Genomic DNA, 72,089 nt, shown 5'->3' with positions numbered 1-72,089 from the left:
GGAAAACTGGTCAACCACTTGTAAAAGAATGAAACTAGAACACTTCCTAACACCATACACAAAAATAAACTCAAAATGGATTAAAGATCTAAATGTAAGACCAGAAACTATAAAACTCCTAGAGGAGAACATAGGCAAAACACTCTCCGACATAAATCACAGCAAGATCTTCTATGACCCACCTCCCAGAATATTGGAAATAAAAGCAAAAATAAACAAATGGGACCTAATGAAAATTAAAAGCTTTTGCACAACAAAGGAAACTATAAGTAAGGTGAAAAGACAGCCCTCAGATTGGGAGAAAATAATAACAAATGAGGAAACAGACAAAGGATTAATCTCAAAAATATACAAGCAACTCCTGAAGCTCAATTCCAGAAAAATAAACGACCCAATCAAAAAATGGGCCAAAGAACTAAACAGACATTTCTCCAAAGAAGACATACAGATGGCTAACAAACACATGAAAAGATGCTCAACATCACTTGCATTGCTTTTTGTTTGGGATGGTTTTGGTCACTGCCTCCTTATACAATGTTATGAAGCTCTGTACATAGTTCTTCAGGCACTCTATCTACCAGATCTAATCCCATGAATCTATTTGTCATCTCCACTATATAAACACAAGGGATTTGAATTAGGTTATATCTGAATGGCCTAGTGGTTTTCCTTACTTCCTTCAATTTAAGCCTGAATTTTGCAATGAGCTCTCCTTATGAGCCACCATCAGCTTGTTTTTGCTGACTGTACAGAGTTTCTCCATCTTTGGCTGCAAAGAACATATTAAAAATGATTTCAGTATTGACTATCTGGTTATATCCATATGTAGAGTCATCTCTTGGATTGTTGGAAAAGAATGTTTGTGATGACCAGTGTGTTCTCTTGACAAAATTCTGTTAGCCTTTAGCTTGACTTTGGACTCCAAAGCCAAATTTGCCTGTTATTCTGGGCATCTCTTGACTTCCTACTTTTGCATTCCAATCCCCTGTAATGAAAAGGACATCTTTGGGGGGGGGGGGGGTAGTGTTAGTTTTAGAAAGTGTTATAGGTCTTCATAGAAATGGTCGATTTCAACCTCTTCAGCATCAGTGGTTGGGGCATAGACTTGAATTACTGTGATGTTGAACGGTTTGCCTTTGAAATGAACTGACATTTCTCCATCCATTTTGAAATTGTACCCAAGTACTGCATTCCGGACTCTTTTGTTGACTATGAGGGCTACTCCATCTCCATCTCTACTCTTCTTGCCCACAGCAGTAGATATAATGGTCATCTGAATTAAATTTTCCCATTCCCATCCATTTTAGTTCACTGATTCCTAAGATTTTTATAGTCAATCTTGCCATCTCTTGCTTGACCACATCCAATATACCTTGATTCAAGGACTTAACTTTCCAGGTCCCCATGCAATATTGTTGTTTATAACATCAGACTTTACTTTCACTACCAGAAATATTTACACTCTGCATTATTTCTGCTTTGGTCCAGCTGCTCCATTCTTTCTGGAGCTATTAATAATTGCCTCCCACTGCTTCTCAGTAGCATATTAAACATCTTCTGACCTGGGGAACTCAACTTCCCTTGTCGTATCTTTTTGCTTCTTCCTATTGTCCATGGTTGTTCTCCAGGCTTCCCTGTTGACTGAGTGGTAAAGAATTCGCCTACCAATGCAGGAGATGCGGGTTTGATCCCTGGGTCAGAAAGATCCCCTGGAGAAAGAATGGCAACCCACTCCAGTATTCTTGCCTGGAAAATCCCACAGACAGAGGAGCCTGGCAGGCTACAATCCTTGGGGTTGCAAAGAATAAGATATAACTTAGTGACTAAATAACAGCAACAACAAAATGGTGTTCTCCAAGTAAGAATACTGGAGTTACGTTGCCATTGCCTCCTCCAGTGGGCCACATTTTGTTAGAACTCTTCACTATGACCTGTCCGTCTTGGGTGGGCCTGCACAGCATGGCTCCTAGCTTCATCAAGTTACACAAACCACTTTGCATGACAAGGCTATGATCTATGAAGAGGACACTGAAGAATACTGAACAATAATAGTAGCAAATTGCAACCACTGCTACTATTATTACCCTTGTATTAATACTACTACTAATAATAATCTCTAACATTTGCATAATTCTTTGCAAAGTAGTTACATATTTCATTCCAATTTTACCCTGTATTTGGTATTCTTAATATAGTGCCAACTAAGGAAAGTGAGGTTCAGACAAACTCAATTTGCAAAGTTAATTCTTTCCATAGTAGAAATGGGAAGAAAGCATCAATAGCACTGACACTTACTTTCCCAAAAGTGATGAAGCAACAGAAAACAGAAAGCTATTCTACATCCTCCAGATGCCTCACCCAACTAGTGTCCTAGCTCCCACTGTACTTGTTCTAAACTACTTGAAAAAATTAGTTAATGTTCTCATTTGCATCAATTAACATTCTGAGAACTCTAAAAAACGCTGTTCATAAGCTGTATTTATACTACATTGCCTTTCCTTTTTTCACATTTTTAATTATGAAAGTAAAATATGCTCATTATCAGCAAGTAAAAATATAGACAAATATTAAAGGGAGAAAAAATTAATCCAAAACCTTAAAATAGAGGAAACAATCAGCTGATAATATATTAATATTTCCGTCCTTCTCACCTGTTTTCCTTTTTGTTTGTGTTTGTGCATGTATTTTTATTAGGGCATATGTTGTATAAACAGATATGCTATGCTGCACTTAATTTTATTAATTTGGGAGGAATAACACTGCATTTATAGAATATATCCAAAAATAGTACAGAGAGTTCTTATAAACCCTTCATCCAGCTTCCTTGAGTTAACATCTTATGTAGCTATGGTCTATTTTTTAAAATTAAGAAATTGTAACTTTGTCGTTGTTCAGTCACAAAGTCGTGTCCGATGCTTTGTGACTCCATGGACTTCAGTATGCCAGGCTTCCCGGTCCTTCACTATCTCCCAGAGTTTGCTCAAAAATTATTCACTAAACCACTTATTTTCTTCAGATTTTACCAGTTTTTTCATTTGCATTCTTTTCCGTTCTATGACAAAATCCACCACGTCATATTTATCCGTCATGTCTCCTTTGTCTCCTCTGATTTGTAACAGTTTCTCTGTCTTCCTTGTTTTTCCTGGTCTGGATACTTTGAAGACCATGGGTTCCATATTCCATAGTTCAGTTGGTTCAGTTGCTCAGTCATGTCTGACTCTTGCAACCCCATTGCAGCACGCCAGGCTTTCCTGTCCATCACCAACTCCCGGAGCTTATGCAAACTCATGTCCATTGAGTCGGTGATGCCATCCAACCATCTCATCCTCTGTCGTCCCCTTCTCCTCCTGCCCTCAATCTTTCCCAGCATCAGGGTCTTTTCTAGTGAGTCAGTTCTTCACATCAGGTGGCCAACGTATTGGAGTTTCAGCTTCAGCATCAGTCCTTCCAATGAATATTGAGGACTGATTTCCTTTAGGATAAGACTGGTTGGATCTCCTTGCTGTCCAAGGGACTCTCAAGAGTATTCTCCAACACCACAGTTCAAAACCATCAATTCTTCAGCACTCAGCTTTCTTTATAATCCTACTCTCATATCTATACATGACTACTGGAAAAACCATAGCTTTGCCCTCAATTTGGATTTTTAATGTTTTCCCATATTTAAAGCCCTTCTCATCACATTCAGTCAGGGAGTGCATGATGTCAATATAACTTATCACTGGTGAAGTTAACCTTGATCTCTTGATTAAGGTGGTGTCTGTCAGATTTTTTCACTGCAAAGTTACTATTTTTCACTCTCCATACTCTTCTCTTTGGAAAGTTAAAGTGTTAGTTGCTCAGTCATGTTCTAAATCTTTTCCACCCATGGACTTGTAGCCTTCCAGGCTCCTCTGTCCATGGAATTCTCCAGGCAAGAATACTGGAGTGGGTTGCCATTCTCTTCTCCAGTGGATCTTCCTGATCCAGGGATCAAACCTGAGTCTCCTACACAGCAGGCAGATTTTTTTACCATCTGAGCCACCATGTAATTAATTATTCACTACACCCAGCCCACCCTAAAGATATAAGAAATTAAGCTGTACCTCCTAAAGGAAAATTAGTTATATATATTATTTGGAATTTTTTCTAAGAATGATTTGTCTCTTCATTGTTTATTTCCATCAGGATGAATTAATGAATATTTATTTTACACATTGAGTTAGACTACTTCTTGTTGTTGTGTAGTTTGGCCCCAATTTGGCTACTGAGAGCTCTTTCATGTTGGCTCTTATGTCCTTTTGAAATACCTAATCCTACTTTTTTGTTTTTTTTTTTTTGAACACTTTCTGAATTTCTGGCATTACAAGATGTTCCAGGCTTCTCTTGTGTATTTCCTACCCCAGCCATAGATTTAGCCATTTCTCCAAGAGGCCTTGATACCCTTCATTCAAGAATGGTGTTAAAAATTAAGACCTGGGTTCTAGGTATTAATCACTTAAATGGAAACACAATGTTATTGACCAAGTACATTAGAGTACAAGTAAGCATGAAATTGAACAACCTGTGATTTGGTCTACCATTGTTACTCCCCCCCACCCCAAAAGTATAATCTACATAGTATAGGACACTGGTTAAGAGCTCAGGCTCTGAAACCAAGGACCCTTGGTTATATACTAGTTCAGTCATCTACTTACTGTGTGACCTTGGGCACGTTGCTTAAACTTTCTATGTCTCAGTTTTATCATGAAACTAGCAATAATACCTATCTCATAGTATAATTGTGAGGTTAGTATAGGATAATATTTGCAAAGCATTGGAATGGTACCTGGCATACATTAATTGCCATATAAATGTTAGAGGTTATCACTGTTATCCTGACAACTTTAACCAAGTACAATACTGAAAAACCAACATTCACTAACAGCCAACCCTTATTGAGTCTATCTTATGAGAATGACACTTATGAGAATCTTATGAGACAATGCCTATCCATGAAGTATACCTATTTTTAAGTGAAATATTTATTATTAACTATTAACCTAAATTTGCTTTAATGGGCATACTTAACTCTTATTTTTTTAAATGTCTACATTAGATTTTCCATCAAAGCTTCGCATGGGAAGAAAATCTCCAAGATGACCTCCATGGATTCCTTTCCTCACTTTGTATGCATGTTACCTCCCACACTGAGAAGCAGAATCTAGCTCTCCTTCTCTTGAGCTCAGAATTTTCCTAGTAACTTTTTTAACCAATTAAATGCAGCGAGAGTAACATTCTTGATCTTTTGAAACTAAATCTTTTAAGAAGTTTTGGTGCTTCAATCTGGCGATCTTGAAGCCCCTATTTTGGGGATGACCATCTCAGAATCAAGCTGCCATGAGGAAGAAGCCTAAGCTTCATGGAGAGACCAAGTGTAGGCAGTCAGGTTGACAATGTCAGTGGAGTTATCAGCTAACAGCCAGCATCAATTGCCAACTATCTGGGATACCCTGCTCATCTTAGTCAAACTTCAAATGACTATAGACCCAGCTGAAAACCAGTGCCATCATATGAGAGATCCAAAGCCAAATTGTTTAATGTTTAGCCAGCCTACAGAACTGTAAGCAATAATAAATTATTGCTTTAAGCCACAAAGTCTTTGGGCTGTTTGCTGTGTAGAAATAAGTAACCAAAACAGATAACCTCTTCAATTTTTATACTCAACCATTAATGAGCAACTTTGTTCACACAAGAAAAGGTAGCAAATATCATTAAGATTATTAATAGTCTTCTGACTGGTGAATGGAATTCTCATCATTGCCAGAATTTGGAGCATATTTTTTCTTTAGTATGGCACAAAACCTAGTGCTTCCCTGGTGGCTCAGCGGAAAAAAATTTTCCTGCCAATGCAGAAGACTGGGGTTAAATTGCAGGGTCGGGAAGATCCCTGGGAGAATGAAATTGCAATCCACTCCAGTATTCTTGCCTGGGAAATCCCATGGACAGAGGAGTCTGGCAGGCTCCTCTGTCTTGGGGTAGCAAAAGAGTCATACATGACTTAGTCACTCAACAACAATGTGAAATCTAACAACTCTTTTTTTTTTCCTTTCATTCTCCAAAGTAATTTTGAAAAATCTTGTGATAATCTATTTGGATTTCAAATCCAATACAACTTTTTCATGTCAAGTATTTCAAAATGATGATATAGCCAAATGTTCTACTGTATGCTACTGATTCTTCATTATGATTAATATTATAATATCTACTAAGTATTATTAACAAAATATTTTTCACTCATGTTTTCAAGATTTGATTTTCACTTGAGCTATAAACTCTTTATGTATTAATGTTTTCATGGAGTCCTTTGAGCATAACCTAATATATCATAAATAATTTCATAGAGAAAATTTGTTTCTTGGTCGTTAATTCAATAATTATTTGTCTAGACCCTACTATATACCAGGCATGGACCTCTGCCAGTGACCAAAATGTGCAAAGACCCCGGCCCTTAAGAAGATTACATTTCAATAAGGCAACACAGTGTGTGTATGCTCAGTCACTCAGTGGCTCAGTTGTGTCCAACTCTTTGTGACCCAATGGACTTTAGCCCACCAGGCTCCTCTGTCCAAGGAATTTTCCAGGCAAGAATACTTGAGGGGGTTGCCATTTCTTCCTCCAAGGAGTCTTTCTGACCCAGGGATCAAGCCTGTATCTTGTGTGGCACACAGTAAACTATTAATATACAAATAATAAAAATTAAGTTGCTAATGTATTGAGATGATATATCAATTTGTTAGGCATCCCACAACAAGGTACTTAAACAATCATCTGAAGGCTAGAAGACTAAGATCAAGGTGTAGGCCAGACCCTCTGAGGGCTAGTGAGAAAGAATCTATTTCAAGCTTCTCGTCTAGCTTCTGGAGGTTTGCAGGCAATCTTTGGCATTCCTTGGCTTGAAGACACGTTACCATGATCTTTGCCTTCATCTTCACATGGCTTTCTTTCTCTGGGTGTGTCTGTGTCCTAACCCTCTGTTTATAAGGACACCAGTCATATTTGACTAGGGGCCCACTCTATTTCAGTTTGGCCTCATCTTAACTAATTATATCTACAGTGGCCTTATTTTAAAATAAAGTCACATTCTGACATAATGAGAGTTAAAACTTCATCATATGACTCTTTTTTGGAATAACTTAATTCAATTCATAGGAGATGATATGTGCTGTGGTATAAAGAAAGTAAATCAGGTTGGAGGGATGGAGGTGAGGAGGATAGGTTGGTATACAAAATTTGAATGATCAGGGCAGGCCTTATCAAGGTTTAAAAGAGAACTTATGTAGCAGAGAAAGTTAGCCAAGCAGATATTTAGGGAAACAGCCTTACAGGCAGATGAGAAAGCCATAGGAAAAGGCCCTTGGCCATAGCCTGTCCTTGAGCTAGAGGAATAGAGGGAAGTCAGTGTGGTTGGAGTGGAGCACATGAGAGAGTAGTAAAGAATGAAGAGCCAACTCATGAAAAGCTTTGCAGTGCATCATAAATTTTGGCTTCTACTTGGAGTTAAATGGAAAGTCAAAGGAGATTTTTAAGAGAATGATGTGGCTGATTTCTGTTTTACAAGGATCTCTCTGGCTGTTGTGTAGAGAACAGACCTATGGTGGGTAAGGACAAAAGCAGAAACACCTATTAGGAGGCTCTTTCAGTCATCTAGACTCAAGGCATGGGGTCTAAGGCCAGGGTGATAATGATGAAAGCATGGGAAGTGATCAAAGTCTGCATTTATTTTTAAAGTAGAACTGACAAGACTTCCTCACAGTCTAGAATGTCATTTGATGGGAAAAAAAGGCAGTTCAAAGTTGGATCTGAAGTTTTTGATTGTCCCAAAGAAAGAAAGTATTGCTCCCAACTTAGTGAAGGAGGAGAGTTGTTGGCGAAGCAGGTTTGTTGTAGGCAGACTCTAAAACAGCTCTTAATGAAAATTATTTCTTGGAATTCATGTTCTTGTGTCTGACTCTCCCTTCAGTGTGGATTGTAGCTAGAGAATTGTTTCATGAGATATATTACAGCAAAAGTGATGGGAAGTCAACTCTTACATTAAGTTAAAGAAAGACCACGGCTTCAGTCTTTAATACTTTCTCTCACCCTTCTTAGGGACACCAGCTGCCATGATGAGCCTCTGTAATGTGGAGAATTCATGTGGTCAGGAACTGAGGGAGGCTTCTGGTCAAGAGCCGGTGAGCAGCTAAGGTTTAACTACAATAGCCCACAAGGAGGACAATCCTTCCAACAACCACAGGAGTAGATTTAGAAGTGAATCTTCTCCTTGTCAAGCCTGCAGATGAGACCAAGCCTGGTCCACAAGCATTACTTCAATCAAGCTCATGACTGACCTTGATCCCAAAGGATCCAGGTAAGCCATGTCTAAATTTAAGACCTATAGAAACTGTGAGATAATGAATGTCTATTTTTTTAAGCCAGGAAGTTATGGCACAATTCATTATGCAGCAATGGATAGGTAAACCACTCTTTAAAAGCTCAATGCTGTTTTTGAGAAAAATAGTCACTGTGTTTTTAGGTAAGATACCAATGAATTTTCTTACAACCATTGATTCATTTACTAATATTCTGAGCAAAAAAAAAAAAAAAGAGAGAGAGAGAGAGAGCTACTTAAAGTGAAAGAGGAGAGAATTATAGGGACTCTCCAATGCAGATTTGAAGAGATTCTCATTATATTGTTTAATGAGAGCTTAATATTTTTGCACTATTAAGTTTATCTTGGGAGTATGACAGCTCTCCAACTTTAATCAGAAGTTTGTCCATTAGGATGGTAAAACATATGAATGCAAAAATCATCTAAATAGAAAATCCTTAAAGGAACCACAGGTTATGAAACCTCAAAAAAAATGCATTTTCAAAAAAAAAATTTATATCATCTACATTCTTAATAAAATTTAAAGACATATTTTCTAAAAATGTGAATAATTAAACATGCATTATACAAAATAATAATAAAGCATTTTATTTTTTCAATTAAAAATTTGAAAATTTTTACATTAAAATATTCTTGATAGTCAAACATGTCAATATGCTATATATTGATATTTATGTAACTACAGTGTTCTAGAGTCCCTTTTTAAAATCAATTTAATTGAAAAAGGACCTGAGGGAATTCCCAAGAAGGCAAAATACAGAGACCTGAACTCACCTTCTCTCACAACAAAATTACGACTATCTACAGAACTATCTATGAAAAGGGCTTCCCAGGTGGTGCTAGTGGTAAAGAACCCAACCCCACCCCCACCCCAACCAGTGCAGTAGATGCAAGAGATGCAGGTTCGATCCCTGGATCAGGAAGATCCCCTGGAGAAGGGCATGGCAATCCACTCCAATATTTTTGCCTGGAGAATCCCATGGACAGAGGAGTCTGGCAGGCTGCAGTCCAACTGGTCACACAGATTAGGCCACAACTTAAGTGACTTAGCACATATGCATATCCATGAAAAAGATGGGAAGCTCCCAGGAGAGATCTTCTATGGCTAAAGATTAAAGGAGGAACCATGAGACAGGTAGGAGGAGTGGAGTCATAGTATAGTCAAGATCCATACCCACTGGAGCGGCAGCCCACAGACAGGAGAATAATTACAACTACAGGGTTCTCCCCAAGGAGCAAGGGGTCTGAGCCTCACTTCTGGTTCTATAGCCCAGGGGCCCTAACCAGGAAGATGAGCCCCCACAACATTTGACTTTGAAGGCCAATAGCTTATTTCAGGAATTCCAGAGGGCTGTTGGAAATGAGACTCCACTCTTAAACGGAGCACAGAAAATCTCACAAACTGTGGACCAGGGAAGAAGCAGTAATTGGAGAGGAGCCTAGGTCAGACCCACCTGCTAATCTTGGAGAGTCTCCTAGAGAAGCAGGAGGTAACAGGAGCTCATCCTGGAGATCTGGACACTAGCGGCAGGCATTTTGGGAGCTCCTTTTACCGTAAAAACACCGGTGCTGGCAAGCACCATTTTGGAATCTTCCCTTTAACTTATGAGCCTCAGGACCCAGCCCTGCCCATGCTCACCAGCATGTAGCACCCACTGCTTCTCTACCCTTGCACCACACTGCCAAGTCTTTCCCAAAAGTACATCACTGCTTCAGGGGTTATTTTCAAGCTGTACCGCACAAAGTACCAGCTCTTTAACTCTCTGATTGGATCTCACTGTGCCCATGATACATGGTCTCTAGGAATCTGTGGGTTGTTCTGGATGCTATCATGAAATACCACAGACAAGGGGCCTTAAACAACACACACTTATTTCTCACTTTCTGAAGGTTGGAAATCTGACATCAGAGTGCCATACATGCTCAGGTTATTGATAAGGGCCCTCTTTCTGGTTATGTATCATAGCCTTCCCTTGGTGTGTACAAGTAGAGAGTCATTGCATGTCTCTTCTTTCTTGTTTAAGGCATTAATCCCATCATTAGGTCATGATTTTATTTAAACCAAGTTACTTTCCAAAGGCTCCACCTCCAAATAGCATCATACTGGAGATTAGGGTTTCAATTTAGGAATTTTGTGGGAACACAGGCATTCAGTTTATATCAGAACTCTAGAATAACTAATAAGGAAGAAGGTGGCAGTAACAATTTAGCTTTAAGAAGTATAGGAGATTGTATTGATTAGATGACATCCACCAGGCCTTGGGGAATAAGCAAGCCTGTCTCAGAGAAAGAAAACAAGAAAAATAATTTAAGCCTCATTGCAAACATGTATTCTACAGATTCTCTACTCTGTTCCATCAAAATGTACACACCAGAGTGGCTGGGCTTCTCTCAGAGGAATGGGAGAAGACAAATATGATCAAAGCATTTGCTAGAAACAATAAGGAGTGAAAAGTCAGGAAGAGAGGTAGTGTCATTTGTATTTTGGAGGAAGAGGAATTTCCAAGGTGGCACAATGATGAATCCAACTGACAATGCAGGAGATGCAGGAGACAAGGGTTCGATCCCTGGGTCGGGAAGATCCCCTGGAGGAAGAAATGGCAACCCACTCCAGTATTCTTGCCTGGAAAATTCCTTAGACAGAGGAGTCTAGCAGACTACAGTCCATAGGATCACAAAGAGCTGGACACGATTGAGCAAGTGATCATGAGCACACAAGGCACTCCCAAGTAGAGAGTGGGCAGCATAGATCCAAACAGCTTTTCATTCACCCCAAATTCTAGTGAATACTAATTTTTTGTGTTATCACTATTATACTTCCCCTGGTCTCTTAATTTGTTAATATCTCTCTTCAAGCCCTCCAAGAAATAACATTTAAGTTAGAATTTGAGAATAGATTTACATGTGTTCCCCATCCCGATCCCCACTCCCGCCTCCCTCTTCATCCCATCCCTCTGGGTCTTCCCAGTAAATCCATGGCTGATTCATGTCAATGTATGGCAAAAAACCACCACAGTATTGTAAAGTAATTAGCCTCCAATGAATAAAAATAAATGGAAAAAATAAATAAAATTTTAAAAAAAGAATTTGAGAATAGAATAATATACCAACTCCCAAAAAAGTGCATAAAGGAGAAGGAAGTAAAGGAGAAAACAGGGATAAAAGCAGAACACTCTAGACTGAAAAGGAAGAGTACATTTAATGGTCCTGAGGTGAGAAGGATCTTGGTTTTAAGGAAAATTACAAATTAAGGTAATACCATGCAAAGAGGTCATAGAGGATAAACCAGAGGATGGATCACTGGTTTTGAGATTGGAAGGAATAGAAGAAAATGGTAGGATCTTTAAGAATTACAATGAAAACAGATACCCAAATTCATCAGTCTTTAAAGCCATCATATTTGGCAGCAAACTTTGACCAGACTTCTCAAAAACTAGAAGCAGGGTAAAAAATATTTTCATAATTAGGTAGCTTTTGCTATATATTATCTGGCTTATGTTGTATTAGCACAATTTAAAAGCAAAAATAATGAAATGGCTACTTGATGCTACTTCCTAGCAAAGGAGACAAGTTTTGGTTTAATTGTTCAAAAAGTTTTTTATTTTTCAACATGTTTTCATCCTCTGACCAAGTTAAAAATCAGCTATAAATGCTCAGAAAGCTCATCACTCAGTAGAGATGTGAACCTATCTAATCAAAGGAAGAGGAAAAGTACAGGAGTGCATGAGAAGTGTAAGGTGATGTTTAAAGGAAAGAGAATGCAAGGAGATGCTGTTCTCAGAACTTCAAGATCCCCTTGGGATATGAATCATTTAACACAAATGATATGTCAGTACTTAAAGTTCTTTTAAACATCATTTACATCCTCACTTCTAACATAAAATCTTCTACAGTAACTATAAGACTCCATCACATGATTTTGTATCAGTCAGTACAGGTGACACAGCAAAAAAGATAACCACTATTCAATCATCACCTAGGAGATACTGTTAAATTTTTAAAAATATAATGAGTGGGTGGAAAGTTAGAAGGGAATTGTCTAGTGTAATGTGAAAAAGTCTTTCATACAGGACAAAGCATGTTTTAATTCATTGTTGAAGGTGAAAGCTATTCACACACTACCCTGCTAGTTCAGCTGGTAAAGAATCAGCCTGCAATGCAGGAGATCCTGGTCCAGATCCTGGGTCAGGAAGATGTATGAAGAAGGGATAGTCTATGCACTCCAGTATTCTTGGGCTTCCCTAGTGGCTCAGCTGGTAAAGAATCCACCTGCAATGAGGGAGACCTGGGTCCGATCCCTGGGTTGGGAAGATCCCCTGGAGAAGGGAACAGCTACCCACTCCAGTATTCTGGCCTAGAGAATTCCATGGACTGTACAGTTCATGGGGTTGCAGAGTTGGACACAACTGAACAACTTTCACTTTCATTGCAGTAGCAAATTCATGCAGTTTGAAGAGTTTCATATCACTTATCCCAGTCTTTTTTTAAATCATAAGTAACTTTGCCTAAAGAGCAAATGCTCTGATAAATACTTATATGCTGATTGTGAGCACCATACTAGTACTTATTAAACCATGGTTTGAAGATGGAAACTTTTATCACTCTTCAACTGGTAATTTTTAAATATTGTTTTTATATTAATCAGTTGTTTTATCAAGTTAATCTGGATAGAGTTTTGATCAAAGATGGTGTAGATTTCTGATGTGTAATGAAATAAACCAGTTTTCAAATCTAAAATTCCTTTTTAATAAAGGTATTATGAAGCGACTTCACACACACGCACTCATAACTACACTTCCCTGGTGGCTCAGTGGTAAAGAATCTGTCTGCCAATGTAAGAGACACAGGTTACATCCCTGGGTCAGGAAGATCCCCTGGAGGAAGACATGACAACCCACTCCAGTATTTTTGCTTGGGAAACCCCATGGACAGAGGAGGCTGGTGGGCTACTGTCCATGGGGTCACAAAAGAATCAGACATGATTTAGTAACTAAACAACAAAAAAACCCCACAACTATACAATATTATATTTTTGAGGATCTGCTCTCAGGGTCTACGGAATATAAACAATGATTTATTTGTGTGATGTTTATCTTTCCACTAAAGTGCATTTAATGAAAAGATGCTGCATTAACTATTTTCCAGATTTCAATTCAAACAGATATTTACTGAGCACCTGCAAGGATTAAGTCTCTCTGGAATGTACGAGATCCCACAAAGGTGAGTGAGACTCCTTCTGCTTTAACATCTCACATTCCAGAAGGCGAGCTAAGGTATACGCTTAAAGAACAATAATAAAAATAGAATGTGAGAACTGCTAAAAAGAGATATATGAACAATTGTCAAGGGAACATAAAAGGACCAGAGATTAACGGCTGCTAAACCCAAGTTCAGTTCAGTTGCTCAGTCATGTCTGACACTCTGCAACCCCATAGACTGCAGCACGCCAGGCTTCCCTGTCCATCAACAATTCCTGGAGCCTACTCAAACTCGTGTCCATCGTGTCAGTGATGCTATCCAACCATCTCATCCTCTGTCATCCCTTTCTCCTCCACCTTCAATTTTTACCTTGATCAGGGTCTTTTCCAGTGAATCAGTTCTTCATATCAGGTGGCCAACATATTGGAGTTTCAGCTTCAACATCATACTTGCAGTGAATATTCAGGACTGATCTCCTTTAGGATGGACTGGTTGGATCTCCTTGCAGTCCAAAGGACTTTCAAGAGTCTTCTTCAACACCATAGTTCAAAAGCATCAATTCTTCAGTGCTCAGCTTTCTTTATGGTCCAACTCTCACATCCATACATGACTACTGGAAAAACCATAGCTTTGACTAGACAGACTTTTGTTGGCAAAGTAATGTCTCTGCTTTTTAATATGCTCTCCAGGTTGGTCATAGCTTTTCTTCCAAGGAGCAAGTGTCTTTCAATTTCATGGCTGCAGTCACCATCTGCAGTGATTTTGGAGCCTCCAAAAATAAAGTCTCTCACTGTTTCCATTGTTTCCCCATCTATTTGCCATGAGTGATGGGACCAGATGCCATGATCTTAGTTTTCTGAATGCTGAGTTTTAAAGCCAACTTTTTCACTCTCCTCTCACTTTCATCAAGAGGCTCTTTAGTTCCTCTTCACTCTCTGCCATAAGGGTGGTGTCATCTGTGTATCTGAGGTTATTGATATTTCTCCTAGCAATCTTGATTCCAGCTTGTGCTTCATCCAGCCTGACATTTCGCCTGATGTACTCTGCATATAAAATAAATAAGCAGGGTGAATATATACAGCCTTGATGTACTCCTTTTCCTATTTGGAACCAGTCTTCTTTCTACATCCTGTTTTAACTGTTGCTTCTTTTTTTTTTTTTTTTTTAAATTTTATTTTATTAGTTGGAGCCCAATTACTTCACAACATTTCAGTGGGTTTTGTCATACTTTAACACGAATCAGCCATAGAGTTATACGTATTCCCCATCCTGATCACCCCTCCCACCCCCCCCTCCACCCGACTCCTCTGGGTCCTCCCAGTGCACCAGGCCCGAGCACTCGTCTCATGCATCTCACCCGGGCTAGTGATCTGTTTCACCATAGATAATACACATGCTGTTCTTTTGAAACATCCCACCCTCACCTTCTCCCACAGAGTTCAAAAGTCTGTTCTGTACTTCTGTGTCTTAACTGTTGCTTCTTGACCTGCATACAGATTTCTCAGGAAGCAGGTCAGGTGGTTTTGTTTTCCCATCACTTTTAAGAATTTTCCACAGTTTGTTGTGGTCCATACAGTCAAAGGCTTTGTTGTAGTCAACAAAGAAAAAGTAGATGTTTTTCTGGAACTCAGTTGCTTTTATGATGATCCAGCGGATGTTGGCCATTTGATTTCTAGTTCCTCTGCCATTCTAAATCCAGCTTGAACATCTAGAAGTTCACGGTTCACGTACTGTTGAAGCCTGGCTTGCAGAATTTTAAGCATTACTTTACTAGCATATGATATGAGTGCAATTGTGCGGTAGTTTGAACATTCTTTGGCACTGCCTTTCTTTGGGATTGGAATGAAAGTGCCTACTTGAGAAGGAAAAGGGCTCAAGAGGCTTCTTGGAAACAATGCATTTAAATTGCAGGGGTGCATTTTCTAAGTCATGCATCAGTCTTTTTTAAATATAGCTTCCTTGCATCTTCATCTAATATTTATCTCACAGATTTGGGATATAAGGAGTTTCATATAACCTAAATCTTTATGCAGTTACAAAACAGTAAAATTATTATTATATCATTATTTTTGCTATGTCCACAGCTCTGTGCCAAGCACTACTAAGATTGTAAAAGCTGTGCCAGTGTTGCCTTGAAAATCGCAGACATATGGGATAGGTAGAGACAAAATACTACAAACACATAAAGATGAATAATACAAGGAAACAGATAATTGGTGTTGCTGGTGACTTTCTGTACTCCCCATAGATTAGCCAACAACAGGGCCCCAGGTATAGACTTCTGCATGGGCCCAGCATGCCAGGCAAAAGACTCCATTTATACTCTGGCTCCAAGTAAAAACCACAAATATTAAGGGTGGGCCTATTATTCACCTGAGGACTCATAAAACAGTTGCAAGATTTCTCATGCCCCTCTTTAAAGCAGGAATCCCAAGATACTCTATTGTACTGGATGTTGTCAAAGAGACTAGGAAAACAAAAACGAAATACCAAGTTGACTCTCCAGTTCATTTGATGTCCTCTAATAACATCACAGGCTACTGCTTATCTAGCAACTGTTAAATTTTTTTATATAACAAATCACTGAAGGTGAGAAGTAACCTTCTTCCACACTGTAAGTATTTGAAAATCCACAAACCTGTGTTTGACACATAATATGTGCCAGTTTGTTTCCTATTTTAGATCTTATCCTGAAAAGAAAATTAAACCCCTCACTTTTTTTAACATGAAAAGGGGTTTTCATGAGATGACCATCTGCTCCCCAAAGCTACCTGCATTGCCTTAAGTCTCCCGGAGTGTTAAGTGGAGCAAGGTGGGGGAAGTAAGGAGCAGAGGTGCCTGGAGCGAATACAGACAAGTCAAAAACCCTAAGTGTTTCCTGGGTCTGCTTCCCTTTCAGCAGCTGAGATTACTCACAGTCCATGTGAACAACATAGAGTGCCCAAAACTACTCTGAGGAACTCTGCAGGGTTTGTTTTAAAACCTGCCTCCCTGAGCCTACTGGCTTCCTGAAAGTTTAATGCTCCAGGGAACTGCATCAACTTAGGAAGCTAAGGCCCCCTTTAGGGTATTGAAACAAACGATTACATAGTGATGGCCAAAGTGTCAGAAGGAGTTAATGTACCCTCCCAAAGTGCCCAAGTCTTACAAGAGACTGTCTTCAGAATATTGGTCCCAATGAGCAGGAATAGATTCATAAAGCAAAGTGAAACTAAAAGAATGTAAAGAGAAAGAAAGAAAAAGAATGGCCCAAAAGATACACTTGAGTAGAATAATGTTTAACTTAATAAATAATGCACATCATAAAATATGTATTTATTTAGTAAACATCTAGTATATATACCACAATATCAGTCACAGAAATCGCCCTGGTTTTGCAACTGAATAATAAATATAGCACCTTAAAATATCTGACTGCCAACTTGAATAAAAGAATGAAGCCAGCACATACTGACCTCAGACTCCACAGCCTTCTCCTGCCTCTGGGGAAGAAGACACAGCGGATGCTGACTGATGAGGCCGTGGAAGTAGCCGCAGCACACTGAGGCTCTGAATAATGGATATCCTTGGTGGAGGCTGCAAGTCGCCATGGGAAGAGAGGAAGGTGATGAAGAACCTTAAGGGTCTTGCTGTGACCAGGGGAAAAACCAAGAGAGATTGGCAATAAATCTTTCAATACCCAAGAAAACTGGCTACCAAATAAAGGATTTCATCCATTTTAGCAGAAAAGCATTTATTCTCTTGCTGTATAGTCGCTCATGTGAAATGAATATATTAATGGTATTAGATCCAGTCTGAGAAAGATAGACCGATATCACCGATTTGAAACCATTAGTTGTTTAACCCTGGCTTGCGGATTAGCACAAATTAATTGACAGAGCGGGCTCTTCCGGGAATGTTCAGAATGCTTTCCAAATAGTTCAACTGAGACACTTTATTGATCATAAAGGGTTCCTAATGCAAATGGAGGAATGCTGAGGTGGCACTATTGTCGACAATAGGCTGCAGTTTACAGCGATAAACCCCCCGTCTCCTATCAAGCCTTCAGCACGCTGTTCACTGAGCAGCCCTTATCTTCAAACGCTGACACATGTAATCTAACATTCTCACTTTGCCACAGTCAGAGCAATTGCTTGACAATATGATTACAATTTCCTGTCAGCTCACGCATGGAATATTTCTGTGAGCTTTCAACAATTGCAAAATATTTTGATTTTGAAATGATAGTAATCCATGAAGAAAAAAAAAAAGTCTTCAAAATATTGATTTCTGATAAGAAATCAAGATCTGCATAAAGGAAATTGCTTAAGTATCTATGGGCTTCCCTGATAGCTCAGAGGCTAAAGCGTCTGCCCGCAGTGCGGGAGATCTCGGTTCCATCCCTGGGTCAGGAAGATCCCCTGGAGAAGGAAATGGCAACGCACTCCAGTAATCTTGCCTGTAGAATCCCATGGACGGAGGAGCCTGTTGGGCTACAGTCCGCGGGGTCGCAAAGAGTCGGACACGACTGAGCGACTTCACTTAAGTATCTATGCATAAGGATGTGTTGGAGTACAGAGATAAGGGGAGACTATCATAATATGACGAAAAAGACAAGGACTTGGGTTATGGAAACTACTGAAGGAAGCAGAGTTTGTTACAGAAAAACCACCATCTGTGGCCAATGGCCTGATGGAGGTAACTGAATCACCTCTGTTAGTCCAGCACAGAATGCATGTTTCTGAATGTCATTTCAAACACCCTCTTCTTCCTTCAACCCAATAAATGTTACTCATTGGTAGAAATCTTGGAGGAAATGGAAATGAAAAAATAAATGTCATCACTTAGAAGGCAAATATCTTTTAGTTTAATAAATAACATGTGTATGTATTTAAACAAATTAATCTCAAACACTGAAGATCATACCTTTCCAGAAGAATTTTTGTCCCTTACTCTAAATTGGAGAGAGTTTTTCACTAATTGAGTAAGGCTGGCTCCTTATGACCCCGATAGAGATATGAAATAGGATTTATCTGAATTGTTGACCTTCCCCCCTGAAATGAGAATGTGCTAAAGAAAGACCTCCACATTCTTTTTTGTTCCCTCAGAAACAAGTCATTCAAATGATTACTACCAGCATTTTAGGCATTTCTACTGGATGGTCTCTGGGTTGGGAAGATCCCTTGGAGAAGGAAATGGCTACCCATTCCAGTATTCTGGCCTGGAGAGTTCCATGGACTGTATAGTCTATAGGGTCACAAAGAGTTGGACACAACTGAGTGACTTCACTTCACTGGATGGTAGTTGTCTACCACATAATACAAAATGGAAATTATTTCCACAAATGAATAATGTAGAAGTGGGCAAAGGATTAGACTGAAAAAATCATGGAATTTTAAATGGAGGAAAATGCTCTGAAATGAAAACCTATTACTGTAGCCCTTTAGCTGAGGGTAATTTATAGGTAGACCAGTAAAACATGTGTTCCTCAATAATACAATCAATCACTTTACCTGGAATCTAGCCACTCAGCAATGTAATGCTCTAGTATGAATCTAAATTCTTTTTCTAGCTGCTATTAGTCAAATAGCTTTTAATGACTTCTACTATTAGACGACAGTTAGGGCTATTTAAATCTATAATTTGTTCCACATTTCTTCTTAAACAGGCATGGAATATACATGCTGACATTGCTAACACTGCATATATTCAGAACAGGGAAGGCAAATGGTCATAATACATGGACTTTGAAAGCATTAATAATTCAGAAAGAAAAAAATCTGCCCCTAACATTTTTTTTTCATTCCTATAATAAAGTATAATAAAGTAAACTTCATCCTTTTAGTGTACCACTCTGTGAGTTTTGACAAACACATACAGTCATGTAACCATGATCATAATCAAAATATGGAACCGTTTAGTGAAAGGAATTCAACCATACATATACATGTATCCATTTGTTCACCTGAAACTATCACAATGCTGTTAATCAGCTATTAACCAATTAAAAAAAAGTTTTTGGTCTTAAAAATAAAATAAAAATAATTTTTAAAAAAGGGAGGAAAAATGGAACAGTTCAATAATCTCCTCAAATTTCCTCCTGCCCCTTTGTAATCAACCCCTTCCACACACTCTGTCCTTGGCAACTACTGATCTGTTTTCCATCCCTATAGTTTAATGTTTTCCAGAGTGTTACGTCAGTGGAATTTTGTAGTATATGGTCTATTAAATCTGTGATCTTTCACACAGAAAAATGCAACTGAGATCTATCCATGTTGTTGTTTTACTAGGAGTACATTCTTTTTTCACTGAGTAGTATTTCATTGATTGGATGTACCTCAGTTTGGATTGACTGCAGTTTTCAGTGATTACTAATGAACCTACTATGAATATTAACATATATATTTTTGTGTAGACATAAAATTTCATTTGGCTTGGGTAAATACCTAACAGGACCGTCACTGAATTGTATGATAAGAGTATATTTAACTTTACAAAAAACTGCCAACTGTTTTGAAAAGTGGCTGTTCCATTTTGACTTGCTATAAACAATGTATGGGAATTTCAGTTGCTCCACAGCCTTGTCAGCAGTTGGAATCTTTATTTTGTATGTTTGTTTTAGCTATTCTAATAAAATTGCTGTGGCATCACAGTGTGGTTTTTAACTTGTATTTTCCTAATAACAATGTTAAGCATCTTTTCATGTTCTTATTTGCCATTCCTATATTTTCTTTGATGAAGTGTCATTGTGAATCTTTTGCTCATTTTTTTAAAGATTGGGTTTGTAGTTTTCATATTACTGCCTTCTGAGAGTATTTATGTAAACTGGATACAAGTCTTTCATCACATATGTGATTTCAAAAATTTTTCCCAGTTCATAGTCTATGTCTTTTAATTCTTTTAGCAGTGTCACACATAGGGCAAAAGTCTTCATTCCAATGCAATTCAATTTATCAATCTTTTTTTTTTCCTACTAGGGATTGTGCTTCACATATTATATCTAAGAAATGTCTGCTTAATCCAAGATTACAAATGTTTTCTCCTATGTTTTCTTCTAGTCTATAGATTGTTCATGACAATCTTGTTTAAAATAGATATAACATTAATGAATTTCAATGATATCTGAGTAAAAAGAATGGACTATTTTTTTTTTAATTTAGAAGAATACTGAATTTAGTACTTTATATATTTGAAATTTCTGAAATCAGAATCTCTCCCCTAAAATATAAAAAAATCACACACTACAACAGTCATTTGTTTATTCATTAGTTAGTCAAGTATTTATTAATACTTGATTATACTTGATAATAAATAGCCTTACTATTAATTAATAGCCTTACTATTTTCCAATTACTCAGTTAGATGGTGTGGTAATAGAGTTAAAGATGTAGTTGATCCGTTCCCTCAAGAAGTTCTGCATCTGTGTCCTATATCACATCCTTATATAGAGCAGAGAAAGTGAGTGAAAACATCCTAGCACAGTATGATATAAACGAGAATTAGGGTGGTGACCAGAAGCCATATAAGTGAAAAGCAGGACTCAACCCAAAATGATAGAGCACCTGTGAAAGGAAGGAGATAAAACTTGTAGCCCTGAGGAGCACACAGTTTGGTGGAGGAGATGAAAATGTAAATACATAAATAAGTAGTTCATTACCAACATTCTAAGTGCTATGAAAGTTACAGAAAATGAAGACAATACATAACAAGATATAATTATTCTACAAAGTTAACAGAAGACAGTCCTAACAGTGTAACATGCAAACTGGAATTTGAGTGTAATTAGAAATTATCTTAGAATAAAAATTCAATGTTCCATATTGAGGAAATTGCACATTTAAAGACCCAAATACTAACTATAATAAGACACTAATGCAAGAAATTAAAGAAAACACAAATAAATGGAAAGAAATCTCAGATTCATTAGTTGAAATAATTAATGTTATTAAAATGTCTATAATACCCAAAGTTATCTATAATAGTCAATAAAATCCCTATCAAAATTCCAATAGCATTTTTCACAGAAACAGAAAAAAATATCCTACAATTTGTATGGAACCACAAAAGACCCTAAATAGCCAAAGCAATCCTGATAAAAAAGAACAAAGCTGGAAGCATCACACTGCCTGATTTCAAACTATACTATAAAATTATAGTATATAGTAATCAAAGTAGTATAGTGCTGGCATAAAAATAGGTGCATAGACTAATGGAAATGTAATCAAGAGCCAAGAAATAAACCCACACACATATGGTCAACTAATATTTGACTAGGGAGCCATTAAGACTCTCAGAGGAGAAAACAGTCTCTTCAGTAAATGGTGATGAGAAAACTGAATACCCTATCCAAAAGAATGGAACTGGAGTTTCTACTAAATCATATGCAAAAATTAAGGAAAAAAGTATGAAAGACTTAAATGTAAGTCCTGAAATCATAAAACTCCTAGAAGAACATAGGCAAAAAGTTCCTTGACATTGGTTTCAACAATAACTTTTTAGATATGACACTAAGAATGCAAGCAACAAAAGCAGAAATAAACAAGTATTACTTTTGTTGTCTTGTCGGTTTTTTTGTTTGTTTTTTGGTCGTTGTTTTTAGTTGCTAGGTCATGTCCAACTCTTTTGCAATCCCATGGAGTATTCCTACAGCAAACTAAAAAGGCAATACAGCCAAAGAAATGAACAACAAAATAAAAAGATGATCTACTGAATGAGAAAAATGTTTGCAAATCAAGTGTCTGATAAGGAGTTAATATCTATGATCTATAAGGACTTACAACTCAGTGGTAAAAAACAAACAAGTCAATTTTAAAATGGACAAATGTCCTAAATAGATAGCTTCCAAATAATATATACAAATGTCCAGCAGATACATGAAGTTATCAACATCACTAATCACCAAGAAATGCTAATCGAAACTACAATGAGAAATCTCTTCACACCAGTTAAGATGGCCATTACACAAAAGGTAAGAGTTTACAAGTGATGACAAGGATGGTGGAGTAAAGGGTACCTTTGAGCACTCTTGACAGAAATGTAAACTGGTCTAGCTATTACGGTAAACACTAAGGAGATTACTCCAAAAATTAAAAATAGAACTACTATATGATCCAGCAATTCTACTTCTGGGTATATATTTGAAGGAAATGAAATCACTATCTTGAAGAGATATCTGCACCCTCATATTTGTTGCAATTATTTATCTCAATAAAACTGAAAAAAATAAAAGAAAGTTTAATATCAAAGAAAAACAATAGAGTATCACTCATAGTACAATACAGTCCTTTAAACTAAATAAATAACTTTATGAAAATCACTCATGCCTTATTATATCTTTGACTATGAAACGTTATCAAAAAACCACAAACTTAAATTTGAAGATATGGTACATGTTTTAGAAAAGTTAATCAGCTCAGCAAGACAAATGAAAGAGTGGAGAGTCAACTGAACAGTGTAGATGAGGCTTTTATGAGCCAAAATGAGAGTGATCAGGCGCTGGAGGCTGAGGAAAGTATTTAGATGTTCCAGGCAGTATAGTAAGTGCTCTGTTATTATTGTTCAGTCATTAAGTTGTGTCTGAGTCTTTGTGACTCCATAAACTGTAGCCTGCCAGGTTCCTCTGTCCTTGAATTCTCCAAACAAGAATACTGGAGGGCATAATTATGCTATTCTCCAAAGGATCTTCTCGACCCAGGGATCAAATCTAGGTCTCGTGCATTGCAGGTGGATTCTTTGCCATCTGAGCCATTTAAGCATTAGCTGACCTAAAATATATTGGTTCCTGCTATACAACCTAGTGATTCCATATTTCTATACATTTCAAAGTGATAAGTAGAGTTTTGGTATGTCTACATACAAAGGTATTACATAGTTATTGACTATGTTCTCCATATTGTACCTGTCGTACCCATGACTCATTTATTTTATAATGGAAGTTTATACGTCTTAATCTCCCTCACTTATCTCTCCTCCTCTAAAGATTATCTATTCAAATCTTCTAATACTTTTACAGTATTTTTTATTGATGAGTGATATGAGTTCCTTATATTTATTGGATATTAACCCTTATCAGATATATTGTTTGCAAGTATCTTATTTGGTAGGCAGCATTTTCATTCTGTTGATAGTTTCTTTCACTATTCAAAAGCATTTTAGTTTGATGTAGTCCCAATTATTTACTTTCACTTTTGTTTCCCTTGCTTGGGATATGGAGATATAGCTTAAAAAATATTACTGAGATTGATGCAAAAGAGTAATGCTTCGGAGTTTCCTGCCTATATTTTCTTCTAGAAGATTTATGATTTAGGGTATTGTATTTAAATGTCTTCAATCCATTTTGAATTTATTTTATACATGATGTAAAAGAGTAGACAGTTTGATTCCTTTGCATATATATGTCCAGTTTTTCCAACACTATTTATTGAAGAGGTGGTCTTTTCCCCAATGTATATTCTTGTCTTCTTTGTGGTTGATTTGTTGTTGCTAAGAAGAGTTCTGGGCTTCCCTGGTGGCTCAGACAGTAAAGAATCCACCTGCAGTGTGGGAGACCTGGCTTCAATCCTTGTATTGGGAAGATCCCCTGGAGGAGGGCATGGCTACCCACTTCAGTATTCTTGCCTGGAAAATCCCCATGGACAGAGGAGCCTGGTGGGCTACCGTTCGTGGTGTCGCAGAGTCAGACAGGACGGAGCGACTAAGCACAGTCCGACTCTGTGACACCATGAACTGCAGCCCACCAGGCTCCTCTGTCTTTCATTATCTCCCAGTGCTTGCTCAGATTCATGTGCTGGAGAAGACGCTTGAGAATCCCTTGGACTGCAAGGAGACCAAACCAGTCAGTCTTAAAGGAAATCAACCCTGAATATATATTCATTGGAAGCACTGATGCTGCAGCTGAAGCTCCAATCATCTGGCCACCTGATGCTAAGAGCCGACTCATTGGAAATGACCCTGATGCTGGGAAAGGTGACGACAGAAGATGAGAAGATGAGATGGTTGGATGGCATCACCAATTCAATGGACATGAATTTGCGCAAACTCTGGGAGATGGTGAAGGACAGGGAAGCCTGGCATGCTGCAGTCCAAGGGGGTCGCAAAGAGTCGGACATAACTGAGCAAGTGTACAACAACAACATATATGAATACATGATGCCAAATATATATGTATACACATATATGTATACAATATACATGTTAAGTCCATCTTATCCATTTAAGGCCAAGGTATCCTTATTGATTTTCTGTCTGGATGATCTGTCCATTGATGTTAAGGAGGTGTTCAAGTCCTCTACTATTATTGTGTCATTGTCAGTTTCTCCCTTTATGGCTGTTAATAATTATTTTATATATTTAGGCACTCGTGTTGGGTACATACATATTTATAAATGTTAACTCTCCTTCTTGGATTGATCCCTTGATCATTATGCAATTCTCTTCTTCACCTCTTGTGACAGTCTTTGTTTTATCTATTTTGTCCTATTTTGTCTGACAGAAATATTGCTACCCTGGCTTTATTTTCATTTCTATTTGCATGGGATACCGTTTTCCATTCCCTCACTTTCTGTCTGTGTGAATATTTAAATTTGGAGTCTCTTTTATGCATTATCTATTTGGGTCTTGGCTTTGTATCTGTTCAGCCACTCTATGTCTTTTTATTGGATCAATCAGTCCATTTACATTTAAAGCAGTTATCCTATGCGTGTACTGACTGCCATTTTGTTCATTGTTTGGGTTGTTTTTGTAGTTCCCTTTTTCTTCTTTTTGTATCTTTCTGGTGTTCTGATTAATTTTACTGTTATGTTTGAATTCCCTTCTTTTGTGTGTGTGTGTATCACATTACAGACCTTCGGTTTGTGATTATTATGAGCAAACCATATATTTTTTATATATATATATATATATATATATTTAAGTTCCTGATCTCTTTATTTAAAATTCATTTTAGTAACCCTGCATTTTTACTACCTGCCATCCATGTTACTATTTTTGACATCATATTTTATATCCTTCCAAGTATCCCTTAAATACAGATACAGATGATTTTACTGCTTTTTTCTTTTTACCTTCCTACTAGCTTTATACATTTTGATTTAGTGCCTTTACATTTGCTTTTATCAATAAGAGCTTTCCTTTCAAAATTTTATATTTCTAGTTATGGCCCTTTCTCTTTTGCTTAGGGAAGTTGCTTTAACATTTTTTGTAAAGATGGTTTAGTAGTATTGAGTACTTTTATCTTTTATCAGTAAAACTTTTGGTTTCTCCACCAAATTTGAATAAGAGCCTTGTTGAGTAAAGGTTTTTCCCTTGGTTATAGGTCTTTGCCTTCCATCATTCTTAATATATCATCCCTGCAGACTTTCAGCTAAACTGTCAGCTGGTAACCTTAAAAAGTTCCTTTGTATGTAAATTTACTTTTCCCTTCCTGCATTTAAAATTCTTTTTTATCTTTAATTTTTGTGATTTTAATTGTAATGTGTGTTGATGTGACCCTCTTTGAGTTGATACTGCTTGAGACTTTAAGTTTCCTGGACCCGGGTATCTGTTGCCTTTCAGGTTAGTGATGCTTTAGCAATTAATTCTTCAGATATTTTCTCTGTTCTTCCCTCTCTTCTCCTTCTGGAACCTCTTTAATATAAATGTTAGAATGTTAGTATACTTGATGTTTTCTCAGAGGTCTCATACTATCTGCATTTTTTATTTATATTTTTCTTTCTTCTTTTCAGCGATTTCCACTCCTCTATCTTCCAGCTCACTGATCTGTTCCTCCTTATCATCTAATTTACTTTTGATTCCTACTAGTGTATTTCTTATTTCAGTTATTGTATTCCTCACCTATTTTTAGTTCTTTATATTTTCTAATTCTCTGTTTATAACTTCTAACTTCTTGATCTCTTTATCCAATCTTCTCCTGAGGTCTTTGAACCTCTTTACAGTCATAATCTTGAAATCTTTATAGGGCAAATTCCTCATCTCCACTTCATTTAGTTGTTCTGGGGTTTTATGTTATTCCTTTGGAATAGTCCACTGTTCGCTCATTTTGCCTAATTTGCTGTTTTTATATATATATATATTTGATAGATGAGTTATGCTTTCTGACCTTAGAGAAGTGGCCTTTTGTAGGAGACCTGCTATGAAACTCAGCAATGCACTGCTCTCCTTTAACCTAATAGTATGCTCTTGGGGGTGCCCCCAGTATGGGCTGCATGGGTCCTTCTGTGGCAGATTGACTATTACGGGTGGCATGGTAAGTGTGACTGGTCCCTAGTCAGGAAGATTGCCGAGAACTGCCTTGTGCAGAGGCTGCTGGCCTTAGGAAGGCAAGGTCAGGCCACAGGGAGGCTGGCTGCAGGGCCACAGGGGTTTGTGGGACTAGCGCTACCCTACTGGTGTACAGAGCTGTGTTCTGAGTGGGTGGGTGTGGGGTCTGAGGTCACAAACCTGGTGCTAACCTGCTGGCAGGCAAGGCCGGTTCCTGACCAGGCTGGCTACATGCTTTATGCTGCTCTAAAGCTTATGTTGACCAGCAGACATGTGGGGTTAAATCTTGGAGTGGCCAATTCAAGGCCCCAAGGTGTTCTGTTTCATGATTCCTTATTTATACATTTAGTTGTAGAAGTCTTTCTGTACTCTTCTGGTCTTTCTTATCAGTAGTTGTTCTGTAATGGTTGTAATTTTGGTGTTCCATGGGAGGAGGTGAGCTCAGGGTTTTCAAACTGTGCCATCTTGGCCATTCGCCCTCTAAGATTAGTATACTCTTTTAAACGCACTCAATCTCCAAAATAAAACAACTGGTCACTCTTTGTCAGATTTTCAATTAAAAAATATATATAGGCTATAAAATGTATGAGACCTTAAGATAGTGACATTATACCTCTTTTTATCCCAAACAGGTCTTATCAGAGTATCTCATATACTAAGGAGGCTTACCAAATGGACAAACTGATTTAATCATTTTCCTATCTGTGAATTGTTATCAGCATGAATAAAATCTCTGTTCTTCACTTTCTTTGTCCTATGTTCTAAAAATTTAGTAAGTGATCAAAGAGTGTGCTAGGTGATACTATAGTTTGAGTCAGTGCATTTCTACCAAATGCACAAACTCAAATGTAGTCAAATTCAAGCACATGCACTCATAAAAGGGATGAGAGAGTAATAGAGACAGAGATAGAGAATTAAATAGCATGAACAGTTCACTTGTCATTCTACTCACTGAGCATATGCCCCAGAGTGAGCATGAGATGGAAAATGGGATTCTGTCTTTTCCTCTGCTGAGTTCACTTCCCACGCGTCTCTTTTAGTGATCATCTTGCTGCAGCTCTGAGTATTCTAGTTTTTAAAGATGTGTATTGCATATAATACGCTTCCTAAATTCAATGCAATTACTTCATCTGGTGCTCAACCAAAAAAGAAAAATCTATCTGTTCCCAAGCTAGAAAGAAAAATTGGCTGTACTGGACTTATTGAGACACAGTATATCAGTTTCAAACTTGGCATTTTCCTAAGATATTTTCAAGGGCAAGTTTGCCTGTACTCAACTTTTGCTTTACCTGCTGACTCTAAACATTATGCCCACTTAAGATGCCAGTCTACAGCATGGCACTCCATTGTACCCTGAAAACACTTTGACTTTGACATTTAATGCATTTTATGCAAGGTATTCTTTATTCACAACTGATGATTTTTTTAAAATATCTAAATTGCCTGCCATGATTTATAAACACTTTTATAAGCACTATTATAGATAATAAATATAAGGGGGGGTCACAGAAAGGACAAACTTTAGTACAAAGGTCACACACATGCGCCCAGAGGGGTCTTAAAGGGAACAAGTGGAGAATCCTAGACTTCACAGCGTATGAGGTCTGGAGAGGCCTGAAGAGGCAGAACAGGAGGGGCTCTGACCCACTGTTTCAATGCTGGAATGGAGGTTCAGTGTTGCCATTTTTTTTCAAGAGAGACTGAAAGTATGGATTTATATAGGAAAGACATCCAAGGGCTTTTAACAGTAATAGCAAATCCTGTGGGTTAAGGCCATAAGGCCACAACAAACAAGATCTACTTGTCTAACTTAACCCAACGACCATCTATTTGCAATCTTTTCATTATCATACCTTTATCACAAATAAGTGACTTTTTATGTAAAAATATAACCATCTGAGCCCATGCAGTGCTTAATTAACATTCTGTGATTAAATAATGTATAGTTTTCTTTCTATTGGGCAATTATGACATTTTGCTGAATCAGGGAAAATGCAATTTTCAGTTTGCTTGAGAAAAAGTATTTAATACCTCTCAGCATATAAGAATATTTTAGCATGATGCCAAGTTTGTGCCTAGAGTTCTTTCTTTCTTTTGATTAATGAGAAGTGTTTCCAGTTACCTATTTACCTATGAATTAAGGAATAAATTAAATAGTTCCCTACACCTGTAAGACAAGTTGGACTTATTCTTTATAGGATCATCATACTAGATTATCATCATACACACCTGCAAACAAAATGATGGTTTTTCTATCTCAAAGAAAATCTGGTAGCCTCAACATTAGACCTTCCATATGAATCAGGAAATTATTACCATAGGATGCATTTCTAAGAGGGGAGTATTAGGACTCTAACAATATAGTGTTGGCAGAAAATTGTCTGACTCTGGTATACACAGCATCTAAAGCCACAGCTTGGAGGTGGAACCCTTACATTATTATTCCATACCTACCAAACCTATTTGCTCATTTATGTAATTGTTCTTGGAGCACAGAAACCATCAGAGGGGAATAAGTTCAGGAAGGCAAATTATACTTCCTAAGGTTATAAGAGATGTGGTGCTCAATAGAGTGGAATTACTTCTCCAGTAAAATAAGTCAGAGGGCTTCCCAAACTTGTTAAACCTCTAATCATAAATGATGTTTACATTTCCTGTTGGTTTCTAGTTTTACATCCAACATATGGCGAGTAAAAAATATCCAAACCCATTCCAGAAATGAAAGGCAAAATCTGTCTTACAATTTGATGGACCCAAGTAGTTTGGTCCCAGAGATTATAAATCTGCCTCTTATATCAGTCTTTCTGACGAGCATATTTTAAAACTGCATGCAAAATAGTTCAATTAAAACTATTGCTCGTGTAACTATTCTAGTAATGTAAAGGTCTATTACAATATAACTTTGAAAACAAATGAGAGTTTAAATACAGGAAATTTCTCCTATAGATCTAGAATGAGCTCTCATAAATGGAGATGCAGAATGCAGCATTAATCAAGTTGGGGCAGTACAATGGGTGGCAGCAAATATCCATCTCTCACTTCTCTGTCAAACTGTGGAAACTGCCAATTTTTTCTTATAGGAAATATAGGGGTATTGATTGATATTGACTTATTTTGGTATTTAAAATTGTTGTTATTCTGTGTTTGTGTCAGTGTCAAGAGAAGAGTGTACACTTTCATGACCAGCAACAGGGAACATTCCCCTTCCCCAGCATTTAGGAGCAGCCATCTCTAACAAAGAAATGCTTAATTACAGCCCTATGTCACACCTATTTTAATTTTTAATTTTTTTTCAAATGATTATTTATAGTTCACACACAAGAGCTGTTTGAACAAACGCCTGCATTTTAATTTCACAAGTTCAGAGTTCTATGGTATATTTTTTTTTCAAATCTTCAGAGATACCCAGTGCTGGTGGGTTTCAAAGATACAAACTAATCTGCACAGTTGGGGTGCTATATGTCATCCAAAGATCATGAAATTAATGAGGTCAACTTTAAAGGAGCCAAATTTTCTTGAACTGGTTTGATTTGAGCAAAGGGACTCGTTTTCATGTAGTCTTAAAACATTTTTATTAGAGCTATTTAATTTTATGACATTGGTCCAAAGAGTTTGCTAAAAGTCAGGGGAAATCTCCCATATTTCTTCTCTCCCTTTCTCTCTCTTGGCTATCCATTTATCTGCCTGTCTCTCTCTCTCTCTTACTCTCCTATTCTCCCTATATTGAAATAGATTCTGATTTATTTATTTACCTACAGTCCCTTTTCACTTACAGTACTCAGATTTAAAGGGCATTTAAAGATTTAAGATGAGTTTTGAATCTTAAAATCATGAACACCACTGTAAACTTTGAGTACATCTCTACATGTTCATCTGTTGCTGAAAGTTATTTTAGAAGTTCCTACTAAGTGGGTATAAAAATTTCACCTCTTTCAATGTTAAACAAAATAACTATTATTTCTAACAGGTATCATAAGACATGGGCCTCCCTGGTGTCTCAGCATTAAAGAATCCGCCTGCAATGCAGGAGACATGGGTTCGATCCCTGGGTCAGGAAGATCCCCTGGAGGAGGGCATGGCAACTATGCCATTATTCTTTGCTGGAGAAGCCCATGGAGACAGGAGCCTGGCAGGCTGTGGTCCATAGGATTGCAAAGGGTCAAACACGACTGAAGCAACTGAGCATAGCACAGCACACAACACATCATAAGACATGGGTTTTAAATTCATTTCCATAAATTGGAAGAGGAAAATTCTTCAGTTCTCTTGTTATTAATGCTGAGCTAGTCTCTCATGGAGCTCTAATGAAATGACTAATAAGAAAGTCATTTGGAATAATGATAATAAAAATACACCATCATAAGCATGGCCTTTCAGTTGCCCAAACTCCTTGACCGCTGTTATTCTACTGGTAAATCAATCAAAAGTGTCTAAGTGCCTCCTACGGTTGTGGGCACTGGGAAATAAAATACGCAACATTGTCCTTACCCTGAACTAATTTAAAATCTCATTGGCAAAATATAATACATACAAATACATACACACACACACACATACACTCAAGCTTGTGAAAAATCACATATGTGTGCTTAAAAATCATAATTAGTATATTGTATTGTGTGGGACTGACACCGTGTGTTATATAAGGGAGATAAAATTTTTAGCTGAGTAATTGGAGACGAATTCACAGGAGGTAGTGTATGACTGGCTTTGATGTTTGGCTAGAATTTCATTAAGTATGGAGCAGCATGTGCATGTGTACTCTGGATTTGGTGGGAGAGAGGGGGCAGTTTCCTCCAGAAAGAGGAACCAAAGGTACTAGACTGTACTATCCACTTTAAGAGGGCAATGAGGATGTAGCCTGGATGATCCAGGGTGCACTGAAATGTGGATTTTTAGTTATTAATTAATTTAAAATGTTAAAAGACTTTTGAGTGAGAGAATATTAGGTACAAAGTATAATTCTTTGATGTTCAATTCCCACAGTATTATAAAGAATATATTAAAGGAATAGGGGTCAAATTTGACTTGCAATACATTAAATACAAGATGATTAGAACCTGGATCAGAATGGTAGCAATATAAACAGGAAGAAAAAGTCTAAGACAGGCATTTTATTTCAAAGACACTCATGTCCCTTGAGTCAGTGATGCCATCTAACCATTTTATCCTCTGCCGCCCCTATCTACTTTTGTCTTCAATCTTTCCCATCATCAGGGTCTTATAATAGCCATATAGGAGGTTGAAGGAATAAATAAAGACCTCATGACTGAAAGGCTTAACACCAGAGAGAATACTCTAACACTTCTTAATTTACTTTAAAAAGTGTATTTTTTAACAAATATTTTTAATGGTATACTATTTGTCACACACTGTGCAAGTCCATGGTCGTTCAACGAGGTTTGCAAGCTTCAGAGGAAGATAGATAAATAGATAGATATGAAATATCCAACACATATCTATTAATTATAAGTATTTATAGAAAAAAAAACATTCTAAATGTATGGACATATATGCATATTGTTGTTGTTTTTCAGTCAGTAAGTCTTGTCCAACTCTTTGAGACCCCAAGAACTATAGCCCTACATGCTCCTCTGTCTATGGGATTCTCTAGGCAAGAATACTGGAGTGGGCTGCCACTTCCTTCTCCAGGAGATCTTCCCAGACCAGAGATAGAATCCACATCTCCTGCACTGGCAGTGGAATCTTTATCACTGAGCCATCAAGGAAGCTCCACATATGCATATTACATATGTATATTATACTATACATAAAATACACATGCATGCAATTTAAATATGTATTTTTTTGTTTTTGTTGTTGTTCAGTCACTAGTTGTGTCTGACTCTTTGTGACCCCAGGGACTACAGCACCGCAGGCAACACCCTCCTTCACTATCTCCCAGAGCTTGCTCAGATTCATGTTCCTTGAGTCAGTGATTATATCTAACCATCTTATCCTCTCTCACCCCTTTCTATTTTTGTTTTCAATCTTTCCCATCATCAGGGTCTTTTTCAATGAGTTGATTCATCCCATCAGGTGGCTAAAGTATTAGAGTTTCAACAATAGTCCTTGCAATGAATATTCAGGATTGATTTCCTTTAGGAATGACTGGTTTGATCTCACTGCAGTTCACGGGACTCTCAAGAGTCTTCTCCAGCACCACAGTTCAAAAGTATCAATTCCTCAGCTCAGCTGTCATTATGGTTCAACTCTCACCTCTGTACACAGCTATTGGGAAAACCACAGCATAGACTATACAGACCTTTGTTGGCAAAGTAATGTCTCTCTGCTGTCTAGGTTTGTCACAGCTTTTCTTCCAAGGAGCAAGCATCTTTTAATTTCATGGCTGAAGTCACCATCCATAGTGATTTTGGAGCCCAAGAAAATAAAATATGTCACTGTTTCCACTTTTTCCCCTTCTATTTGCCAAGAATTGATGGGACAGAATGCCATGATCTTAGTTTATCGAATGTCAAGTTTCAAGCCAGCTTTTCCACTTTCCTCTTTCACTCACATCAAGGGGCTTTTTAGTTCCTCTTCATTTTCTGCCATCACAGTATTATTATCTGCATATCTGAGGTTGTTGATATTTCCCCCAGCAATCTTGATTTAGGTTGTAATTCATCCAGCCTGGCATTTTGCATTATGTACTCAGGATAGAAATTAAATAAGCAGGGTGACAATATACAGCCTTGTCATACTCCTTTCCCAATTTTGAATCAGTCAGTTTTTCCATGTGTGGTTCTAACTGTTGCCTCTTGAACCACATACAGGTTTCTCAGGAGACAAATAAGGTGGTGTGCTATTCCCATCTCTTCAAGAACTTTCCACAGTCCGCTATGATCCATGCAGTAAAAGGCTCTAAGGTAGTCAATGAAACAGCAGTCGATGATTTTAAGGAATTCCCTTGCTTCCTCTATGACACAATGAATGTTGGCAATTTGACCTCTGGTTCCTCTGTCTTTTCTAAGCCCAGCCTGTACACCTTGAAGCTCTCGGTTCACATACTGCTAAAGCCTAGCTTGAAGGATTTTGAGAATAACCTTGATAGCATGTGAAATGAGTGCAACTGTAATATGGTAGTTTCAACAGTCTTTGTCATTGTCCTTTTTTGGTATTGTAATGAAGACTGGCATTTTTCAGGTCCTGTGGACACTTATGAGTTTTCCAAGTTTGCTGACCTATTGAGTGAAGCAGCCTAAGAGCATCAGTTCTTAGAATTTTAAATAGGTCAGCTGGAATTCCATCACCACTAGTTTTGTTTGTAGTAATGCTTCCCTGGTGGCTCAGTAGGTAAAGAATTTGTCTGCAATTTGGGAGATGTAGGTTCAATCCCTGAGTTGGGAAGATCCCCTGGAGTAGGGCATGGCAATCCACTCCGTATTCTTGCCTGGAGAATCCCCATGGATAGAGGAGCCTAGTGAGCTGCAGTCCATGGGGTTGCAAAGAGTTGGACACAACAGAGCGACTGAACACAAGCACAATAATGCTTCCTAAGGCCAATATGACTTCACACTCCAAGACGTCTAGCCTTAAGTGAGTGACAACACCATCGTGGTTATCAGGGTCATCGAGAACTTCTTACATAGTTATCTGTGTACTCTTTCCACATCTTAATCTCTTCTGCTCTGTTAGGTCCTTACTGTTTCTGTCCTTTATCGTGCCCATCCTTGTCTGAAATATTCCCTTGATATCTCCAATTTTCTTTAAAAGATTTCTAGCTTTTCCCATTCTATTGTTCCTCTCTATTTCTTTGCATTGTTCATTTAAGAAGATCTCCTTATCTCTCCTTGCTATTCTCTGGAAGTCTGCATTTAGTTGGGTATATCTTTCCCATCCTTCCTTGACTTTTGTTTCTCTTCTTTGCTCAGCTATTTGTAAAGCTTCTTTGGACAACCATTTTGCCTTCTTGCATTACCTTTTTTGAGATGGTTTTGTTTACTGCCTCCTATACGATGTTACAAACATCTGTTCATAGATTTTCAGGCATTCTGCCTACCAGATCTAGTCCCTTGAATCTATTCGTAACCCCCACTGGGTTTGAGTTAGGTCATACCTGAATGGCCTAGTGGTTTTCCCTATTTTCTTAAATTTAAGCCTGAGTTTTGTGATAAGGAGCTCATGATCTGAGCCACAGCCAGGTCCAGGTCTTCTTTTTACCGATTGCATAGAGCTTCTCTATCTTTGGATGCAAAGAACATAATCAGTCTTATTTTGGTACTGACCATCTGGTGATACCCATGTTTAGAGTCATCTCTTGGGTTGTTGGAAAAGGGTGTTTGCTATGACTAGTGTATTCTCTTGACAAAACTCTGTTAGCCTTTGCCCTACTTCATTTTTTACTCCAAGGTCAAACTTGCTGGTTATTCTGGGTATCTCTTGACTTAATAGTTTTGCATTCCAATCCCCTATTATGGAAAGGGTTTCTTTCTTTGGTGTTAGTTCTAGAAGGTGTTGTAGGTCTTCATAGACATGGTCAATTTGAGCTTCTTTGGCATCAGTGTTTGGGGCATAGATTTGGATTACTGTGATATTGAATGGTTTGCCTTGGAAACAAACCAAGATCATTTTGTCATTTTTGAGACTGCACCCAAATACTACTCTTTGACTATGAGAGGGTCCCCATTTCTTCTAAGGGACTCTGGCCCACAGAAGTAGATACAATGGTCATCTGAATCAAATCCATCCATTCCCATCCATTGTAGTTTACTGATTCCTCAGATGTTGAAGTTCAATCTTGCCATCTGCTTGACTCTGCCCAATTTACCTTGATTCTTGGACCTAACATTCCAGGTTCCTATGCAGTATTGTTCTTTAGAGTGTCAGACTTTAATTTCACCAGTAGACACACCCACAACCTAGCATCATCCCTACTTTGGCCCAGCTGCTTCATTCTTTCTGGAGCTATTAGTAATTGCCCTCCAATCTTCCCCAGTAGCATATTAGACACCTTCCAACCTGGGGCGGCGGGGGGGGGGCGGATGCACATCTCCCAGTGTCAAGTCTTTTTGCATTTTCATACTGTCCATGGTGTCCTCCAAGAAAGAACACTTCAGCGGGCTGCCATTTCTGCCTCTAGTGGACCATTTTTTGTCAAAACTCCCCACTATGACCCATCTATCTTGGCTAGCCCTTCAGGGCATGGCTCATAGCTTCACTGAATTATGCAAGCCCCTTCACCATGGTAAGGCTACAGTCTATGATGATGGAAAATATGTATTTTATTATACATATAATCTTATTAATATTTATACATGCATACCCACACTTATGAGATGAAGACTGATGTTAATCAAATAAATGATGTATTAAGTATAGTCAAATGACAAATATATAATTTTGAACTCTGATAGGGCTTATAAAAGAAATGGAGGAAGCTATGCATGCATGCAACAAGAAGACCTGTATGAGTTGGGATGGTTTGAGGAAGTTTCTCTGAGGAAGTGATTTTAACTAGGCAAATGATAAAAGAGTATTCCTAAGAACAAGAATAGTGTGGGTCCTGCTTGGGAAGGGGAAATTATTAGTCCATTTCCAAACAAATTGAATTTGATGCTTCTTTGAGACATTCAATTGGGAATGTTGAATCATTACATAGAAGTACAGGTCTGACACTCAGAAGAACAGTCTAGGCTGCAGATCTAAATGTGAAAGTCCCTAGCAAAGAGATGAGTCATAGATATGGATTAAAAACCACTAGGAAGAAAGTTTACAGTAAGGGGCTTACAGGACTTAGAGCAAGCCGGGAAATCTGCAATGTTCAGAAGGCAAGCAAAGGAGGATATACCTGCCCAGGAGACTAAGAAGTTGATGGTTGGGGGGTGGAGGGAATGTGGAGGATATAGTGTGAGAGAATTAAGAGAGGGATTGTTTCCTGCTGGAAGTGGTTAACATCTTTGAAAACTGCTTTGTGGACAAAGAAGTTGAAGCCTAAAAAAAACCTCCTATTGGATTTAATTACATGAAGGGCATTGTTGGCCTTGATGAAAGTAGTTTGAGGGGGAGGAGAAGGAACAAAAGTCAATTATTGTTGGATAGGAACTGAGTGGGAGGTGAGAAACTAGACAACTAGGTTTGAAACATTTGGCAGTTAACAGACTTAATAAAATCAACTTTTTGAAAGGAAGAATAAGGTTTCGTTTTTCTTGTTACTTTAATGTGTGTGTCTGTATATTTGTATGTTGTTAGTTTTTAAGGAAATAACAAGTCAGTTTTAACCAACTTGAATTTGGGAGGATGGCAGAAACTTTAAAGTTTCAAACATCTTTAGAGGAACACCAAGGTTCAAGAAAGAAGACAGAGCTGGAAAAATGAATTAGGTCATCATCTCAAGACGAGTCATAGCTCCAGGAAGGCTTTAGTGAGAAGAGAAAAGCATAGAGAAAAACTAAGAACTCAGAGCCAGTCTTAGTGAAATTCTCCATTGAGGAAAAGAAGCTAGAAGTGAATCTGGAGTCTAGAAATGAAGAAATGGAAAAGCAGTCCAAGGAAGAGACAGAACAATAAGGTTGAAACCAAATGAGGGATAAAGTTTTAAAAGAACAAAGACTTCCAAAATATGTAGAAACTCTTAATTGCGCCATTTGTAATTACTAACACTTAAGAACTGATTATTCAAGCCAATTTTTTTTTTAATTTGAATGTCTTTAAAATATGATGACACAGCCCCCTGCTTTTTTTATCCAGTGTGGGTTTTTAAAAACAAAAATTATGATAAAAGTAAAAAGTCAAGTAGTGATGAGAGGATAAATAGAAAATAAAATATTATTCTGAATCTCCCAACCAAAAAGAATCATCATTACCTTTAGGTAAGATTAATTTCTGGCATCTCAATGTTCTTACATAGATGGAAGATAGTAAATAAGGATATATGGAATTAGAGCTAGATGCTGGAGAACTTGTTATCTAAAGAGACCTATCTGGTTAGATTCTTAGGCAGCTAGATATAGATACTTATAAGTGCTCTAAGTAATAATTTTGGAAGAATGGAATCACATCATATGAACTGTTTTAATACAAATATAAAATTATTTTCATTTGAATTTAAGAAAAAGAAACAAGTGGGAATAAAATGCTAGAATTTACCTAATTGTTTCTTCTATGGAGAGGTATTAGTTCCTAAAAGAACTTGATTATCTTAATATAGAAAAATGCTTTAAAATTTGTAATATTCATATTTTAACTACAAATTTCAAATTTACACAAATCTATTGACTTTCCTTCATGATAGATGAATAAATCAGTGTTAGACATTTTCCATCTCCTTTTTTATATGTTCCATGATTCTTATTTTCCTCCTTGCCTACTTGATAGCATTTAAATTCTGCCCTTTAGTTCTCTACTACTCTCTAGGCATAATTTTATATCTTAATCAATTCAGAACTTAAATTCTCTTTCTTTTGACATGTTTCTCTATTTTTCAGTTTCATCTTGATTCATCTTCTGGCCAGCAAGATCCAGGCAGCAGTTTGGGGCCTTATTTATTTATTTATTTAAACAATGTTTCCTTTGTTGCATTCCCTAACTTCTTCTGAGTATAAAGTGGTCTGCTAATTGCCTATCATACTAAGAGGTCAACTAGACTGAGTATAAAATCTTGGACCACACCATCTTTTTCTCAAAAGTTTTAAAGCATATGTATTGTCTTCTGGTCTTTGGTTCTCTTTAAAATAAGCTTGAGAATAGTCTGATATTTAATCTGTTTTCTCCCATGTTGTTTATATGATTATTTCCTTGATACTGATATTTAGCAATTTCACCAAATTTGTATCATCTTCTCTAAAGACACAAAATACCCTTTTTAGCTGTAAATTAAAGTATTTTTTCAGGACCCTTTCTTATATTAGAATGCTTTTTTCCTTTCTGATCTCTTCTTCAAGAACACAAAGTATGCATCAGTAAGATATCTTCTGCATTCTCTATATCTTCTTCATTACTATTTTTGTATCTTTGTTATTTCACATTTAATTTTGTGTTTTTCCCCATTATACCCACTATATCTTTGTGCTTTAAGTTACTTCTATTATATTTTAAATTGCTTCATAATATGGCTTTGCTTCCAGTGTGTTATATTTGTTTCTTACATTTCTTTTCGGAGGACTAGCAGCTGGCCACTGTGACCCTATGGACTGTAGCCTGCCAGGTTCTTCTGACCATGGGATTCCCCAGGCAAGAATACTGGAATGGGTTGCCATGCCCTCCTCCAGGGGATCTTCACAACCCAGGGATTGAGCCCACATCTCATGTCTCCTGCACTGGCAGGCAGGTTCTTCACCACCACTTATATATAGTGTTGTACATATATATATGACACTTCTTTGAGAATAGGAGAAGTTATTTATTTAAATTTGTCCTGTGTATTTTTAGGTAAGGATGTTTACTTTGCTACCATTTGCTTATATCCATTTCCACCTTTTTTCCTCACAGTTTATGTGTTGGTTTATAAGTTTTACTCAAATTTGAATGAGGCTAGCTGCCTGCTGAATATTCATGTATAGGAGGGTTGGGGAGAAGGTGCTATAGGATAGGTACGTCCAGAGTCTAAATGGAAATGTGTGCTCTCAAACACTCTCATTTCAATTCAGTTATTTCCCTTTTCCTAAGGGCATGACTCCCCTCCGTGTGCAAGTAGTGATCGTGACTCACAGAAAATCCTTTTATGTCAAGTGTTCCCCGAGCAGCTGCCTCCGCTCCCTACGTCACCTCTGGCACTCACTCTTGCAGAGAACTCTAGGCTGCGGTCAATAGCAATAGGGAGTGTCTGTTTAGTTTCTCCTTCGGTGCCACCTCCTGCCATTCTGTGCTATTAAACAAACTCTACAGGGAGGTTCTGTGCTTTTCTGCAGTCACTACACCCCCTGGATCTTGTCATCTTGAATCAAACAATCATCAGCTATGCCCTTTTGGAGTGTAACTTTTACTTTTGGAAAAAATCGATATCCATCAATGTTCAAGAAGACATGCATTGGCTCTCTCCCTGTTTAGAACCAGATTTCACATCATTTGCTGGGTGTGTAAACAGTTAGTAACTGGAGATTACAGTCATCTTTTTTATTTCATTTTAACCAGTTTTTTTCTTTTTAAAATTTCTAGTCATTGTTTTTCACGGATTTAAGAAAGGAAAAGAATAGCAACCCTGTTATCTTAAACTGAAGTTCATGTGCATTAATTTTAAAATCCTGGGACTATGCAGCTCTTTAATAGTTGTGCAAAGAGAGGATATACTATTGTGATTCCTCAAAGAGTTTAACGGGTTGCAAAAAATTGCAATTGCAGGAAAGGAAACTCTTCATTTTGAAATTGGGATCTTTAGGGTATGTAGAAAAAATAAAGAAAAAGATTGGTCTAAATGTAGAGGTAAAAGTTATTCTGGCATCATTAAATGTAAGAGAATTTCAGATGGATTATTTCTAACATGATACCTGTGAACCTTTATAGACGTGGACCCTCTCACCTACTTGATTTTAAGTGCTGGTCCTAACACTACCTATTTCATGTTACAAGGAGGAAAAAAAGAAGTTTCTGCCTGAAAGATGTTATCCTTTACAATGCATTTTCTCCCCCAACCTGACCCTGTGGTGAAGTCAAAATGACAAATTTGTGACATCATAATAATTTTTTTTCTCCAGGAACAAACTGTGAAGCCATTAACACAGGATGGTGACTTCACTGCAGGATCAAACAGAGCAGCTGGCTAGAGAGGAAAAAGGGAGCGTTCTTTTTCAAACACACATATATCTTCAATAACAACCAGGGAAATTCAGAAAATTACTGTCAAAGTAAATTGCATTTTGTATAAATGCCGTCTCCTTTCAAGTCTGCCCCAGCATGCTCATGCCTCTTTATTTAGTGGAGTTGCCCTTTTCTCCTTAGAGACCTTTAACAAAATCTCCTTTTATATTTCATGTATCATTAAAATGACTTAAATAAGTTGGAATGGGATACGCCTGACATTTATTTTTAATTATTTACATAAATAAAGAGGTGTTCTTATTTTATACCTACTGCAGCTCTGAAAATACATTTTACTAAGTGGATTTAATGCTCATGTGAGTATAAAGCACTCAACAGGCAATACCTATTCAGTTTTTTGTTCACTAGGCCCAAAGTGTGGGTTTTGATCCAAAAGAAGTCCCACCAGGTGATCGTGTTACTTCAGATCACTGTTTTATCTCTATTTGTATCTGTGAATGATGAGAGTGAAAGATAAAGTCTCTTCACTTGAGAGATAAGGTTAATATATATGAAAAATTAAACACACTGCAAGGAAGTATGAATAATACTAAATTAGCAATACAGACCTCACATGTCAAGCATTCAGAGGAGAATGCAATGATTGTGAAAGCCATGGGAACTTGGAGTCTAGGCTCTGGAGCTGGACCACTCAAGCATCAAATCTCAACGCTCCAGTTTAACTGCTATGTGACTTCACTTCTCAGAGCTGCCAGGTCCTTAGTCATAAAATAGGAGAAAATGATACCAACCTCACAGGGCAAGGCAAGGTATACGGGAAAGGTAAAGGGTAACCTATGGAAAGCACATAGCAAAGTGCAAGGCATAGTGAAAGTCTTCAGTGAATGCAAAATGAGCGGCAGTTTTCAGATGGGATTAACAAAAGAAGTCAGGCTTTAGAATTTGAAGTAAAACGAGATTTATAAGGCAGAAGTAAGAAATAGATTAGCCAACCTGAAATTTGGGAGTCACAGAAAAGAGTAAAAAAAGATGGGTTTAAAGAAGCACATTGGTGTCAAATGGTAGAAAATATTTAATTCAGGCTACATTTAGGGTGAAATCTTTATTATTCATTCAATAATTTTATTGAAAACATTATTTGCCAGTCATATAATAACTGAGGATATACTAATACATAAAATGGATAAATTCCTATCTTCATGGAGCTTACACTGAGCAAAGGAAAGATATTGATGGCTGTGAACAAGGTTGTAATGTGATACAACTTATATTTTAGAAATATTGATTAGATGGTCATAATCAGAAGAAATGAGAGCATGTTGGAACTAAACTTTTCTCCTGTAATGCTATTGCAATGACTCAAAATGATAGGAAAAGAATCAGAATTAGACCAGAGGCAGTGAGAATGGAAAGATTTGGCAAAGATTCCAAAGAAAAAATCTCACAAGAATTAGAAACTCAATGAATGTGAAAACACAGAGAAGTTCAAACAAGATCCTATTCTTATCTTACATGCATTCAAACATTCATGTGAAAATTCAGCAGATAAATTCCATGGGAGATTTGTGACTTTGTCTTCTCTGTTTTCTTAGCAATGACAGTTGGAGATATGAATGGATAAAATCTTTGAAGGAGATGTAAAGAGATCAGAGAAAAGTTAGAGAAAACTATCAAATCTTTAGATCTTCTACAAAGGGAAGAAAATGAATCAGAATATGAAACAGAAAAGAAGTAAAAATACAAACCTAATGCCGGAGGAACAGTGTTGTGATAAAGGAAGTAGTCAAATGCCTTCAGTGTACCAAACCATCAAGAAAACTGAGGACCAAGAAAGTATTGCTGAAGTGCAAATGAAGGGTCATCTGAAGCCATTTCAACAAGCAATCTCCTTGGGGTGGTAAAAGAAATCATTAGTTGGTAGGAAACGGAGGCAATAATTAGACCCCACACATTCAATAAGTTTGGCATTAAAAGACAAAAAGAAGGTGAAGTGTCTCTAGTATCAAGCAGGTGAGTTAGTCACGCCCCCTTTCCACTCCAGATGTTAACAATAATTCCAAATAGTCATTTCAGAAGTGCCTGCTTTTGATTACTAGGAAAACTGAATTAACAGGCGTTAAGTGGCTGAATGCCAGTTCACCAACACTTCAGGAGAAGAATGCATTTAGATGATTCCAAGTAATTGCATTATCTTTGCAGTCACAGCAGGTAATCAATGTTTTAAATATTACACAAAATTCTGAAGCCCTGAAGCCCTTAGATAGGAACTCTAAGACAAAGAGTCAGAGAACTTCTGCCTGCTCTGTGCTGAAATGCTCCCATCTGTACAGAGCTCTAACAGACTGTCTCCCCAATCATGTACAAATTTACGGATGAGCTCCTTTATTGCCAGACATCTTTTCTTCTTGAAGATGACAGAAACCTATAGCTGTCAATCGCTAATAAACATAGTTTCCTTGCATTACAATCCACACTACAACGTGTTTTCCTTGTAAAATCCCAAGGGTAAAAAAAAAAAAAAGATATATATCCACATCCAGCTGCAGTAAAGCTGTCAAACATCTAAGCTGATTTGTCTCTCTATCTCATGTCTGAATTAGCACATAGTGCTGGGGCATTTATATCTGCCAAGGTGAAGCCAGAAAAACATGCCACCCTTATCTTTTTCAACCCACATTATCACAACACAGGCACAAGCAGGCTGGTTTCTTCAAATTTGCGTTTTTTGATTAGACACTACCTATATCATCACCTCTTCTGAAAAGCCCTTCACTCAGCACTAATGATGGAGGATTAGAGATACTGAGAGATGATCCATCCATCAAGTCTCTGAATACTCATAATGACAGACATTTTTTAAGGTATCAAGATTTATGTACATTCTGGGTCTCACGGAGAAAGACAAGCTGACTTTTCCTATTTTTAGAATTTTGTATTGTAACAACAAAAATACCTTAGAGTGCTTGTCTTTGCACACTCTAATTTCTTCTCATATTATTAGCTATGAATTCCTTCTAACTTATAGAAGGAACAAATTTCCATTTTACCAAATAATCAATTAGTCGCAGATTCAAACTTGTTATACTGGAGCCAAAGGGAAATCACTGCCCACACTGGCTGTGAGTGTGTCCTCTGCCACTCAGTCATGTGTGACTCTTCGTAACCCCATGGACAGTCACCCTCAAGGCTCCTCCATCCATGGAATTTTCCAGGCAAGAATACTGGAGTAGGTTGCCATTTCCCATTCCAGGGATCTTCCCAACCCAGAGATCAAATCCTTGTCTCTTATGTCTCTAGTATTGGTAGGTGGATTCTTTATCACCACGCCACCCGGGGAGCCTGCCCACACTGGTTGCTGGCCTTTTAAAAAAGGAATAGAACCCATCACAAGTGTCCATATTGCCACGAATATTTTAATGGGAAATAGTAGAAATGTATCTATGACATTTTTCAAGGAAAATACTAAATAGTTCAAAGTTAATTTTGAAAAATTAAATTTCATATGTTACCCTGTAGACAACATATGAAAGAAAAGCAAAACACATCAGAGACATGGCTATTCCTTCAAGGAGCTTACAGTTTTAAGAAAAGGAAAACTTGCATATGTGAGGCACCTAGATAATGACAAAACAATACATAATGATAATTTGATGTTTTAAGTTTCCTTGTTTAGGGGAAATGAAACACCTGAATATCTACAACATCATGGGAAGAAATTATTTTTGAGTCCCAATTGAGGCGGTAATAGGCATGAATATCTTAGAGATGTTTCGGATGTGGTAGAGACAGAATTCTTTCTAGAAATTAATGATGCATTATGATAATAATGTGAGTGCTTTGTGGAATTGGGCCCATTTTAGAAATGGGGACACAGAAAGAATCATCAGGAAGAAATTCTGGATAGAGAGACAATATGACAAAGACTCTAGAAGACAGCACTTTAGAAATGACTTGATAAAGATACTGAAAAGTTTTGAGAGAATATGCCACTTCAGAAGGCTTTTCTGATTTCTTTCAACAGAATCTTTCTTCCTAATCTTCGCTACACATTAGAATCACTTGTGGAGATTTAAATACTATCAATGTCTCAGGTACAGCTATCGGTACTTTTTATTTTCCAGGTGTTCATCACCTGCAGCCAAAGTGGACTACACTGTTTACTATTGAACACATGAGACAGGGATAACAAGAAGTACTTACTGTATCCATTTATATGAGAAAAACAAAGTTGAAAAGCCAAAATGACCTAAGTTAAAATAAGGCTGTATAGCTATATCATAACAGATGCTGACAGGGAACCTACCTCTGAGCTTTTAGAAGAGGCTTATGCTGCTTTTTGACATTAGAAACTTCTTGAGTATCAGACAACTTGTGAAAATGGTCTTTGAGGTAGATGAATTTATTCATGTGGGCATGCTGAGCAAAGGTACCTGGGAACAGGAGCATAAGGTAGAAACCTTCTATAACATTCTGGGGATGCAGGGATGCTTGCAAATCTATACAAGCATGGTTAACTCATAAGCGAGCACATATATGATTTCATGGTAACATCTCCAAATTTGGAGCATTAAGGAAAAACATAAAAAGCCCACAATTACAGTCTTTTTATAAGTCTTCAGACTTCTTCTAATTAATGGTCAGCTTCAACTTGGTGGTGATGACTGACTATACAAATCAAATCTGAAATCACTACCATAGGTCAATGGGTTGTAATTAAATTTGAAACATCTCTGGCCCATGATGAAAATGCAATACCTTCTGGTTGATTAGATACCTGGAAATATCTGTTAAATAAAAATTCTGTCTCATAAATCATTAGGAAAAGAATGAGTCATACTTACATGCATAAATATTGCTTAATCTCAACACAGAACTCTGTGCATTATTAATTAATAACATGTGTTGCTCATAAACTACTTTTAATGCTTGTTATCAAGTATAATAGTTGACCTTGAATAGATCTCTCCTTTACAAAGCTTTAAAAATGATGTGCTCTGAATGTAAATTAATTTAACAGGTAAGGGGGCTGTATTTGTATGTGTGCATTCTGAAAAACACAGATTTATAGTTTCATGAGGAAATACTTTATTCTGGTAGAGACTAAATTTGTTTAATATGAAAATTCCATACTTGGTCAGATATTTAATCTGTTCAGCTCAGAATCCAGTCCCTGATTAAAAAAAATATATATATCAAATAAATGTATTATGAAAGAGATATCATTGACCAAGACCTTGCTATTCACTTGAAATCATCCATAGCTTCTTTTAGAAAATTATTATGGATCTATGAGCTATGATTTAAAATCTAAGATTTGAAACACATAATTTTATTTGCTGGTGTGCAGCTATTTTTTATTATTATTTTGAATATGTGTAAATCTTCTAGGGAAATGAGTTTCATTATTTCACCATAAGCTTGCTACCTGCTGTGTCAAGCAGTACTTCCATTTATTTGAAATGTTTGAAATGTTACGAGTGCTAATAGTTAATCACTTGATGTATAAGGACAGATACCCAATTGAAACACCCACAGTAAAGCAAGTTCAGAAAAAGATATTATGCAAAACAAACAAGAATTACAACTTTCTAGAACCTTAAAGGAATTAGATATTCTGAACAGCTGAGTTTTCCAGATAGCGAAAATGTACTTCTTTAAGAAATAAATAAACAAAAATAAACTTTTTAAGAGTTGTAAATGTAATACCTGCAGGAGTCACGCAGGTAGAGCATGCCTAAAGGAGATGGCAGCTATTAAGCTCCAATTATTTGTTTGCTCTGCTTGTTTTTATGCCAATAGGATTTGTGGAACTTGAGGTGTATACAATAAAATGCATATATCATAATTACATAGTTCAACATTAGCAAATGTGTATAATCTAACAATGTTCAAAATAAATAATATTTCCATCAGCCCATAAATTTTTCTTTCAGTTAATTTCTCTGCCACTCTCCCCAAATACAATCTCTACTCTAATTTCTAGCATCATAAGCTAATGTTTTTTATTATTTAATGACATTATATCTGGGATCACATAGGATATGCTTTTTATGCCTGACTTTTTTTGCTCCATGTAATGTATTTGAGATCCATCCATGTGGCTACACATCAGTAATTTGTTTTTATTTTTATAATTGTTGAGTAGATTCCATTGTATACCACAATTTGTTACTACATCCTGTTGATGGGCATTTGAGTTGTTTCCAGATTAAAGGTATTACAGTTAAAGTTGCTATGACCGTTACTAAATAAACCTTTTTCTGGGCACATATACTTAATGCTTTTGGTTCAATTAGGAGTGGAATTTCTGGACCACATTTTAGATTTATGATTAACTTTATAATAACATTTCAGTTTTCTAAAGTGGAGGCCATACTATTAATCCCATTGGCAATCCAATTATGAGTGTTGCCATAGAGTTGATGGTTGAAAAGTGAGACTGTGGGTTCAGTATCACCACATTTTTTAATTCTTCCAAGAAATTGAGAGATTCTGATTTTAAGTGCAAGTTTCTGATTTTTAAATATTGTCAGGTAATTCAGTTGTTTCAAATAAATTTACATACCAAAATATTCAACAGCCAGATTGTTCCTGCACTACACCAATTTGACATTTCTGATATATTGCATACTTCTTTATATTCTTAAATAGAGTAACCTAAACAGATCCAATTATTTCTTGATGACTTAGACTATTTATAAATATCAATTATTGTTCTATATTATTATAATCTTGGATTTCACCAGAATCTATGGAGATACAAATTTTGTCTCAATACAAAGTAGCCCCCAAAGGTCTAAGATTTGTTCTTCTACATCACTTCTGTTTTTTGTAATTTTTCTATCTTCAGTGTTGTCATCAAGCCATTTGCTAAATTCTTGATGATATAGATATAATTATTCTTCCTATTCCTAATTTATTGCTTCCTAGTCTCCTTAGCAGGAATCTAGACAATGACTTTTTCTTAAAGAACTATATATTGAAATAAGGACAAATAGACTTTGAGTAAAGGTCTGAAAGACAATTCTGTAAGTAAAGTGTGAGAATTGGGGACATAGATTTTGTGACATCAATTTTTTTGCTTAGAGTGGCCTGTTTATTTCCTGGTGCTAAGCCATCTTCCAGAGAGAGGAGTTTGCCAAATTGCTGAATTTGTAGATAGCTAAAGTATAAGTCTCATATCAATAATGGATTTCATCCAAGGACAAAGACACAAATAGAGACTAATAGATAGAAGAATAAGATGTTCTCATAATATAAGTTTCTTCAGGAGAAAAAGTATCTCCATCCACTTACAACATCATTATACAACAGAATAGGTGGCTCAGACAGTAAAAAATCCACCTGCAATGCGGGAGACGTGGCTTCGATCCCTGGGTTGGGAAGATGCCCTAGAGGAGGGCATGGCAACCCACTCCAATATTCTTCCCTGGATAATCTCATGGACAGAGGAGCCTGGCAGGCTACAGCCCATGGGGTCGCAAAGTGTTGGACACGACTGAGCGACTAAGCATAGCACATTGTGAATATTTATAGAGGCTGACATGAACCACTGGTTTTCAAATGACTATTAAATATTTTTTGGAAGTGCAGAAAATGCACCCAATTCCTGGCTTAATTTTGAAGCAATAATAACAAGGATAATTGAGTGTTTACTACATGGTTGGCACCATCTAAGCATTTTACATACATTATCATATCTGATCCTCATTCATCCACTGATTATAGTTATTATTATCAGATCTGTATTTTAACTGAGGAAACTACAGCCCAGACACATTAGTAAATCGACCAGCTCACCCAGTTATTAGATGACAGGAGCAGAATTGAATGCAGGAAGTTTTCTTATACAACTTATATTGTCCACAATGTTAATTACACATTTCTGTGTCTACATTTTTTCTCTTCTATGTTGAAATTTTAAGAAAATAATTAATTTAATTAATGCCATATTTGCAATTACTTTAATAACTTTCAATAAATCACTGTCACAATTCCCTGCATCCTACTATAAACTATCAGAAATCACTACTGAATGAGCAGCATATTCTGAATAGACTATATTTTAAAAAGCCTCTTTATTAAAGGACAAAATTGTTAAGTCAAAGTGCTTGTCTGCATAATAGATACCTTTGAGGTATTATAAAGTAGGCTGTGAATGATCCATTCCATTTATTTCCATAGCCATATTTGCAATATATTCACAAGTAGGCACTGACTACATACTTAGAAAATCAAGTGATTTATATCCTAGGTACTTTAAAATAATAAAAAAAAAAAATTAGCTTTCTACTAGAAAGAAAAGAATCTGTGCAATTGTATGTAGACACAGTACAAGCTGCATAGTGTTTCCTTGTTCTAAATAATTAATCACACATCTCTCAAAATGCTCCACCTTATTGATTTACTAGGAAGGCTTTTCCATGTTTGCTTGCTAGTTCACAAAGCCCTGCTGCTCTGACAACTATAATTAGGAATGAGTAGGGTTTCTAAATTTGAAATATTATTTGCATGACAATTAACTTTTAGTATAAATGAGTGAGTGGGTTTGAATATGCTCTTAAAAAAATACTGCTACAAGAATACAAAATGCAGGCTCTTTGAATTTAGACGCTCCCCGTACATAATCCAACTGAAACTCACCCCTCTTCCACTTTCTCTAGAATTGGAAAGATCAGCCCGAGGGATGCTCCTTGTTTGGAAAGACAGCCTCTGCTGATGGGCTTTCAATACTCATCTTAGATTCAACCAGGCCTTGACAGGAACCTGGTCATGGAGCAGCGGGGTTCCCATTACCCTTTCTGCTCTTCACTGGGTTACTGCAAAGTGCTAGACACTGTACTAACTTCCTTGAACACAAACATGAATAAAGAACATTTTCACGTTTCCCTAATGGCCTAGCAATCTCCTCTCCCCACAGGAATCAATGTTCTCCCTTAGATTGCTAAAAGTACCTCAAATTTCTTTTTTTTTCCTTAAATTAAAATACAGACAACAATGCATTTGGGAGACTTTGGATTTAGATATAAGTTTAAAAAACTCATTTAGCAGAGTGCCTATTAAAACTTGCTCTGATATCTTGACCTAATAGTCATTTTTATTTGTTTGTCAGTATAAGCTTTCAAGTTGTTGTTACTGGGCAAAAGATTAAATAGGAATAGAAGATTCTGGTAAATCATGGCATTATCACTTAACAGAGAAGTAAAGTTTACAGATAAAATATTTAAGGTAAGTAGATACTACGTTAAGAGTCTCAGTGACTTACAAAATCCAAAATTCGTTTTCTGAAGACCTCTGTTTATACCAATACAGACATATATAGAAATACAGAAGGCATGACAGTTTTAGCTCATTCATTATCTAAAGCAATTGCCATTAATAGAAACAGTCTTTGAGGTTGTTCACGATTTGACAGTATATTTTGACTAAGCATTCAGTGTTAGTGATAATTAAGCAAATTTAAGCACATCAAAAACTTTCAGATCTACCAGGAGTTCCTCTAGAGGTTTAAAGATACTCTGCTGAAAGAAGACAAGGCCCTGTCTTCCTATCTCAAACAGGGACCCATCAGATCCCCTCAGCAAAAATCCTGAGAAAATTAATTGTATGTGAGTGATATTATAAGAATGTTTTGGTACCATTTCACTGAGAGATTAATAAATTCTCTGTGGGGCTGCTCAAGTTTTAAATGCATTTCAATTTTATGCAGAAAATGAATGATACCATTCTTCTCCTCAAGGACAAAAGAAAATGGGATATGAATTAACACATAATGGTTTTATATCATCTGAAAGGAATAACTTCCTTAGAGAAGCAACTGATAATTATTGGAATGGATTATGGAAATTTGTTTTTCTCGAGGTGGCAGACTTGTGGCCTGTGGACTGAATCTGCCCATCAGACACATTCCTCTTTGCTTGCACCATATTTTAAAACATTAAGAGATGCCATGTGAAAATCCAGATTTCACGCTTCTATTGAATGATCTGGCAACTCTGTGCACAGATATCTCCCTGACTGCAGTCAGCTGGAGCTGAGCAGTGGTTGTCCCTATAAACTGGACAGGCTGTCTCCAGTTAACCTTGATCCCTTCCATTTCCTATTACCTTCTTCATACATTTATTTTACCTGCTTGCCCTTCCTAGGTAGCTGTTTTTAATCCCTATTTCATTCATTCATCCTAGTTAGTCATAATGTACTATATTTCTCCTTCTGAAGTTCCAAAAATATATTCATTCCCTCTCCTCCTTAATCTTGACTAAATGTAGAGAATGCAGCAGAAATGCATTCAAAGGGTTCAGTCTCCAAGAAATTAGAAAACAGACAACTCAAAACAAATAACCTCCTTATAGCTCAAAAACTCTGGAAAACGATACACGTTAACACATTCAGTTTAGGAGCATAAAGTAAGTGTCCTCTGAGAAGAGAATATGGGTAAGAAGGTATTTTCTCCATTCCCACCCTCATATCTAAAGCTGGATACAAATGAACACAAGGTGAAATCTTATAATCTCTCAAGGCCAAATCTTCTCAAGTACCATACCACTCTTTAGTTGGAGTCAGATAATCTTTATTTGAAAAAGCAAAGAAATGAAATACTTCCCACAAAAAAATCCTTTCCAGGAACAATCATAGCTCTGCACTATGATGCAGACCCTGATGCTAGGTAAAACTTTTATCATTCTAACATTCAAATTCAGGAAGTCAAAAGGAACAGAAATGCTAGCACAGAACAAAAGCAACTTCTGGCATAGATGGCTCCGGGTAGCAGTATACCTAGTGTATTTGACATCAGGAGTGGATCATTTTTAACACCTCCTCCTCTACAATACAAAAATATACCAGTTATAGTCATCAAAGGAAAGGAATACTTATGATATTCAATGGAGAAATACAGATGAGAACTTTGTCTCATCACTTCATGGCAAGTAGATGGGGAAACAATGGAAACAGTGACAGACTATTTTCCTGGGCTCCAAAATCACTATGGACAGTGACTGCAGCCATGAAATTAAAAGATGCATTCTCCTTGGAAGAAAAGCTATGACCAACATAGACAGCATGTTAAAAAGCAGAGACATCAACTTTGCTGACAAAGGTCCATATAGACAAAGCTATGGTTTATCCAGTAGTCATGTATGGATGTGAGAGTTGGATCATAAAGAAAGCTGAGTGCCAAAGAATTGATGCTTTCAAACTGTGGTCCTTGAGAAGACTCTTGAGAGTCCCTTAGACTGCAAGGAAATCAAACCAGTCAATCCTAAAGGAAATCAGTCCTGAATATTCATTGGAAGGACTGATGCTGAAGCTGAAACTCCAGTACTTTGACCACCTGATGCGAAGAACTGACTCATTAGAAAAGACGCTGATGCTGGAAAAGATTGTGGGCAGGAGAAGAAGGAGGCAACAGAGGATGAGATGGTTGGATGGCATCATTGACTCGATGGACATGAGTTTGGGCAAACTCTAGGATATAGTGAAGGACAGGGAAATCTTGCATGTTGCAGTCCATGGGGTTGCAAAGAGTCCGACACAACTAAACAACTGAACAACAATATGTAAAATTATGTCAGTTAAAATAATTTCAAAATTAAAATTAAATATTACAGTGCAAAGAAGTAATGGATTAACACTTTCAACTACTCTAATTTTTTTAAAAGGTGAAAAACATATACTTAATGTTAGTCTGTAGCAGTAGTAGATACTAATATTATAGTGTCCATTAAGTAGGTTTTAATAAAATCAAAACACTTGCACATAATTTACCACTGACATAAATTTTATTTTCTTGATTCATTTTTTAGCTTTACAACATGGCTAATAATTTTAAAATAATAAACAATTTTAAAATGCATTGTCTGAACTTCATAAAATATTTCATAATATGGACTAAAATTTGCACTTTCCAAACAAAAACATTACACCTTACAGTTTGTTTTCTCTTTCACTGTATTAAATTTTTAAACAAATAAAATCACAATGAGATATCACCTCACACCAGTCAGAATGGCTATCATCAAAAGGAATGCAAATAACAAATGTTGTTAGGGATATGGAGAAAAGGGAAACTTTATACACCGTTGGTGGAATGTAAATTGGCCTAACCCGTGTGGAAAACAATACAGAGACTTCTCAAAAAACTAAGAAATGAACTACTATATGATCCAGCAATTCTACTCCATGGTATATGTATGAAAAAAACAAAACAAAACACCACTTTGAAAAGACATAAGCACCTCAGTGTTCATAGCAGCATTATTTACAATTGCCAAGGTGTGAAAGCAACCTAAGTGTCCATCTACAGATGAATGGATAAAGGAGACGTGAGATACCCACACACACACGCACACGCACGCACGCACACACACGCACATGTGCGTGCACACACGCACACACACGTACACACCCGCACACACACGCACGCACGTGGACACACATGCATGCACGCACACACATGCACATGCGCACACATGTGTGCGCACACACGTACACACACGCGCACACCCGAGCACACACGCATGCACGCACACACACGTGTGTGTGCGCACACGCGGACACACACGCACGCACATGTGCACACATGTGTGTGCACACACACGCACACGCACACATGCACACACACGTGTGTGCACTCACATGCGGACACACACATGCGCGCACACACATGCACATGCACAGACACACGTGCGCACACACGCACGCACATGTGCGTGTGCATACATGCACACACACATGTGTGCACACACACATATATACACACCCAATGGAATACTACTCAGTCATAAAGAAGAGTAAAATTTTGACATTTGCAGCAACATGAAGGTACTTGGAAGATATTATGCTAAGTGAATGAGTCAGACAGACAAATACTGTATATCATATATATGTGGAAACTTAAAAATACAACAAACTCATGAATGTAACAAAAATTAATCAGATTCACAGATACAGAGAACACACTAGTGGTTACTTATGTGAAGAGGGAAGAGGGAGGGGCGATATGATGGTAGGAGATGAAAACAGGTTCTTACGGGATTTTATGAAACCATGCTTGTGAAGCTTTTGAGAATTGTAAAGCACTATAGAAGTTAAAGAATCTGTCATTCAATTAAAAATAAGGTACTTTGGGAAAAATTTGTAACACAAAATTCCAAATGGTCTTGCAGGATGACAGAACTAAGTTAGCTCAGGTCCTTTTTCTTTGCCATAAGAGATTATGTACCTCCTTATTGCCTGTACCTCAGTAATTCTCACTGTCCCACACAAGCCTCAACATTCTACCTCTGCACAGCCAGGAATGTACCAGTAAGCCTGTAAGAAGAATTGGAGCAGCATTCCCAGTTAAGGCTTTGTTAAAAGTTAACTGAGGCATATTAAAAATTTTGAGTTTGAACAAAAATTAATTTGAATGCGGCAGCACCAAAATGGAAGTGGTTAGGAGAATTCTATCCACAGGAGCTAGGAAGAGACTAGTATGGAGAAGAGATGGAAGCAAAGCAAGAAAATTACTTGATTGGCTATTCCTTAAACATTTGCCTCATTTGGAGAAACCTAGTGAGCTGTTTTGTGATTGGTTGTCCTTAGATTTTTATTTCTTAATCCTGAGATACTTATGGGATTAAGTCTTGGTTTACTAAGCTTAGGCTGCTATCTTATAGCCAATTATTTTGTCAGTAAAATGGGAATAGCAGACAAATGAAATTCAGAACAAGCCTGATGCAGCAAAAACCACAGGCATCCAGGCATCCTTTTCTAAAGGAAAGGACCATTCTTTTACAGAGGAAAAGGGAAAGTTGGGAGGGATTGTAACACCCAAAGAATCCTTTGGAGAAAATTGAGAGTTTGAGGTACAGTGGCTTTTCACTGGCTGAATTGTGACAATCCTTCTTTGGCTGGGCTGTTAACAAGCAAAGAGTAAATCTTCCTACCTCTTGCTGGGATAGTAAAGTTGCAACTTTCTTTCTTTTTTTTTTTTTTTTCATTTATTTTTATTAGTTGGAGGCTAATTACTTTACAATATTGTAGTGGTTTTTGCCATACATTGACATGAATCAGCAACTTTCTTTCTATGGGAGATGCAAGGTACATCTCTTCCTTTTGGGATCTGCAGATGGGCATCAGTGCTCCCCCTCCCAACCTTCCCAAATCCAATTTAAATGAGGTTTTCTTTATTCATTTTCATAGCTGCTAAGGCATTAGAATCACGTCAGTCTAATAGCTCCCTTCTTTAATTAATTTAATTTAACAGTTTACAGACAATGAGTAACTCAAACTTGTCTGACCTCTTGCCTAAATGGATTTTGGGAGAAGGGGCAAAGTTACATGGCTCAGCCCTTCATTCTAGCCACTAGGAGACTAAATGAGCAGCAGGACTGAAAACAGTCTCCTGTGTAATAGGACGGGACATTCTTTTCCCCATCCCAAAGAACTTCTACATCAAAATGATGAAGCTATGGTCAGGAATGGAAAGGTATCTGAACCAATTTTCCTCCTGCAGTATTCATGGCACCTCACAGCAGAGTGCTTTTCAATCTTTATCTTGCATATAAATTATCTGGGAATTCAACTCAATAAATAGGTTGAGGATGGGGCCTAGGATTTGCACTTCAAACAAACTCTCAGATGATGGTGATATTTCTGGTCCCAGGACACATACTGAGTATCAATGGTCTAGAACAACCATGTCTAACCTCCTAACTTTTCCATGATTCTTTCAGTTGGTCCCAAGAGGTTTGGACTATGTACTATCTTAGTCTGTTGGGGCTGCTATAACAAAATGCTACACAATGGGTGGCTTGAAAACAACAGAAATTTATTGCTCACAGCAATAAATTGGACTGAGAAGTCCAAGATCAGATTGCCATCACAATAGGATTCTGGTGAAGACACTCTTCCTGGCTGCAAATTTCCAACTTCTTGCTATGTCCACACAAGGTAGAAGGAGCTAGGGAGCTCCAAGTGAGATTATAAGAACACTAATCTCATTCTCAAAGGGATCCACCCTCAAGATCAAGCACCTCCCAAAGGCCAAGCCTCATAATATCACTACACTGGGCATTAGAATTATATAAATTTTGAGGGGATACAACCATTCAGACCATAGCATGTTTATAACTTGAAAGCAGCACTTAAAGGGACATAATGGAGGCACAGGGGGAGGGAGATGGATGGTGGAATAAGCATATGTCTGAGAAACCATCTACACAGCAGTTATAAATTGTTTAGAATGAAGCTTCAGATACAGTTAATCAGCAAATATGGGTATGAATATCTGATAAAATATTATAGTTTCAAATTCATTTTTGATTAAAGATTATTTGGTTTAATTTCTAGTGATTTTCATTAATAAAAATTAAATTATGCTAAAGATTTCAGTCTAGTTTGTGTTATTCTGAGTTAATACTAATGATCATTATAAATGATTGCTAGCAAATGGTATTTAGGCAATTGCTAGTTTTAGATCACTCCAAATCCTATCACAGTCCAAATTAGTTTGTAGTTTATCAGCATTTATAATAAAATTACTAATATTTCAAAAAATTTTGACATAGCACTTAAATGGATTCTTGTTACTCCTCTGAGTATATACAGGTTGAAACAACTGAGCAGTTCTAGATTTCCTGTGATAAATTCCATCTGGCTAATGCAATGGAGAGATTTCAAAGTCATGTCTATGGTCCAGATTTCAGAATCAATCCCTTAGTATTCTTATGTCTTCCTTCCCTGCGAGGTAACCAATTTAAGTGAAATAAAGCGATTTTTAATGGAATAGACTGTTCAGATGACCCTATTTCCTGAAGAGGGCATTTTCATGAATATTTATTTAATCTCTTTTACTTTTTTCAGGTTTTATTTTAAATTATGTTCACCACTATAACCTCGGGAGTTGAAAAATCTATTTTTTCATGAAGGCACTGAATAATAAACATATACCTGTTGCATAAGTTTCTAAGACATTTCTATAACTTGCTTTTAAAATATTCATCTGATGCCATCCAGTCACAAATGACAGATATACCTCTTCTTCCTTTAGATTTTTTTTAAAATAGGGTAAAAGTAATAAGGCATATAGAAGTAATATAATTGAAAGATAAAACAAATAATTATAATTATTTTAAAAGTTATCACAAGTAGGAAATATTGATATGTTCATGATGAAAAGGAGAAATATGTGTATATACATATTCAGTATGTCCATATACTAAATGCAAAGTTTTATCTCTCTGAAACACATAAAAAACATAAATAGTTTTCATGAAAATCTGGACTGTTCATCCTATGGAGGGAACTTGTTAAATTTTTACACTAGCTTGAGCAAGAATAACTCATGGATAAGTTTTCCCTATACCTGTTTTAATCAGAATCATGAAATGCTTTGTTTAAATTCAAGTTTGTATGCATTTTAAATAACTGAAAATAATTGATGGGTAAATTTGATCCACAATACTGTGTTCCCAGAAGCTTCTCATTTTTTGAGTCAATGAGAGGAAAAATATACATTTTTTCCAAGAGAATTCTGATCCCTCCAAGTCCCAACAAAAACGATAGAAAACATGAAGTCCTAGATACTTTGATACTTTGTTAAAATTAACATTGTTGTTACAAATGGCTCTAGTTGAAGCCATCCTATCTTGCCCATACCACTGCCTCCAGGAAAATCCCTTCCCCTGCATTCTATGTTTAAAATAATAATTAGCTCACTTTCTACAGAGCCAAGGATAAAAATGGTATTTAACAACAAGCTTTGTGAGGACTTTGCCTGAGAACTTTGAACCACTTTTGATTACTTTTAACCAACACTTTGAACACTTTTAACACTGGAAGCGTTATGAGCTGTAAACAAAACTAAAAAAATTAAGACACAGCCTGTACATAGTTTGGGATGTGCTAAATTACTTATTTTTTACTCAGTTTCTGTACTCTATATATAGGGTCACAGGAAATGGCTAATGAATAATGTCTAGCATAATGTCTACCACAACATAATCAGTAAATAGAAATCCATCCATAGAGTACAATGGTTTCCTTTTTTCCTCTCATTGTTCTGTCAGCTAACTATACCGTGTGATTGTGTGAATGAATGTCGCTACATGAGCGAAGCAAGGGAGGAGCCCTGCTCTGCAGATCCACAGTGACCTCACAAGGCTTATGGCAGAAACCCTGCTGGGGGTTTGTACTGACCAGCCAATGGACTTCTCTGGTGGCTCAGACAGTAAAGCACCTGCCTACAATGTGGGAGACCCGGGTTCAATCCCTGGGTCACGAAGATCTCCTGGAACAGGAAATGGCAACCCACTCCAGTATTCTTGCCTGGGAAATCCCATGGACGGAGGAGCCTGGTAGGCCACAGTCCATGGGGTCACGGAGAGTCGGACACGATTGAGCGACTTCACTTTTCTTTCTTTCACTTTTTCTGTCAAACAATCTGACTCTACGAATCCCTTAGACCCCTATCATTTTACTAAAAATCTTAGATTTTAGAATAAGAAAACTCAAATGTAAATTTTTGAGCTGACATTATATGTGCAAGTCAAAAATATACTCAGTTTCCTCATGGGTAAAAGGTAAAAATGATCCCTGCTTCACAAGGCTATTGTGAAAAAATCAAATGAGGTATATCATACATGAAAGTTTTGTGAGCCAGTGATGGTAACAATTGTTATGAAAGCAAGCCAAAAGCTAATTTTATATCTTGACTATTATGAATAATGCTACATTAAACATGGATATGCATGTATCTCATCGAAATTCTGTTTTCATTTACATTGAGTATATACCCAGAAGTGGAATTACTGGATCATAGTTGATCTATTTTTAATTTTTAGAGGAAACTCTATATTGTTTTCCATAGTGGTTGAATCAATTTACATTCCCAATCAGCAGTGCACAAGGGTTCCCTTTTTTACTAAATCCATGCCAGCACTTGTCTCATGCCTTGATGATAACCCATCTAGTAGGTGTGAGGTGATAATCTCCTTCTGGCTTTTATTTGCATCTCCCTGATGATTAGTGATGTTGAGAATCTATTCAAGTGTCTGTTGGCAATTTTGATGCCTGCTTTGAAAAAAATGTCTATTTGCCCATTTTTAATCATATTTTTTGTTATTGTGTTAGAATTTCAGATATTTTGGATATATGATATATATAAACCCTAGATATATATGGCTCCATATTCAAAATTTATAAAATTTATAAAATTTTTATAAAATTATAAAAGTTTATAAAATTTTCTCCCATTCCATAGACTGCCATTTAACTTTGTTAATATACAATAGAATATTATCCAGCCATAAAAAGAGGGATATCCTGCCATGTGTGTGTGACAAAACAGACTGATTTTGAGCACAGTATGCTAAGCAAGATTAGTCAGACAGAGAAAGAACAAGTGCTGTATGATATTACTTATATGTAGAATCTAAAATCTCTATAAAAAATAGAAAACCTGTTAAAAAAGAGAGAGTAAAATAATAGTAACAAAAGGATGGGGGCTGGAGGGATAATATTTATGGTGCTTAAGAGTACAAACTTGTAATAAGTTGTAAATAAGTTGTAGAGATCCAATGTACAATATCATGAATATAGACAACAGTATTGTTGTATAATGATACACTGTGAGGATATCACTTCAATGGCAGTCATATTACAATAGATAAATGTATCAAAGTGACACTATATGCCTTGCATTTATAAAATGTAATGTCAAATTTATTCAATAAAAAATAATTTAAGAACCAAACAAAAGAAAGTTAATGCTAGATTCAAAGATGGATAGCTTTTTAAGCCCCACTGAAACATGCAGTAGTAAAAAAACAAAAATTAAAAACTAGCCCCTAAGCAAATTTTTGTCTTCATACATTTCTTTCTCTAGAAAACCAAATGTTGAGTGGACAGGCAACTCCAACACCACATAAAAAGCAGCACAGTGCCAGATCCATTTCAATGCAAAACCTAGAATCAAATTGCTGTTTTGCTTCACCTTGATATTCTTTTCTCAGTGCTGTGTATAAAGGCCGCAGGCATTAAGTCTGGTTTACCTTGGAATTTCCCATCAGCCTTCAAAAGGAACCAAAGGACAGCAAGGTCTGAGCTTATTTCCATCATAGGTGTAAGAAACATCTGAAAATATTACCAATAATAGAATAACAATAAGAATAATAGTTTACATTTACTGAGCACTTACAATATGTCAGGCATTGTTCAAAGAGCTTCTTATGCACTAACATTTAATTTTCCTAACATTATCATTATCCTCATTTTCTAGATAAGCAGCTGACAGGAACAGCTATCACTGACGACCGGCTTCTTTTACAAAGTAACCTAGATGCATTATAAACCTTATTTCATCAAATTCTTAACATAATTGCATGGCCCAAGCCCAAGAAAGAACAGCCAAGAATAGAACTATCATACACTAAAACTCAAAGCCTATAAATGTTTTTCAACATAAATGGACAAGACTGTTCAGAGTGCCGTTAAGAAATTTAGTATCCTAACCACTGAATCTTAGTAGTGACCCTTTTCTAGACATTGTTACATTCAAAACATCTCTACTTCTCAGTTCTCTCTAGGGGACAATCATAGCCCTTTTTGAGAATAAAATTTTAAGGAAAATGACAAAACAGTTTCTTGGATGTAGCCAGGAATGAATCTTGGATATTCACTCATTCATTCATTCAATAAATATTTAAAGGGTATATTTTCCCTAAGGCAAAAGACAAGGTATCACTGCATCACCAAAAAGCAAATACATACAATGCACATCCTGCTTACAGTATATAAAGGAAAGTAGAACATAAATACAAATAATATTTAAAAGAGTGATGTGAGGTGAATGAACCCAGAAGCTGTAATACAGAATGTGCCGTGTGCTTAGACTCTGTCGTGTCTGACTCTTTTTGACTCCATGGACTGTAGCTCACCAGTCTCCTCTATCCATGAGGATTTTCCAGGCAAGAATATCAGAGTGGGTAGACATGCCCTCCTCCAGGGGATCTTCCCAACCCAGGAATCAAACCCTCCCACATTGCAGAGGATTCCTTACTGTCTGAGACTCAGGGTATCTCAAGAATACTGGAGTTGGGTAGGTAGCCTGTCCCTTCTGCAGGGGAACTTCTTGACCCAGGAATCAAACTGGGGTCTTCTGCACCGCAGGCAGATTCTTTACCAGCTGAGCTACCTGGGAAGCCCCATTCAGAGTGAAGTAAGTCAAAAAGAGAAGAGTAAGTATCATAACGCATATATGGGTAGCTCAGACAGTAAAGAATCTGCCTGCAATCTGGGAGACCTGGGTTCGATTCCTGGGTTGGGAAGATCCCCTGGAGAAGGGCATGGCAACCCATCCCAGTATTCTTGCCTGGAAAATCCCCATGGACAGAGGGGCCTGGAAGACTGACATTCATGGGTCAAAAAGAGTCAGATATGACTGAGCAACTAAGTATAGCACAGCAACAAGGCATATTTATGGAATCTAGAAAAACGGCGCTGATGAACATATTTGCAGGGCAGGAATAGAGACTCAGACATAGAGAACAGACATGGACACAGCAGGGGAGGAGAGGGTGGGAGGAATTGAGAGAGCAGCACTGAAATATATACATTACCATGTGCAAGGTATAGCTAATGCGAAGATAGATAGCTAATGGAAAGTTGCTATAGTGCATGGGGAGCTCAGCCCAGTGCTCTGTGACAACCTAGAGCAGTGGGGTGGGGCGGGGTGGGAGAGAGGCTCAAACGGGAGGGGACATGTGCACACCTAGGGCTGATTCATACTGATGTGTGACAGAAACCAACACGGCACTGGACAGCAACTGTTTGCCAATTACAAATAAATTGAAAAAGAAAGTGATGTGTACCATAAGACGTATGCAAATTAGAATGTCCTTGGAGTTTAGAGAAGTATAAGTCATCGCTAGTTGCAGAAAGATCAGACATTCCCATGGAGAAGATAAGGTTTAGGCCTAAGCTTTGAATAGAGGATAGACTTGAACAAGTAGAATCCAAAATGAAGAGAATTCCAAGCAAAACGCAGCATTAGCCAAAATATAGATGTGACAAAATAGAGGTCATTTTAAGAAACCGTTGACACCATTATGGCTGAAACAGACTAGAGTGTAATGGATTGAGAGGAGGGCAATAAGGGAAAAAGAAGAGAAAATCAGAAGGGAAATAAAGGAAGGTCAAGAGAGGGCAGGTTAGCATGGGGAGAGAGGGTCACTGAACATTCTGAACAGAAGAGAGTCATGACAGTTTATAAAAGTATTTATGTGACAACTGTATTAGAATGGATTGAAGAGAGCACAGCTTGGAAAGAAAGAGACATGTGGGGAGAATCCTGCCTGTGTCAACGAAAGCAAACAAGCAAACAGCAACAGAGGAAAGAGGAGTGAATTCAGAAAACATTGCAAAGATAGGTTCAGTCCTTTGATCACTGATTTGATATAAGTGGGCAAACTTCATTCGAAGTGAGGTTTTGAGGTTGGGTGAACTCATGGAGTTGTTTATTCAATCAAAAATTATGAAATACATTTGCCTGTCTTGGCAAAGTATTGTGTTAGACACAAGAGAAAAAGAGGTAAATGATTTCCAGTCTTGGGTTAGCAGGAGGAGATTTAATGTCAGATCCACAAAATAATGTCAAGAGGAGTAGATTTCATGGGCAAAGACAGATGCAAATATGGAAACACTGAGTTTGAAGATCTGGCTGAAAATCCAAAAATGTATCCCATACGTAAGATTTGTCACCATCAAGCTCTATTATCTCCTTTGTAAAATGTTATCTTGACTCATCCAATAAACTTTTTTTATTTGAATGCCATGTATGTCCTTTTCACTGCACAAATATCAGAATACAAATATCTAAGTACTATTGAGTCTGCTTCCTTCTTACCTCTTGGATTTGCCCAACTCTCTTTGTCCACCCCAAATTACCCTAATTCACATCTCCATCTCCTCTCAACTCAATTAATGTTTTAGTCCAACCAGTCCCCTTACCTGCAGTTTTAACACTCTATAAATCTGTTCTCTATACAGGAGCCTGAGTGGTTTTCTAAAACATAAATCTGAAGATTTCTAAAACATTCCTCCTTTGCAAAATGGCTTTCAGTGGTTTCTCACAGCTCAAAAATAAACTACAAATTATTCAACGTGACCCACAACTCCTGACTCCTGCTCACCTCTCCAGCATTTTCTCTCAATATGATGTTCCCCTCATACCAGGCTTTAGTCTCACATCAGATTAACTATGCCATTTTCTCCTTCACTATCATGTCTTTTCAGATGATATCCCTTCTGTATAAACTATTATAATTCCCTCCTTGTCTGTGTGAGTCCTTTTCATCTTTTAGTTACCAATTTATCTATCCCTATACTCCATAGTATAAATCTGAAATCCTTACAATGTGATATACTACATTTCTACAGTCATAGTACTTGTCATACTACATTTTCATTTTCTGTTAATTCTTAAGTGCTTGTAACCTACTAGACTGTAATTATCATGAAGACAGGGATTATCTTTAATTCGCAATTGTAGTACTTATAACTAACAGCACCTTAGACACAGCAAATAATTGATAAGTATTTACTGAGTTAATGAAAGGGACTATATACTAACACAATTGAACACCACCGTTTCTAGCAAAGAACCCTAACATATATGGCATTATCATCATCATCTCAACATAACTGCAATTATTCATTATGTATTTGTCTAATGGGCTTTCCTGGCAACTCAGCAGTCAAGAATCTACATGTTAATGCAGTAGATGCAGGTTCAATCCCTGGGTTGGGAAGACCCCTTGGAGAGAAAAGCGTGTTTCTCCCCTTGGAGAAAAAAATGGCAACTCCAGTATTCTTGCCTGGGAAGTCCCATGAACAGAGGAGACTGCTGGGCTGTTACAGTCTAAGGGGTTACAAAAGAGTCAGACACAACTTGGTGACTAACAACAATTTGTCTAATACATTGTGAACTCTTTGAAGTCAAGAACTGCATTTTATAATCTCTGTATGCCCTCTATCTTCTAAGTTAACTTCAACATGGTAGGAGCTAATCAATTTTTTCTCAAGTGAAGAAGTGAATAAAAATAAATGCTTAATATAAACCACCTCATCTAATTTCTCAAGCAACTCTGTGCTATACTTATGGATGAGACATTTGATACTATTGCAAATTATCAATAAAGATAATTTTCTAAAATTCTAGATAGACTTAATATGGAATCCTCTGGGCAAGAATACTGGAGTGGGTAGCCTTTCCCTTCTCCAGTGGATCTTCCCAACCCAGAGATTGAACCCAGGTCTCCCACATCGCAGGCAGATTCTTTACCAGCTGAGCCACAAGGGAAGCCCTTAATATGTTCACAGTAGTTCATATCACAAACTTCCCAAAGATATTCACTCCAATCAATTCCTTTCCAAGTTATTCTGATAGACTTAAACAGAATCCCTCTAGGACAGAATATGGACCAACTTCCTAAGGACTATTTGGGGATCTAGTTAAACATACAGATTCCAGGGCCTTACCCAGAATGCTTGAATCAAAATCTTATGCCTAACAAAGTTTGAAATGTACTAAAATAAAAGAGTAAAAGAATTCTCACTCACACTGACCTGAAAGATTCATTTCCTATAATGTAACAAAAATTAAAACTGTAGTCCTTGACAGAATTATAATCACATCTGTTCTCGGGAATTCCTATTTTAGGATCTGGGGATATTTCAATTACCAGTTAAAGAACAAAAACAAAAAAACCTACATTCCTTGAGCATTTCTTACATAAACATTGCTCTGTCTTTATTCTCTAAGGCAATCACAGTTTTGACATTATTTAGTAATGCATTGCCCCCTTGCAGAAGAATAATAGATCCTTTGATAGGACACAAAGCTTGTCCTGGGAAGAGGATGTATTTACTGTCTAAGTATTCATATTTAGAAAGATGTAGTCAGCTGAGTCAAGTGCTGCCCAGATTAACAAGTCACCAAAAAATGAGAAAACTTAGCTTATTCAGAGTTCTCTTAATGGAGACCTTTGGATTTTTAAGTCCATCATTTAAAATGTTTTTAGCACTACTGAATAATCAAATTATCATGTCGTTATTAGGGTATATATTTATAACTAAATGTAATAATCGAACAAGGTGAGTAATAATAATAAAGTTATTATTTATAAATAATAAAAGTTTTACTAACAGAGAATATACCCTTTTGTTCTCTGTTTATTTGAATAGGTTATGAGGGGAAATACCTCTTGGTGGCTGGAAATTCACAGATTACAAAGGTTTGCATGACTATGTTATGAACTGTGATCCCAAGAATATCATTTTGTCATTGTCTTCTCATCTACTGTATTAGTAAAGGTTCTTATGACTGCAAACTCTAAAAAGCAACTCTGACTTACTTCAACAAGAAGAGAATTTGTTGAAAGAATATTAAGATATCTCATGGATTTCAAAGAAGAGTTTTTAAAAAAAGTAAATCTCTTAAAGTAAGGGACAGAAACAAGTCATGAAATTTCAGTAGCAGCTCATGCTGTCATCAGTGTATCTCAAAAACCAACTGAGTCTTATGGTCCTTAAGTTCAAAATTTTACACCTAGAGAAGCAGAGATTTATTGACCCATTCCTTTTCTAGCATGTTTGCACTGAAATTAAAAACTTCTGTTCAATGAGAATACTTACATGCAAAGTAAATACAGAGATGATAGAATTGGAAAATATACTGGTAATGCCCCAACTTGACATGGTATTTATAATCAGAATACAACAGAAATTCCTGCAAATTAATTAGAAAATAAAACAGTAACCCCAACAGAAAAATGGAAACAAGTAATAAAGAGGAGAAAATGCAAATATCCATGAAGTATGTGAATAGATGCTATAATGTTCTAGTAATCAAAGACATGTAAATTAAAGCCACAATAAGAAGTCAATCTAAACCTATTAGTTCAGCAAAAATAAGAAAGGTGGTAATGCCAAGTGCTGGCAGTAATGTAGGGCCGCTGGAACTTTCAGGTACTATTACTGGGAGTGTGAACTAGAGCAGCTATTCTTGAGAACAATCTGGCTCTACTCAGTCAAAATAGTATGTGTACAACTTCTCGCTTCCAACTCTATTTTGGATATATATCTCAAAGAAGTTTGTTCAGAAGTCCCAAAGGGGCATGTAAAGGATATTCCCTGCAGTGTCATTTGTGTAAGCAAACTCGTGTGTTCATTACTGAAAGAGGGATAGGCAAAATTTTTTGAAGGCACACCACAGAGTTCAATGCACAGTTAAAAACAACCACTTAGATGTAATCATAAAAATAAAAATATAGATGGATTAAAGGCATTACTCAAAGTGAAAAATACTGAACAAAATATATTACATAACACTACTTTATGCTAATTTAACTTACATACTGAGAAACAACAATACACGTTTTGCAAGAGCACATGCAAGCAAAATGTTTCATGTTGTGCACATTTGAAATTTTGCCTAAGGTGGAGAAAAGGAGGAAGATGGGAGCTGGGAATGAAGATACAATGGAATCATTAAATAAAAGAAACAATGGACAGGACTAATATGGATCAAAAATTATGATGTACCTGATGTAAGTGTAATTAATTCCTTACCACATAGTTATATATTTGTATGTTTTATTAATGTAAGTATGAGAAAAAATAAAAACAGAAGTCCATGGTAAATACATTATTTTTATTATCTGAATAAGAATGTAGGGTGAGAAACACAGAAGTTGAACATGAACATGGGTTAGTTTGAAAATTTTGTGATCCATTATTCCTTCTACTATTCCAATGCATTTTACAATGTTCTTTTATTACCATAATTTTCTAAACCCCACAGAAGCTAATTTAAAACTATGTACAATTCTCCTTCTTTCCTATTTTATCTATAATCTTATCTTTCCTTTCAGTCTCACTGACATTTACATTCATACCATGACCTAGTCAAATTTCAACCTCGGCCTGTGGCCCCTCCACCTATCAGCCAACAGTCTCCTCCACCCTGCATCATTCATGCACAAACTTGACAATATTTTAAACCTCATCATCACATGTTTTTTTTTCCTTTATAGGCCTCTAATAATTTTGTTGTAATGTACACTTCAACCTTCTTTCATTCACTAAACCTACTACTCTTCATTGCCACTGAGACTCTAATAACTCAAGCGTAGATTATTAAGAAACTTGAATATAACTGACCCCTTTTTATATATAGTCACCTAATTCACTAACATCTAAAATCTCATCACTTCTCTCTTAGCAGATGGCCTCATTTCAGACTTTACTAAGGATTTTGAGCTCCCTAACTATCCTGTATCTCAGTTCTCCAAATGTTGACCATTATGTGTACCTACTCATCCTTTTTCACCTTCATAGGACCAGAAATCTGTCCTTTTATCTGACTCCTCCACCACAGTTATAAATCCCAACTCTTTCAATTCCTGAAAAATTTTACTTCCATATTTGTCTCATTTTTCTTAGTAGCTTCAGGTTCTCCCTGTTCACTAGGTCCTGTTTCTTTCTTCAGGCTTACCTAAGTCTTCTCTCATCTTACAACTTTGCACTGAAACCATCCCTTCCATCCTAAACCTTTCTCTCTCTCTGATCCTATGGAGACATTTAGACACATACATTCTTACATCATGGCTTTTGTTTTTTGTTTTTGTTTTTTTTTGAGAACTTGTTTCACTCTACCTAGTACTCTCCCCCCATATACACACATATTTATGGTGACATATACAGTTGATTCCTTAGGGTATAAACTCTTTGCTACAATGTTAGGAATGATTCTGTTTACTCTGGACATATCCTTTCAGTATCAAAGACCTGGAAATATTAATTTTTAAGCTCTTGCCTGGGTACTTTCAACTGCTTCCTAACTGAATTCTCTGTCTCACCACTCTATCCTTCTTTATTTCTACAAAACAAATATCTGTATTTCTCTATTGCTATAAATAAAGTTCATCTCTTTAGCGTGACATGCAATCCTTTAGCACAGAAAATAATCTCTCACAAAAATATATCCCCCAATTCTTCTTTCCAGCTTCATCTTTTACCAGAACCTTTCTTTCTAATGTATTCCACGTCCTAGTTATATCAAGCTATTTGTTTTTTCTAAAAGCAACTTGTTACCTTTTGTTTTATTTTCATGCTTTCTACATTCTGGTCAATCTACCTGAAAGTCCATTCTCATCTTTACCTAGTAAACTCCTATTCAGCCTTTAAGACCCCTCTCAACTATTATCTTGCCTTGAGATTTTCATAGGCTTTAAGATAAATACTCACATTATTCGTTCTGTTTCCCTGGCCCTCTGTTAGCACCCTATATTTTTGCTGTCATAATACTCATCACACTTTATAATAATTACCTGAAAATATTCACTTTACCTGCCAAAATGCAAGTGCAGACAATCTGTCTTACTAATCATTGTATCATCAGCACCTCAGTCACTGCCTATTATATCACATGCAGTCTATGAAGAGGCTTCCCAGGGGGCCCAGTGGTAAAGAATGTGCCGGCAAATGCAGGAAACCTAGGTTCGTTCCCTGGGTTTGGAAGATCCCCTGGAGGAGGAAATGGTAACCACTGCAGCATTCTTATCTAGGAAATCCATGGACAGAGGAGCCCGGCAGGCTACAGTCCATGGGGTCACAAAAGAGTCAGACATGACTCAGCGCCTGAACAACAACAAAGGTGTATAAAGGCTTGGCTGAATAGAGGAATAAACAAATTAGTAGTATTCGTCTATATATATCTTCCACTTCATCCATTACCTACAGAATTTGTTCCAGAGCAATAGCTAGTGCTCAATAAAAGGTTGCTGAATAGACAAATAGAGGGGTGAAAAAAATGAATGAAATTTTCCATTTTCCTTTGCCTAGGTTTTATCAAACCACCATCACCTTTCCACTTAAATTTGTCATTAGTCATTAAAATTGGTAAGAGACTGACCTCTCTTAGCTTTATGGGCCCCTGACACATTTACAAATTAGTTAATATTAATTATAATACATCAGTCTATTTTTAAGATCGTTTACTTTTTACTGTTATTATATCAGGGCATAGGAATAAATTAAGTTAATCTTTCACTCATGAACATTATCATCACTGGTCATCAATGCCTTTTAAATTTTGTTTATTTGCTTATTTACTGAATGTAATTCTATAAACCCATCAAATCACCTAAGAATAGAATATAAATAGTTGCTCATCTCTATCTCTATATTATTTCTTATTCCACACCCCAATCCCCACAATGCCAGAGTAACCTCTATCCTGAATTTTATTTTTATCATTCCCTTGTTGGCTTTCATCCCCTTTATCACATATAGATGTATACTTACCTTTGAACTATATAAAAAGTATGTCATATTGTATATATTCCTCTGGGAATTTCTTTATTCCCTGAAGACTATGCTATGAAAAATCAACCAATTTCTTTTTCTCTTATAGCTATAATTTCTTCTGGAATTGTTAAAATCTATTACACTGTAATTGTATTATCAGTTATAGGATAACAATGTCTTCTCTCTGGGAAGCCTGAGTCCTCTTAGATATGCAATTTCTAAATACTTACTCAGTGATATAATTAATACATTTTTTAGATTGAGACTTAAGAAATGATCCAAGCTCTGAGCACATTTTCCATTGATTTATCTTTTTTTAATAAGGCATGAAATTTCAAGCATATGAGTCTGCAGCTAACTACCCAAATACATCTGGGATTACTCTTTGGCTCACTAACAAGAACACATTCTCTTCTGTCTAATTTGTTCATTCAAGAAGTATTTATTTAGCCTACATACTGTGCTCCTGGCACTGATTATAATGCCAGAACTCCTTGGTTTGGTCATTCTCCTGACTTATATTTTACAAACCAAACACAGAAAGCATAAACTCTTATTAGGAAGCCATATGCAGTGGTTGGTATATAACTCTTATTAGCCAGTAGAAAATGATTTTAGCATGAGACAAAAGCAGAGGAAACAGGAGCAAATCTTGATGGAGTGCAGTGAGATTGACTCCAAAGAGGTACAAGGCAGTCGAGTGTAATAGACTTTGGTACCTGGCTCTGCCAGTTTTTGTCTGAGAATTTCTGAGCAAGTAACTTAAGATCTCTGTACCTCCCCCTTTGTTAATCTGTATAATGAGACTAAGAATAGCACTGACTTCACAGGGTCATTATACAGATAAAATGATTTAATATTTAAGCAGTTCTTAGAAAAATGTCTGTCACATAATATAAACCATTATAATTATTTGATAAATAAATAAAAGATTTTATTGATATTTCATATTTGCTTACTTCTAACTTTTGCTGCACTTTGATTCTCCCTTAAAAAAACTAACGATAACAGTCTGTTGGCATTCTATGAGAATCTTTTCTTTTGAAAACCAGGATATCTTAAACAACATGGCCAAGTTTGGTATAAAACCCTGTTCTTGATAATTATGGATTAGAATGTCATTTTGCATATAGGCAAATTTCAGGTGAAGGTATTATGTTGCCCTATTTCATTAATGCAATTAAGCAATGAATATTTATTGAGCTCTTTATGCAAAGAATAATGCTAGGGCTTAAGCAAATGTAAAGATACATCAGACATTAGACTTGACTTGGAGGAGCTTACAATCTATTAACAGAGGTGACACATAGATATCACAAGAAAACTGAAGGTGAATTGTTACAAGAGTTCAAGAAAGGGAAATATTTTACACAGATAGAGGTCCCAAGAATTTCTAAGGAGGATACAATTTAGGTAGGCCTTGAAGGATAAACAGAATATACAAAGCAGAAGAGTATTCCAGTGTGGTAGGACAGGATTGTGTAGCTGAGTGGCAAGTTAGTTAGCCAAGTGAGCCTCTAGTACAGGCAGTAAGAATAGATAAGGCTAAAAGATAAAGTAAGACTAGAATAGCCTATCATTATTAAATACACATTATGTTCTGAATATATAGTTGTATTTGATTTTCTCAATAACCCTGTAAATATATACTAATATTATCCTATTTTATAGATGAAGACACAGAAGATGATGGAGGCTAAGAAGACCCTTAACTTCTCACACTAGCAAGTAGCAGATCTGGGTATTTCATCAAGTTAATCAGAGACTAAAGTCTGAGCTGAAACCAATAAACATACCATCTGGAATTAATTTTTAGTTAAGGTTTTCCATTTTTCATTTCAACTATTCACTTGTGTTACAATGAAAGCTCAAGGCAGGAAAGATTTGTGTTCTAAAGAAGCAAACGTTGTAATCCCTGATATACAAAGAGATGCTATGTGGGAAAACGCACAAGGTCCATGTAAAAGAAATGTGTATCTGAAATGATTTAATTGCCATGAACTCCTTGCAGACTGGTATGTTGCCATGCAGAACATTGTTATAAAGAGAATATTCTTGTCACTCAGTCATGTTTGACTTTTTGCGGCCCCATGGACTGGAGCCAACCAGGCTTCTCTGTCCATGGAACTTTCCAGGAAAGAATACTGGAGCGGGTTGCCATTTCTTTCTCCAGGGAATCTTCCCAAACCAGGGATTGAACCTGTGTATCCTGCATTGGCAGGTGGGTTCTTTACCAGCTGAACCACCACGGTAGCCTAAGTCTTGGCAAAGTCCTCAGCCCAATTTATGGGGAGTATGCCACTAAGATTCCTTTTTAGAGTTACTGCTAATTGAGTTGAGGAGCTATAAACTTTGTACCAGCTTGTTCACCAGTGATTGGATAAAATCTATTCTTACAAGGGAGTATGACCTTTGACAAAATAAAGCTCTTCTGTCCAGACATCCTCAAAGGTGGCTGATGGCAGGAGGGATCCATCTGATAGCACCATTCCTGGGAATAAGTCCTTCATTTCTGAAGAAGGACCTTCTTGCAAAAGAATCATCATAGCTTCCACCACAGACAATAGATTAACCTCTATATCTCAAAGACTTAATCCAAGAGAAATTAGTTTCTCTCTCACATAAAGTCCAACTGGTGTTGGGCACTGGGTGTGTTCTATCTATGCCATCATTCAGGAATCTAGGGTCATTCTACACATGGCCTCCCTCACCTTTAAGGCTTCAGCACCCTCTTCATTCAACCAGCAGGAGGGAAAAGATAAAGAGGAGAATCACATAGAAGATTTCCATAAACTAAAGCTAGAAATGACATCTATTGGTCTTGCCACATTCCAAGGGGCAGAATTTGGTCACTGGACCTTATATATCCAAGGGAAACCAAGAGGTGCAATTAATCTACACTTTCAGGAAAAAAAAGAAAAACATGCTCTGAAACAACTTGCCAGTTTTTGTCAAAATAATAATAATAATAATAATATTGATTTTTCCTGCTTATTGTAAGAAACAGTATGCTTCCCAGACCATTCAGATACAGCTTCTTAGTAGTGAATGCAAACTCTGAGATCAGTCAGAACTAATAACTGACCCAGAGTTAGAACCCAGAAAATGTGCAAGTACATGATACCAGGGTTTAAAAGACTGATCAAAGATATACCTTTATTGTGGTGGTTTATCTCAAATCACTGTTTTTCTTCCCCCAACTTTCTCCCCCCCCCAAAAA

General features: G+C 36.9%; 1 long non-coding RNA gene across 1 annotated transcript; it reads left to right on the top strand.

The window, feature by feature from the left end:
- The first annotated feature begins 13,532 nt into the window (after window positions 1-13,532).
- Window positions 13,533-70,657, top strand: LOC136163134 (uncharacterized). Its single transcript, XR_010662195.1, has 3 exons — window positions 13,533-13,609; window positions 65,999-66,108; window positions 70,541-70,657. It is a non-coding gene; the product is annotated as an uncharacterized lncRNA (long non-coding RNA).
- Window positions 70,658-72,089: the final 1,432 nt, after the last annotated feature.

The sequence above is a fragment of the Muntiacus reevesi genome, chromosome 1 (genome assembly GCF_963930625.1).
Source record: "Muntiacus reevesi chromosome 1, mMunRee1.1, whole genome shotgun sequence".
NCBI lineage: Eukaryota > Metazoa > Chordata > Mammalia > Artiodactyla > Cervidae > Muntiacus > Muntiacus reevesi.
Note: the sequence above shows the minus strand (reverse complement) of the source record. Positions and strands in the feature narration are given on the sequence as shown.